This window comes from Ananas comosus, linkage group 14 (genome assembly GCF_001540865.1).
Source record: "Ananas comosus cultivar F153 linkage group 14, ASM154086v1, whole genome shotgun sequence".
In the NCBI taxonomy this organism is placed as follows: Eukaryota; Viridiplantae; Streptophyta; class Magnoliopsida; order Poales; family Bromeliaceae; genus Ananas; species Ananas comosus.
Genome location: NC_033634.1, coordinates 6,712,482 through 6,784,056, shown reverse-complemented (window position 1 = coordinate 6,784,056; position 71,575 = coordinate 6,712,482). Strand labels below are relative to the sequence as shown.

At 38.3% G+C, this 71,575-nt stretch overlaps 5 protein-coding genes across 13 annotated transcripts in view; 4 read left to right on the top strand and 1 right to left on the bottom strand.

The window, feature by feature from the left end:
- On the top strand, positions 18,500-38,306 carry LOC109720423 (actin-related protein 5). 4 transcript variants are annotated; one of them, XM_020247523.1, is made up of 12 exons: positions 18,500-18,741; positions 18,879-18,949; positions 27,385-27,512; positions 28,914-28,950; positions 29,186-29,293; positions 29,697-29,806; positions 29,980-30,089; positions 30,171-30,261; positions 31,522-31,950; positions 35,402-35,529; positions 35,941-36,280; positions 37,606-38,306. In XM_020247523.1, the coding sequence occupies exons 1-12, from the start codon at positions 18,641-18,643 to the stop codon at positions 38,110-38,112; spliced, it is 2,160 nt and encodes a 719-aa protein (XP_020103112.1). In that variant the 5' UTR covers positions 18,500-18,640; the 3' UTR covers positions 38,113-38,306. The 4 variants fall into 4 exon arrangements, with proteins under 4 accessions (XP_020103112.1, XP_020103113.1, XP_020103114.1 ...); XM_020247524.1 differs by lacking the exon at positions 18,500-18,741 and having other exon boundaries at positions 29,191-29,293; XM_020247525.1 differs by lacking the exons at positions 18,500-18,741; positions 18,879-18,949; positions 27,385-27,512 and adding an exon at positions 27,519-27,851 and having other exon boundaries at positions 29,191-29,293.
- Positions 45,610-47,253, bottom strand: LOC109719883. The gene has a single exon (XM_020246717.1). It carries the CDS (start codon positions 47,148-47,150, stop codon positions 46,005-46,007), a length of 1,146 nt encoding a protein of 381 aa, XP_020102306.1. The 5' UTR covers positions 47,151-47,253; the 3' UTR covers positions 45,610-46,004.
- LOC109719935 lies at positions 58,085-67,640 on the top strand. 6 transcript variants are annotated; one of them, XM_020246788.1, is made up of 10 exons: positions 58,085-58,267; positions 59,031-59,107; positions 59,759-64,461; positions 64,935-65,061; positions 65,136-65,200; positions 65,284-65,364; positions 65,512-65,574; positions 65,693-65,793; positions 66,472-66,587; positions 67,351-67,640. In XM_020246788.1, exon 3 carries the CDS (start codon positions 59,923-59,925, stop codon positions 62,611-62,613), a length of 2,691 nt encoding a protein of 896 aa, XP_020102377.1. In that variant the 5' UTR covers positions 58,085-58,267; positions 59,031-59,107; positions 59,759-59,922; the 3' UTR covers positions 62,614-64,461; positions 64,935-65,061; positions 65,136-65,200; positions 65,284-65,364; positions 65,512-65,574; positions 65,693-65,793; positions 66,472-66,587; positions 67,351-67,640. The 6 variants fall into 6 exon arrangements, 5 of the variants coding, with proteins under 5 accessions (XP_020102377.1, XP_020102376.1, XP_020102375.1 ...); XM_020246787.1 differs by having other exon boundaries at positions 65,512-65,793; XM_020246786.1 differs by lacking the exons at positions 65,512-65,574; positions 65,693-65,793; positions 66,472-66,587; positions 67,351-67,640 and adding an exon at positions 65,463-65,479.
- Positions 62,962-64,095, top strand: LOC109720150. The gene is made up of 3 exons (XM_020247042.1): positions 62,962-63,244; positions 63,374-63,573; positions 63,943-64,095. Exons 1-3 carry the CDS (start codon positions 62,962-62,964, stop codon positions 64,093-64,095), a joined length of 636 nt encoding a protein of 211 aa, XP_020102631.1.
- The window catches only part of LOC109719924, a 5,066-nt gene continuing 4,926 nt past the window's right edge, over positions 71,436-71,575 (top strand). The window contains exon 1 of the mRNA XM_020246772.1: positions 71,436-71,575. This exon is cut by the window's right edge and continues 48 nt beyond it. The gene's annotated coding sequence lies outside the window, so the exon portion shown is untranslated.

The following is a 71,575-nucleotide window of genomic DNA, read 5'->3' as shown; positions in this document are numbered from 1 at the left end:
ACATTCAGTTGTTCATTACAGAGCGGTAGTTCGTACTTTCTTTCATATATTTGTCTCTTTCATTCATTATTATTGCTACTGTATTTTCTACTGACGCACCGTACTGTCTGTGTAGCTCTTCCTGATCCGGTGAGTACTCCTCGCCTTCATCGGCTTGCGGTACCCACTGGAGGGGAGTGATTTACATGTCTCACCTCCCACACCATTTTTCAGGTATTGTAGGCGATGAGTTTTGGGACGAGACTGTGAAGTACGTTCGTAGCGGTCGATAGAGCTTCCGACCCAGGTTATCGATTTAGTTTTATCCTACTATTCTGTTGTTATAGCTTGTTAGTTTATGTGGTTCAGTTAGATGATCATACTTGATGTTTGAATGTTGTGAGCTGTTGAATTTGTGGATTTGTGGAATTTTGGATTTGGTTTATGGATCTTCAGTTTTGGGAATGTTTGTATACTTGTGCTTCTCGATTTGTATTGTATGGATTTACGCATCGTGGTTTTCTACCCCTCGAGGTAGTCGGCTTTCAAAATAGAGTTTCCGTGTGGGAAACAGTTTCAAAAGATTTTGAATGATTTTCATGTATGATGAATAGATTTAAAAATAAAAGCTTCCGTGTGGGGAGCACTTTTAATAGGATGATTGTTGTATCTGTGCATTGCATCATCCAGCGTCTAAGGAGTGTTTAGGAGCATGCATCATCTCTAAGCATTGTTTAGCTGTAAAAAATGGCATACATGAATTGGTTGCTTGATTGGTAAAATGTAGGTTGTGTTGTGATACCTGTTGTACCGTTGGTACCCCCGTGCAAATACAAAGGAGACTCTGTCCGAGTGGAACAGATGAACTTTGTATTTGTGGCGGTCTGTACGTACGTGGGCCAGGTTGAAAAAAAAATAATAGCCATTCTTCCGGACTCTCGGAGATTTCAAAATGGTAATGGCTATTAAAATCGGCCCTGGGGCGTGACAGATTAAGATGGTATCAGAGCGTGAAACAACTACAGCTACATTTACAAGTTTTCTAACTGAACCATTGGTTAGGTTGACCATAGGATGACCATAAAATCGTAGGCACGTACGAGCGCGGGGTATACGAGATTTAGTCTCGGGGTTATCGAGCTGGTAGGTTCGAGGGTTGATTGGTGTTATCACCTCGTGTTCTTTTGCTACAGGTTGTGGCTTGTGCTTGTTTTGGTGTTAGGAGTGGGGATAGTGAGCGGACTAGCTCTGAGCAGTGAGGTGTCATCAGATTGCTATTGCTATTGTTATCGCCCCACCTCCAACACGGGACATGAAAGTTTTTGCTGGTCAATCCGCAGGCACAGGGTGTATTCTGTTGAGTTATGTCAGGTGGTTTGTTGGTGGAGTTACCTAGGCGGATGTTTTGACCTTTTGTGGGTTCCTTGTCAGTACGGTGTGTGTCGAATCTGGTTTTTGTACAGTCGTGATGTCGGATCTTTGTTCATGCATTCTAGCACATTATAGGAGACTCTGGTTTTTGTACAGTCGTGATCCTGTTGTATCCGTTGGTACGCCGTGCAAATATAAAGGAGACTCTGTCCGAGTGAACAGATGAACTTTGTATTTGTGGCGGGTCTGTACGTCACGTGGGCCAGGTTGGAAAAAAAAAAATGGCACATTTTTCGCGACTCTGAGATTTCAAAATGGTAATGGCTATTAAAATCGGCCCCGGGGTGTGACAGCCCGTGGGGCAGACAGACTCCAGGATTCTACTTTAGCGAACTACTCCTAGAGAAAAGCGGTAAAATTACAAATAGACTACTCCTAAAAAATGCAGGAAATTACGAGAAAAATAAGAGTGGTCTTTTGTTCATAGGGAAAAAGACCACTTTTCAGGGTATCACCGACCTATTTATAGGATCGCCCTTGATTCAGTTATTGCTACACGATTGGCCATGATCTCTTGACTTTCCGGACTACTTTCAACCGATTGGAACCGCCTGCAACTGCTTGCAGTTATTGTAACTCCTTCAATTTAGCGCGGTTCATATCTTCCCTAATACTCCCGGCGCACATCAACACTATGACTCTTGCATGGGCCCGGTGTGCCAGCTGTTCGCGCCGAATTAGCTTAACAATTGCCCCCTCGGCAGCTTTCGAAGCGACGCTTCGGTAGCTGGCGTCTCCCAATGAGCACTTCACTTTTCGAATTCTTGGTATGGTTTCGTCTCAACCATCCAATTTTCTGTTGCCAAAAATCCTGCAATTGCTTCAATAACAAGCGCGATCCGAGGCATAGTTCTCGGTCCACTCAAATTCAAATTCCCTGTACGAGTAACATAACCTTATGTACGGTTTAATCATGGCCGCCTATTTTCTTTTTTTTTTTTTACGGCCCCGATCTTACTCTCTAATTTTGTCTTATACGCAGCCTTAATTAGGCCATCTTAATTGCCCTTGTCCATTCATCATTATAGCCGACCTCGAAACTCGTTTCGATGTGACGGTTCGATACAACGGCCTTTTCTTCTTCCCCAAGCTTCTCATTCTTTTTGTCTCTTTTATCTCTTTTATCCCTTTCTCGTCTCCTCCAATGAAACCTCTTTCTCGTCTCTCTCTTTCTTCTGTCGTCTTCTTCCTTTCGCCTTTCATACTCATCTCTCTTAGAGTAATGGCGCCAATTCTTTATTTACCTACTCATCCTTCATTAGACTATACTTTGCTCAAGCCGTATCTCGACACGGACCCCTCTAGATTTATCTTGGGTCCCTCTTTTACTAAAGACCTGCCTGTTGATGACTTCCCTTTTTCTGATGAAGGTCTTCCATTGATGGCCAAATCCATCCATCTTCATTCCTGGTATCCTTCGGCTTCGATAGGAAGAAGCCTTCGAACCTGGCCTAGTGTTTTAGATGCTTACTTGGCTTGGTTAGATCGCGTGGAAGCTACTTATGATGACTTCTGGAGAGAAGATGGAATCTATGAAGCTATTCAGCTATCTCGAAAACCTCCTATAGCCGATTCTCTCCTTTTAGCTTCCGCTCTTTGTTTCTGGTCCCCTGTTTTCAATATTTTTCTTTTTAAAGCAGGACCTCTTACCCCAACTTTCTTGGATGTAGCTGCCATCATAGGTCTACGGCCTTATGGTGTTACCCTATCCATGGCCTACAACCCTGATGGTGTGTCTGATTTTGAGGCTCACCTTGACCTCTCTGATTTGGCTTATTCCAAATTTCTTTGTAAATTTGCAGGAGATTCTTCTGCTCCTATCACCAAGAAGGAACACACAGCGTTCCTTCTATACTGGCTATGTCATAATTTCTTCTATACTCGTTCACAGAAGATCAATCGCGATTTCATTCCTATCGCCGTTGGTCTGACTAACGGCGATAAATAAGCTCTTGTACCTTATTTCCTCGCTTTTGTTTATAGAGAAATCTTTGATTCCATCAAAGCCCTACCCTCTGGAGAAGGGGTGACCATTAGTTCGGGCTGTGGTGTTTTTTGGTTTTTACAGATGTTTTTACAAATCTATCTCCCCCACTTGTGTCGAATTCCTTTAGATAAGGATTCGGCTGCTCATTTTGATTTTTAAGGGTTGGCTCTTGGTTGCCCTCCGCCATTGACATCCGGCCAACCTTTTGATTTTTCAATTTATTTTAAAATATTTTATGAATCTCGCCCTCATTTCACTATTCATTGGTCTCCTTTTGCTGATCGTGTCACCGGCCCGTCTTGGTTTTTAGCAAGATATGAAGCTCTTCAAAATGAGCTTACTTCTTCTCGTGCCGGTGAATATGCAGATGTTTGGTATTCATTTCTGGCCACAAGGGATTTACACATTGGCTTGAAGTCGCGCTCAAAATTACTGCCGAGCACTGAAGTTTATTCTCCTCAGTTCGTGGGGCGTCAATTCGGCTTTACTCAAGCAATTCCTATTCCGGTCAAATTCTTCACTGCTAATACTGCCTTTAACCGGCCCCCTACCAAGAGCATAGCTGATGCGGATCGGATTTCGGCTATGGGGAATCGCCTTCGGCGATTCTTCAAATTAATGAGTTTCAGGCCGAATTACACAGAGGTATTGGGATTTCGTTAGCATCACTTGGGACCATTTACCGATCGTATTTTCAATCGGTCCACTGTACAAGCATTTCGTCAAACCATTCTTCCTCTTGGTACGTCTCTTTGTTCATACTCACTCTTCTCCTATTTTCAGCCTTTATGAACTCAATTTTTTATTCTTTTATTTTTCAGATACAGCAGTACCTGTCTCCATTGATCCAACTGTACCAAAAGAAGAACCAGAGGATTCCTGATACTTCGCCTCCTTCTTCTGTAATAGAATTTTTCTTTCCTTTGGATTTTGAGATACATACATACATACACACACATATATATATATATATATATATATATATATATATATATATATATATATATATATATATATATATAGAGCTAGGCTGGTATACTATCGTAGCACGGAGGCCTCCGTACTACAAGGCTGTTTTCAATGATGCGGCTTTCAAATCGACGATCGGCTCCGTTAGACTTGACTTACACTATTAAAAGTATTTTGGAAACTAAATTTATAATTTTTCGAACGATCATTTGGGTAAGTGATCAAAAGGTTCCAAAATTAACAATTTTAATGGTAGATATGGGATGCGTTTTTAAGTTCAACGGCTGTAGAATGTATCCAAATTAGAATGAAAATTTAATAGAAAATTCTACTTACACATCAATAGCAAGACCATAACTTTCGATTTGAATTTTGATCTTTTCACTGTTTTTTATGAGATTTTTTCATTTTCAGCCGTTTATTTTCTAGACTACTCGTTTGATAGGTAAATAATGCGAAAAAATTATGAAATTTAGTTTCCAAATACTTTTAATAGTGTAGATCAAGTCTAACGGAGCGATCGTCGATTTAGAAAGCCACATCATTGAAAAAACTTGGAGCAGGAGGCCTCCGAGCTACCGATAGTATACCACCTTAGCTCTATATATATACATATATATACATGTATATATACATGTATATATATATTGTCTATATTTCATTTCTATCTACAGTTAATTCCAGCTTCTCCATCGGTCCCAGCTTCAGATAAAAGACTGGTTGAACCTGTACAATCTCCGCCTTCGCCGTCTTCAAAGCGGCGTAAATCGGCTGCTAAAAGGTAATTCCGACAAGCCGAAGGCGCTTCTTCGGCTGATATCTCAAAGAACAGAGCCGAAAATATACCTTCGGCTCCAATTCTAGAAACAAGAACCGAAGATATACCTTCGGCTGATGTTCCATCAGAGGAAACTAACATACCTTCCTCGGCTACTGAACAAAGCTCTATGCCAACCGAACCGATTGAGATCGAGGTATGCCAAGTTAGTTGTCTGTAACCAATTTTTCCTATTTCCTCATTTATTTATCATTTTCTTTTAACCAACAATCTTTTCCTGAAAGAGTCCCTTTTACTCATTCTTCGAAGACGCAGATAAAAAGACAACTTCGCAGGGAAGCTCGTCTTGAAAAGAAGCGAGGGGTAGAGAAAAAGAAAAAGTCTGTTGAAAAGGCGAGCACGACGCCATTATCAAATGAGGCTGCATCACCTTTTTGTGCCCCTGCCCCAGTGCCAACTATAGGGGATGAACAAGTAAATGTACCTTTCGGGCAAGGCTCTGGAGAAACAAGCACCGTACTTCCTCATCCGACTCATGAAGCTTCCCTTCCTGTTCCTGAAGATCCTCTATCTACTACTCTTCATTCTCTACTGGTTTCGAGCACCAATTCCAATGAGGGAGATGATTTTTCAACCATTATCGTATCATCAGACACCCAATACAAGTTTGATGAGTGTCTTAAGATATACAGTAATGGTATCCCTAATTTAGCTCAAAATCCAGAATAATTTGATCGGCTATATGCTCTTTTACTTGATTTGGCTGATCAATCAGATATTACTCCTGGTATCAAATATTTTGTAAAGACTTTGTCGTCTCAATTTTCTTCTTTTTTAGCTCGGCAACAATCTTTGAGTGCCGAGCTTTTGTCTTTGGATCAACATTTTCACCACGTTGATCATTTTAGGAATACTATACCTGAGGTAGCGGCTCTTATTACCGATGTCAGCCGAGAGGATTGTGTCTTAGCAGATCAAGAATCAGCTCTGCATCAGCGCATTTTAACTCTTGAAGAAGAATTGGCTGAAGCGAAATCGACTGTAGCTCATATTTCTGAGCGTCGGTTTCAATTGCAAAAGCAATTGGAATCCTCGAAAGAAAAGGGGACAAAACTTCGAGATGAACTCTCTCAACTCTACAAAGTACATCCCTTGATGAAGTGCCGAAGAAAAGCTGCCGAAACTGCTCAAGCCAACCTGATAGCCGAATGGTACCAACTCAGAGATTTATTATCTTGATTCGGCTTGTAATATTTTAACTTTGATTTTGGTTATTTTCCCATATGGATGGGTAATACTTCTTTAAATATTTTCCATTAACTGGTTTCTCATTTTCTGACCCATCTCTATTTCTTAAGTAGTATGCATTTCCTTTAGTGACTCTGCTTATCTGAAATGGTCCTTCCCAATTTGGAGACTATTTACCATATAATCGGTCTTTTCGACCGATAGGGAATAGTAACCTATATAAGAACTAAATCATCAACCGCAAAGGATTTAGCCCTCACTTTTTTATTATATGCACCACACACTCGGTTTTGATAAGCTTGTAGATGATTTAACGCCATCAACCGAGTTTCATATAGTTTATCCATTTCATCTTTCATTAACTCATTGTATTCATCAGCCGACAGCCCTTTCTGATTTTCTAATCTTAATGAAGGCACTGTTATTTCGGCTGGAACAACGGCCTCATGGCCGTATACTAATTAGAATGGCGTCATCCCAGTTGCTGTTTTCACCGAAGTCCGGTATGCCTATAATACTTCGGATAGTGTTTCATTCCATTTTCTTAGATATTTCCCAACATGCCGCTTCATAAGGTTTATAATCACCTTATTTGCTGCTTCAGTTTGTCCATTCGCTTGAGCATAGTAAGGAGACGAATGGAGTAACCTTATCTTCCGAGATTCGATGAACCGAACGAATTGTCCACCTGTGAACATTGTCCCTTAATCGGTCGTAATTGTCTCGGAAATTCCGAAGCGATGAATTATATAATCTTCGATAAAATCGATGATTTCTTTCTGTGTGACCAACTGAGCAGGTTTTGCTTCACCCATTTAGTAAAGTAATCAACGGCCACTATTAAAAACTTATGACCAGCCAAAGAATTCGGCTGGATTTCTCCAATCAAATTCATGGCCCAACCTCGAAAAGGCCATGGTTTAATTATAGCATACATCTTAGAAGCAGGAACTCTTTGTACCGAACCATGGAATTGACAATCCTGACAACCTTTAGCATATTCTATGCAATCTTGATGCATGGTATGCCAAAAATATCCTAAATGTCGAATTGTCCATCACAATCTTTTTCCTGCTTAATGGGCTCCACACAAGCCTTCATGTATTTCTCCCATTACTAATAAAGCTTCTTCGAGTCCCAAACATTTTAATAATACTTCTTCGGCTGTTCTTTTATAAAGCTGTTCATTTAATAAACAATAACAGAGTGCTCTTCTTCGAATAGTATAGTCGACCTTTTTGTTAGGGTCTTCTAAATACTCAATTATAGGTTTTCTCCAATCTTCTTTTATCTCTATAGGGGCAACGATCGGTTCCCTCATAAGAACCGAAGGTAAAAGCCTTTTCTCTATCTTTGTTAAACCTTGGTTCGGCTCTCTATATCCGGAAGCCGATTGGGCTAATTCGTTCGCTTGTTCATTTTTCTCTCTAGTCAAATGTTCAAACTCAACTTCTCTGAAACTGTAAAGCAGTTTCACTGTTTTTTTCAAATAATTTTGTAAATTTTGACTTTCGCATCGGTACTCTCCGCTAACTCGTTTGATTACTAGCTGTGAATCACCGATGACCCTAAGCGACTTAACTTTCAGTTCTTGTAAGATTTCAAGACCAATTATTAAGGCTTCATATTCGGCTTGATTGTTAGAGTAGCCGAAACCTAACTCAAAAGCAAATTTACATGAATACCCCTCAGGAAATTGTATAACTATTCCAGCTCCTGCAGACTCGGCTGTTCTTGAGCCGTCAAAATAAAGTGTCCAAGGTTGACAGCCGACTAAATTTTGTTTCGGCTCTTCAATTTCAACACATGGATGATCAGCCAAAAAATCGGCTATTGCTTGTCCTTTAACAGCTTTCGCTGGAATATATTTAAGAGAAAATTCAGACAAAGCTAACATCCACTTTCTAAGTCTACCCCTCAATACGAGTTTAGCCAACATATATTTTATCAAATCGGTATTGACTATTACCGACACCTCAGTTGGTAAAATGTAATACCTTAATTTTGTACATGCGTAATATAATGCCAGGCATAATTTTTCAATAGCCGAATATCGTTTCTCAGTATCTAATAACCTTCTTTAGATAATAAATGGCATGTTCCTCTTTTTCTTCATTTTCTTAGGCTAATAAACACCTAAAGTTTTCCTCTGCAGCCGAAACATATAACTTCATCGGCTGTCCTTGTTGAGGAGGCATGAGAATTTGAGGGTTTGACAAGTATTTCTTTATATTTTCAAAAGCTTTTTGTTGTTCTTCTGTCCAAACAAATTCTTCTTTGCTTTTAAGCCGAAGAAATGGAGTGAAAACTCCTATTCTACCGGCCAAATTAGATATGAATCGCCGTAAATAATTTATTTTCCCCAACAAGCTTTGCAACTCTTTCTTACTTTTTGGGGGCGGCAATTCTGATATAGTTTTTGCTTTATTTTTATCAACTTCTGTTCTCTTCTTATGTACCAAAAACCCTAAAAAGTTTCCTGCTGAAACTCCAAAGGCACACTTCAAGGGATTCATCTTTAACTTGTATTTTCTCATCCTTTCAAAGGCGAGACTTAAATCGACCCAATGTTCGGCTTGTGATTTGGATTTTACGACTATATCATCGATGTAAACTTCCAACATTTTGCCGATTAAATCATGAAAAATAAAATTCATCGCTTTTTGATAAGTAGCTCCGGCATTTTTCAAGCCGAACGGCATGACTACCCATTCAAAGGTTCTAATAGATCCCGGGCATCTAAAAGCCGTTTTAGCTACATCATCCTTAGCAATATAAATTTGGTTTTATCCAGCATGTCCATCCATAAAGGACAGGATTTCGTTACCAGCAGCCGAATCTACTAGCATATCGGCTATAGGCATAGGGTACTCATCTTTTGGTGTAGCTAAGTTTAAATTCCTGAAATCGATGCAAACTCTAAGTTTACCATTCTTTTTTCGTACTGGAACTATATTAGATACCCAATCAACATAACGGGTCGCTCTAATAAAACCGACCCTCAAAAGATTTTCAATTTCAATCTTAATTTGGAGTACAATACTCGGCTCAAATCTACGAGCCGGTTGTTTATAAGGCTTGAAACCCTTTTTAATGGGTAGTCTCGACTCAACCCTGGCATTTCTTCATACCTCCAGGCGAAGCAGTCTTTGCACTCCTTCAGCAATGCTTTCAGCTCCTCCTGTTATTGAGCCGAAAGCTTAGCGCTAATGTAAGTCGGTCGCTTGTCTTCATCAGACCCCAAGTTCACCTCGATTAGTGGATCTTGTGTCTCCAATTTCTTTTCACCGACTTTGATAGACGATTCTTCTAAGTTCAACTTGTTGGTTTACCTGTTTGCTACATCCGATAAATCTTCATCGGCTTCTCCTGCCGATTTCATCACTTCTTGCGAATCGGTTGTAGCAACCGACTTCATAATTTCTCCGTTGGCCCTTTCGGCCCTCTTGTTGTTTACCACCTCTTCGGCCTTTTAGGCCGGATTTATCACACAGTCGATCTTGTCGATTGGCTTTTCTGGCCGAAGCTCCTCTAAAGCTTTAGTTCTTGGTCCTTGGCATTCCATTTTAACCATTTTGGTAGCTCTTCGGCTGCCACCAAAGCTTCTTCATCTCTAGTGAGGATCAACTGGACTCCTTCTTCTGTGACTCTTACGAAGAAAATTTGATCTGGATCCGCGTCGGCCCAATTGATATGGCCCACTTCTTTGGTGTTAATATCTACCATTTGGGGCCGTCCTTTGGCCCGGATTTCTTCAACTTTCTCACCGATCCACTGAAACAACTTTTCATGGGTGTGGAAGGCACGCACTCGTTCGCGTGAATCCAATCGCGTCCGAGTAGTAGGTTATATTAACTATCTGCATCAACCACAAAGAATGCCGTTCGTAAAGTTTTGGAACCTACCGTGATCTCGGTCGTAAGCACCCCTCGAGCTTGCTGACCGCTCCCAGTGAAGTCGGTCATGATCGTGTTAGTGGGCTTCAACTTATCTTCATCCTTACCCAACTTCTTAAAGAATGAAGTGGGCATGACATTGACCATCGCTCCGCCGTCTACCATAACTCAGCCTACTGGCCGACCTTCAATTAAGGCCCGAATGAAAAGAGGCCTTGCAAATCTTATTTGTATGGCCGATGGCTTCTCAAAAACCATCGTATCGGCCGGTTTGGCATCCTCTAACTGTAATTGGGCCACATTAAGCCCAAATTCTTCCTCTATTTCCTCATACTCAGTATACTATACTTTAAAAGACTGTTGCAGAGTATACACCATATTGACATCGGCTGGTCCTTCATCAGCCGATTTTTCTTTAATCCTCTGCTTCTTTTCTTCACATTCTTTAGCCGTTTCGGTAGAAGAATCGCTCTCCATTCGCACCTCCCTCTCTTTAGGAGGCCATATCTCTCTCTTGATGATTGTTTCGAGAGAAGCTATTTTATCTTCTAGCTCCATCCTTGTCATTTTCTCTTCTTGTTCGGCCGGTATTGGTCGTTCAATCTTTGATTTTAGCCAGACTGCCTCATGATCATTCCGCATCGGGCGGACAAGGTGTGGAGGTTCATCAGGTCGCCTCCATACGTTCAATTTTATCCCCTTCGCTTCATCGTATTATTGTCTGGCCTCGGCTTGCATTCTTTGCTACCGACGCTTTTGTGTTTTCGTTAACATCGGCCCTTGCCATCTGGCCGATGGTTTCACTTCTACCTCATGCCATTTGTCTACCGGCACGTTTGCCGGTACTTTCACGGTCCTCAAATGATTCTTCAAGATTTCTCTCCTTTCCCAGGGTCTCGGCTAAGGTTCGATGCCGAGCTTATTGACTTACCTTCAACCAAGGAATTCTATGTTTCTCGGTCATTCCCTCGAATTCTGGTTCTGGTCTCAGCCTGGCTTGATGCTGCCAGTGTGGCCGATACCCAGGAAACCTTGGCCTCGAGCCGAATGGTTTTTCTGGATAACTCCATCGGCTCAGTCGTTCTTCTCGTCGGTTGTGGTAGTAGTCATGCAGAACTTTCTACATCAGCAAATCCTTTTTATGTTGAACCGAATCGACTTCCAGTTCCATTCCGTTGGAGGCTTCATCTGAGCCTTCCTCTTCTGGATCCTCACCATCAGGAATGTCATCCCATTCCTCGGAAAACGCTATCAACTCATTCCACTCATTGCTTCTTTTCTTGGCATTGATGATGACTTCCCAGTCCTTCTTCGTCATTTCGGCCTTGCACCTTATGTAAAGCCATAGGTTTCTTTTGGCATGTGCCACGTTATCTGCGGTCGCCTGGTACGCAATCTCTTTCCCTTTAACATTCACCATATTGACCTGAAAAGGAAATGAACTTTTGTCAATTACATTATTTTCATTTTCTTGGTTGGCTAATATGAGCCGACCCTCGTCTATTTCTTCTTGGATCTGTCTTTTTGCAGTCGCTTTTCCTTTTCCTTTCATATTCACCACGTTGACCTGTGATGGAAAAGGGTTCTTATCAATTTTCATATCTTTACTTTCTTGGTCGGCAAAGATGAGCCGACCTTCGTTTATTTTTTTTTGAATTTGCCTCTTAAAGGCAGTGCATTCATTTATTTTATGGCTCCATGAGTGGTGCCATTTGCAATTCTCCTACGTTTTAACTCTTCTACGGGAGGTATCGTTTGACCCTCCTATAGTTGAATCTTTCCATCTTTAAACAACAGATCAAATATAAGATCGGTCTTTGACACATCAAACGAATAGGTATATGCCGAAACCTGCGCTTTTGCTTCGCGCGATTTAGCAGGTTTTAACAAAGCGCACTTATATGGTTGACGGTTTTTCACCATATCTGCAGCACATACTTCGGCTTCATCAGCCGAATCCTCAATCTCTTCAGACGAATTCGGCTCCTCATGAGCCGAAGACTCCTCAAGGAAAGAGATATTTTTCTCCTTTTCCTTGTTCCATTCTCTATTTCGGCTTCATCTGGGCCAATCTTCATTGTTATTCTTTCAAAATTGCTCATATTGAGCAACTCAAATTCCCAAATCGAAGAGGTTTGGAAAAAACTTGTCTTCAAAATGATCTTTAATCTTAAAATGCAAGCCGTTAAATACCATTTTGGCAAATTCCGACTCTGGCATTCTCACAAAACAACGGCTCCGAGCCGTCTTAAATCGGTTCAGATACTCATCAACCGATTCACCTGTCCTTTGTTTGAACTAGGCTAAATCGGCAACCGATAATTCCGGCTCAGTTCTATAGAATTGTTCATGAAATTTACCTTCTAATTCGTCCCAATCTCGGACGGAATTAGCCGGCAAACTTGTGTACCAAGTGAAAGCCATCTTTGTTAATGACGCATTGAACAATCTTAACTTCAAAAATGGGTTTGCTGCGGCTTCTCGGCATTGTGCCGTGAACCGTGCAACATGTTCGACCGTGTTCTCGGTTTCATCTCCAGAAAATTTATCAAACTTCGACATTTTCCAATTTGCCGGGTATGGGTGCTCTGCGTCTATATTCGCAGGGTAAGGTGATCTAAATACAGGCCGCATTGCCGGCCTTGCGCCTACTCCGAACGTATTTCGGATGGCCTCCTCTATTTGTGAGTAAATTTTATTATTAATCCCCTGTAAAGGGATTTGCGCTGGAGCTAGGTTCGGTCCTTGTGCTAAACCGGGATTTTGTACTCCGGGGTAATTAACTCCTTGTGTATTTGGAGCCTGCCTCCTAGCATATTTTGAGGTTGGTATGCTGCGACTGGTGGGGAGGTAACCCCCACGCTATCTCCGGTTGTTGACCGGCATTAACGACAGCCGGTATATAAGCCGCCTGATAAGGTGCCCCCTGGTATTCGGGCTGTACATTTACCGAGGTTACGGGATTTTGTAACACTGGCGCCATCATAGGTGTTTGTAAGCCTACTGCTGACTGATCATTTCGAGTCAATATTTGCCCTATTCGGGCTATGTTTTCGTTAGAGGCCGTGATTGCGGCCAATACGGCATCCAGCCGTGCAGTACTCGCATGATTATTTTGGTCCAAAACTTGCAGGACGCATGTCACGCCCCGGGGCCCAGCGGAAGCCCCCCCGGCGCGTGCCCAGACCCGCCATATGTATAAAATATATAAGGCGTCTACAACAAAGCGATAAATAAAACAATAATACAAAGAGATCTAGCAATATCAGAGTATAGTATAACTAGATTTCTACAACATGATAAGGTAAGAGAAGTTCAAACCACTAAATAAAAGTCATAGGTAATAGAATAGATGTCCCAAAATAAGAGCTAAAAGAGTACATAGGTGGTCTTTATACATGGTACAAAAAAATCTCTCTCTCACCAAAAATACAAAAAGAGAGTAACTACCTAAGAGCAAGTAGCTCCCCGTTATCTAGCTAGGCGACACTCTTGTTGCGATCCCATGCCTCTGCCGATGCCGAAGGCTCTGAAATAAAATCATAAAATAGGGGGCGTGAGAACTATTAAATAATAGTTCTTAGTGGGCAATTACTGACTTCAGTGAAATGCGCCACTAGGTCCAAAAGCTACCAAAAAGGGAAAGTACGAGAATAAGCAAAAGCGATATATACGACAAGTAAATAAACATGAGTACTCGTTACCACATGAGATCTCTACTTAGTATGGAATTGCATAAGTAAGAAAGCTATACTATCATGAAAATGCACAAGTATACAACCATCATAATATCCACAATGTAATAGTAAAATGTCATTGTTTACTATTCTAGTCAATGTTCACTTGTCATGTTAACTACTTAAAGTTAAATCTTGTAAGACCCACCCGAAGGTTGTCTGGCCTGAAGACCCACCCGTAGGCTGTCTGGCCGGTGCCGTGCCTAATGGCCCCGTGGTAGTCAACATCCCCACTCTAGGAATGAGTCTTACCCACGGCAATCCACTTCAGCGCCCAATCCAGCACGACGAGTATGTATCGCGATGGCTATCTCCGGAGTGCCGGCTTGTAGGGAGCGACCCTCACAAACATGTGCGAATGAGCACAAAGGCAAGTAAGCATATATGTCCGTCTCAAGTCTTAAGTCATCATGTCTAAAATATGAAATATAGCAACTGTGTCGATGGCCTATCACTATGTCATCATGTCTAAAACACGGAATATAGTCGATGTCCAATGGCCTATCTCTATGTCTCTATGTTGCAGTTTCATAGTTTACTCGTTCAAGTGCCTCTTTATGGCGCTTTTGTCCCCTAAAGTCAAAGCATGATTTTGGTATTCATGAATACATAATTTGAGTCATTTTTAAACATAGGAGACATGTTTCCAACCTGCTAACATGAATATTTCTCACATGCATGCAAAACACCCAGAATGCTCTACTATATAGAGTGAAATTTTCATGATATATAAGGCATGTATTTTAAGCATTCTAAAATTCATAGAAATTCTATCTAGTATGAATATGCATGAATTTTAACGTTACGACGAGTATAATACCCATAGGGGCATTTTGCCCTGGTTTCATGAAGCCGAACCCACCGAGCTTCAACGCCGCTCTTCGATCGAGCCGACGAAGGTTACCGCCACTCTCCTAGCACCCTAGAGGTAATACTAAAAGAGTTAAACGAATCTTACGAACAACACTAAGCTCAAACTATAACCGTCTCAAGAAAAGGGCAAAACTCACCTCTAGTGTGGAAATCCCTTCTCAAGCTCCAAAGGAAAGCTAGAACTCTTCCAATCCAACCTATAGGAGGGTTCTAATCCAAGAGATTGAGCCCCAAAAGCCCTAAATCCAAAATGCCCAAAATCAACCCTAGGTTCCCATTCTAGGGTTTCATCTCAAAGAAACCATCAAAACATGGATCTAAATGAAAGAAATTGTTACAAACCTCTTGGAAGCTTCAATCCAAGCCCAAAGTCCACAAGCTCCCAAGATCTTCCCTCAACCAAGCTCCAAGCCTCTACCAAGGTGGAAATTGCTCCAAAAGGCAAAGAGAGAAGTAAATCCACCAAAATCCAGGCTAAAAGGGGCTCAAATCCAAATGGGATGGTGAAGAGGGCTCCCTTACCTTTTTCCCTGCTGGTGCCAAGCTCAGGGAAGGCTCTAGGGGCGTGGGGTGCTATATAGGATAGCAACAATCGCAAAAACACCCCTGCAGTTCGATTAGATCAGATTCTGCATTATGTACCGGTACACGGGAAAGTGTACCGGTACAAAACCCTATACGCGCAAACCTGAGCCTCGGGTTGGCAATTTACCACATCTGTACTGGTACAACCATCAAGGTGTACTGGTACACTTTCTGTACTGGTGCAACCATCAAGGCTGTACCGGTACACAGCCCTGCAGAGGCTACCCGAGAGCAGCCTGAGCTCCCCTCTTTAGTGGCCTTAGCGCTACTTAAAATACCATAAATCTCGAGATACGAGCCATAGGTCGGAACACTGTCAACGACCCTCCAGAATACCTGGAAAAAAATTCAGAACACTCATCAAACACTCGAACCTCGCAATTTGCAAAGTTCCAATGCGTTACAACCCGAATCATTTGTCCAAGCGCCTAAGCCAGACTAGGCTCCTGTTGGCGAGATTGACCACTGGTCTCGCCCTCAGCAGGTAAGACTGCTTGGGCTCTACGGCATTCTCTAAATTACTGGGCTTTCGCTCCCAGAATTTCTAGGAACGACCCTATTACGGAGATTCATGGCATTATTATCAGCCATAATTGGTATAAAATGTAAATTTATCTAAAAATTATGTTCCACTGGGCGTGCCAAAAATTGTTCGTAGCCGAATTTTCCGTCCTTGACCCAGTCAAAGATCCTCCTTGGGGAGCACGTCGGGGTGAGGAACGGTTGCGGATGATGACCCTCGAATTTTGCGCCCTTCGACAGATCAAGCGATTCGGCTTACGAGGGATCGGATCAGCCGGGTTCGAAGACCTCTACAGCAAATTCGGTTCGGCTGGGATAAGCCGAATACTCAAAACAGGCCTGAAACTAAGCTGGGAAAAGAGCCGAATGTCTAAAACAACATGAGATCTGGTCGGCCTGAAGAGCCGAAAAGAGATTCTATTGATTGATGGGAAGTATAACGATGGATATGTAGTTTACAGCGGAGTGATGCCCGTGGGGCAAACAGACTCCAGGATTCTACTTTAGCAAACTACTCCTAGAAAAAAGCAGTAAAATTATAAGTAGACTACTCCTAAAAAATGTAGGAAATTGCGAGGAAAATAAGGGTGGTCTTTTGTTCACAGGGGAAAATACCACTTTTCAAGGTATCACCGACCTATTTATAGGATTGCCCCTGATTCAGTTATTGCTACACGATTGGCCATGATCTCCTGACTTTCCGGACCACTTTCAACTGATTGGAACCGCCTGCAACTGCTTGCAGTTATTGTAACTCCGTCAATTTAGCGCGGTTCATATCTTCCCTAATACTCCCGGCGCACATCAAGACTGTGACTCTTGCATGGGCCCAGTGTGCCAGCTGTTCGCGCCGAATTGGCTTAACAATTAGAAACTTTTTAGGTTGTAAGGAATGTGATAATTATATGGGTAAATTGTTAGAATTTTTTAGATTGTTACGATTATATATGATTTGTTAATCTTTTTATGTAATTGTTAGAATTATATATAGGAAATAGAAAGAAACAATAAATTTTTTTTATTAACATAAAGACGGTAAATAATTCACCCTTTTTTTAATTTTATTAATGACAAAACAAAATTATTTGACCAATTTTTAAAAGATCATTTGACAAATTATAAATTTTTAAAAGATTAAATTAAAAAAAAAAGTTTTATACACTCTGAAATTGGTATATCATACATCATACTTATTTAGAAGATAAAATTTTTACATAACACATCATTCACATCACGTGATAATTAAAAAATTGAAAAAAGCTAATTGCACATTTGACAAGATGTATGATGTACCCTCACCTATTCTAGGGTGGATTGGCTTTCCTTGTCATATAATTATGATAGACGAAAAAAAAAAGTCTCTACCGTAGGATGCTGTGATGTAAGTCATATAAATTTTTAAGGGCGCATGTATAGCCGTGTTTGGAAGTAGGGCCAAGTAGCTTTTTCCTTAGATCTTTTCTAACTAGGGATGTCAATGGATCAGATTCGGGATGAAATTTCAAAAATCTTAAATTGAACCCGAAACCAAACTTGAACCCGAATCCGATAGATTTTGAAAATCCATACCCAAACTCAAACCCGACCAAAAATTTGAGACCCGAATCCGAGCGTGAAGATCCGAAATCAAAACAATTATTTCTCTTTACAATATATTTTAAAATATATTACAATTATATATTATTATATAGCTTTTTTCATTGCTTTTTGAAACGAAACTCTATTTTTTAATTTATAATATAAAATAATTTTAAATTCGAATTGGATTCGAGTTCGTATTTGGATCAGATACAGTCTAAATCCACATCTGAATCTAAATTGGTCAAATTTTTATTTTGACATTTATATCCAAAAATATATCTATTTAGCATGGAATAAAGAGTTTTGCTAGAATACTATAGGTAGTAAACGACTCGGTTTACTACCGATTTGTTTTCGATGATAGAGCTTCCAAATTGATGATCGGTACCGTTAAATATGATCTAAACTATTTAAACTATCTGAAAATCAAATTTTACACATTTTCGATATTGTTCTTTTGTCCATCAAGTGAACCAAAAAATGAATAGCTGGAAATGAATATCCTTCAAAAAATGATGATATAATTTTTATATTTGAGATCTAGAGTCTAGATCTTATTTTAAATAGTTTAAAGAATTTTTTAATAAAAATTTAGTTGATTTGAACTCTTCTATACCGTTAAACGAGTAAACGCACCATATCGGCCATCAAAATTATAGATTTTGTGACTCTTTGATTGTTCAGTTAGTGATGCCAAAAAATCATAAAATTTGATTTCTAGATAATTTAAATGGTCTAAATCATGTTCAACGATACCGATTGACGATTTGGAAGCTCCATCATTAAAATAAATTGGTAGTAAATCGAGCAGTTTACTACCGATAGTAGCACGGTCAAACTCTGGAATAAATCCACTTCGCTCTGCTGTAGATAAAATTTTGGATATAATTTTGAATATCCGTGTGCATTGACAACCCTATTTCTAGCGATGGAAGGAGAGAGAGACTAGCGGAACTCAGTTGCTGTATTTCTTCGTCTTCTTCTCTCTAACCCTACCTCGAAGAGCTTCTGGAAAGAGAGAGCGAAGAGATAAGAAGGGGGAGAGAGAGAGCATATGCCCTCGATGGCGCGTCCCGCGAGGCAATCCGACTACGCCCGCTTCTCCCCGGAGACCCCGATCGTCGTCGACAATGGCGGCTCCACCTTCCGAATCGGGTACGGTTCCAAAACCCTAACCCTAACCCTAACCCTAATCCGAACCCCCGATTCCCTTCTCTTCTCTCTTCTCTCTAATCTTTTGATGATAATCGTTTTCCTGCCCTTCTCTCTCTCTCTCTCTTTATCTGTTGTAGATGGGCGGGGGAGTCTGATCCCCGCGTCGCGTTCCGCAACGTCGTCCAGAGGCCTCGCCACAGAGTCACGGGTACAAATTTTACAATTTTGTTCTTAATCTTCTCTATTTCCTGTGTATATTCTGCTATTCTCCACTAATAATGGCCACATGCACGTCTCCTAAAAAGGTTTTGATTTGCAAACTTATCCTTATTACACTTTCAAAAGTGTGGCAGATTTATGATGATAAAAAGTTATTACCTTGAAAGAATATGTTTTTTAGAGTTTTTTGGAGGTTTTTGATTTAGGGTTCACAAAGAATAAAGTGGGAGATGAATTAGAGACAGTAGAGATGAAAAATATAGATAAGAGATATGTATATGTGTATGTATATGTATATGACTACCATACTCTTATGAGTACGGAAATATTCATACTCATAAGTCATTTTCGATAATAGCAGTTCCGAATCGATTATCCATAAACATGATCTAGAGCATTTGAAACTTTTAGAAAACAAATTCCGTAATTTTTCTAAATTATAATAAAGTTCATCAAACAGGTATAAAATGAATGGTCAAAATCGAATGACCTTCTAAAAGTAGAGGATCGAATTCTTCAATTTAAAGTCGAAGTTATTTATCTTTATCTAGATAGTGAATAGAACTTTTTATCCAAAATTCAAACGATTCCAATTTTTTAGTGCCGTTAAACTAGCAAATATCACACACCGACCATTAAAAATTATTAATTTTGAGATCTTTTAATCGTAAGTTAATTGATTTTGAAATGTTATGAAACTTGATTTATAGAAATTTCAAATGCCATAAATCATGTCTAACGGTATGGATCGTCGATTCATAATCTTTATCATCGAAAATGACTTACAAGTACGAAAATGTTCACACTCACTAGAGTATAGTAGCTGGACCCCATATGATTATGAATCGACGATCCATATTGTTAGATATGGTTTAGAGTATTTAAACATTTGAGAAATCAAAGTTCATAATCATTTGGCATTATATACCTTGCAATTAGAAGGCCACAAATTTGATATTTTTAACGGCCGGTATGCAGGAGCGTTTATGAATTAACTGCGTAGAAGAATCAAAATCGATTGAATTTTTAATAGAAAATTATATTCACTATTTATATCAAGATCCATAACTATGATCTTGAATTTAAAAACCTATTGTTTGATTTTGACCGATCATTTTATACCCCCATGATGGATTTTATTATATATTCAAAAAATTATGAAATTCGATATACTTAAAGGCTTTAGATCATGTTTAACGGTATGGATTGTTGATTTGAAAGCTCCATCATAAAAAACAATTAATGAGTACTAAGGCTCCTATACCCTATACTCATAATAGTAGCCCTATATATATATTATTGGAAATGAAAGAAAGGTCGAGCTTAAGCCGATTCCATTGTGGAAAGAAAAGAGGCTTTTCTATTCCCACCTAATATGTCAAAAGCGAAACTTACGTAAAAATAAGGGGAACCAATATATATAGTAGGGCTAATATATTCTTATGAGTATAGAGCTCTTTATACTCATAAGTTGTTTTCAGTGTTTGAAAAGGCTCAAGGCGCAAAAAGGCGCAAAGGTCTTATGGAGTCTAGACGTGAGGCGCACCGCGAGGCGCACGCCTCAAGATGGTGAGGCGCATATCTAATAAAAATAAAACACTCTTAACAAGCTTATTTTAAATGGATGTTTTATATTAAAAATTCTAAAATAGCTATACAAAAGCAAAATAACTATAAAAAAGTAAAGAAATTGCATGCATAAATGTTCTCAGCTTAAAAAAAAAAAATGTTTCAACTTTCAACTTAAAAGTGTTTGCTGCTGCTGCTTCTTCTTGCCGTTGCTATTTATTGCCATTGGTGGGTGGAAGAGAGAACGACCAAGAGTAAAGGAAAAGAAAGCGTCCAATTAGAAATTTTTTTAAAGAATTTCTTAACATTTTAGAATATATTGAAGAAACTCAAAACCCAAAAATCCACACCTTAGACACATGAAACGTAAATATCACGAGGCGCGTGTGAGGCGCGCACCTCACTCCCTGAGGCGCTGAGACTCACGCCTTGCGCCTAGGCACTGAAATGCGTGCTTTTTCAAACACTGGTTTTTGATGATAGATCTTTCGAATTGACGATCCATATTATTAAATATGATCTGAGAGCATTGCAAACTTTTAGAAAACGAATTTCTGTATAATAAAGCCCATCAAGTGGGCATGAGGTGAATGGTCAAAATCGGATTACCTCCTAAAAATAGAGAATCAAATTCTTGAATTTAGGATCAAAGTTATAGATCTCTATTTAGATGGTGAATGGAATTTTCTATCAGAAATCAAATGATTTCAATTCTTTTTACATTGTTAAACTAGTGAGCATTAAAAATGGTTAATTTTGAGATCTTTTGATCTTAAGGTAAATGATATTGAAAAATTATGAAATTTGGTCGTTTAGAAGTTTCAAATGCTCTAAATCATGTTTAATAGGATTGAGGACATTGTCCCATCAAGTCGATTTGAATGATCGGAACTTCAAATTGACAATCAGCACCGTTGAAATTGATCTACACAATTAAAAATGTTTAGAAACCAAATTCTGTAATATTTAAAAATCATTATCAAGTTCATCTTAATAGTTGAAAAATGAACGGTCATAAATGAATAACCTTCTTAAAATAGAGGTTAGACTTTCTCAATTCATAATCAGAGTTATCAAACATTATCTAAATAGCATAAAGAATTTTCTATCAAAAATTCAAGCAATTTGGATTACTCTACACCGTTAAATAAGCAAATGGCTCATATAGGCCGTCAAAATTGTCGATTTTACGACACTTTGATCGCCATGTAAATAATTTTTAAAATTTTTGAAATTTAGTTTCTAGATATTTCAAATACTCTAGATCAACTTCAACGGCTTCGATCATCGATTCGGAATCTCTATCATCAAGAACAATTTGATAGGACAAGTGCTACTATCCTATTAATAGGATAGTAGGATAGTAGCCCTAGCCTATATATATATATATATATATATATAGAGAGAGAGAGAGAGAGAGAGAGAGAGAGAGAGAGAGAGAGAGAGTGGCTGCTGTGCTCTCAGGAGCACGGAGGCCTCCGTAACTCTGAGCCGTTTTCGATGATGGAATTTTCGAATTGACGATCGGTCCGTTAGACTTGATCTGGTATTGAAGTTTCTAGAAAATAATTTTTGCGATATTTGATATCATTTACCTAGTGATCGAAAGGATTAACAATCATAATTTTTAATGGTTGATATATACCGTTTCAATTTAACGTGTAGAAGTATTCAAATCAGATTAAATTTTGATACAAAATTCTTTATACTATCCACAACAAGATCAATATTTGATCGAAAATTTTAGTGCTATATTCACACTTTTTATAGATTTTTTATTTTCAGCCGTTAATAAATGTTGATTTGAATCCTTTCGATTGCTAGGTAAATGATATAAAAAATCGGCAAAATTTATTTTCTAGAAACATCAAATACCCTAGATAAATTCATGCGGACCGATCGTCCGATTCGGAATTCATCATCGAAAACGGCTGCAGGAGCACGGAGGCTCCGTCTCACTAAGAGCACAGCAGCCCTACTCTCTCTCTCTCTTCTCTCTCTCTCCATATTATATATATATATATATATATAGAGTCCGGCTGGGATACTATCGATAGCACCAAGAATTTGATGCTATCAATTTTTCCACCATTAGATTTAACTCTTTGATTATTTTTACCCGTTATATTATACTATTCAACCAACCACTCACTTAACCCTAGGGGGCCCACATCATCCTAACCACCAATTTCTCAATCCAAAGGCTAAAAAATCAATAGCACCAAGCTATTGGTGCTATTGATAGTATTCCAGCCTAGTCCTATATATATATATATAGAGTATGTCTCCCGTACTTTTGAAAGTACCGAGGCTTCTGTACTTGTAAGTTGTTTTCGATGATAGGACATCCGGTTTGACGATCGGCTCCGTTAGGCATAATCTACGTTATTGGAACTATCTAGAAACGAAATTTCATAATTTTTCGACATCATTTACCAAGCTATCACAGGGTCTCAAAAATGACTATTTTAACGGCCGATGTGGCACGTTTTTAAGTTCAACGGTGTAGAAGTATTCAAATTACATGAAAATTTAACAGAAAATTCTACTTAACATCAAAAGTAAGAATAATACTTCCGATTTGAAATTTGAGTCCTTTGTCATTATTTTTAATGAAATTTTTATTTTCAGCCGTTCATTTTGGAACTACTTGTTCGCTAGGCAAATAAAGTCAAAAAATTATAAAATTTGGTTTTTAAATAGTTCTAATAGCGTAGATCATGTCTAACGGAACCGATCATTGAATCGGATGTCCATCAACGAAAACAACTTACAAGCACGGAGGCCTCCATACTTTCGAAAGCATAGTAGCCTATCTCTCTCTCTCTCTCTATCTCTCTCTCTCTCTCTCTCTCTCTCTCTCTCTCTATATATATATATATATATATATATATATATATATATATAGTGCACACAGGATAGACATTATATTTGCAAATTTAATTAAATTTAAATTTAAATTTGAAGTTAAAATAAATTTTGTATTTGTAATTTGAATTTAAATAGTTATTGGTGGCATGAGTCTAATTTTCAATTGATTTATTTTCTAAATTTGATTTGTTTCTGAGTATGTTTGCAATTTAGTTGTACCGTTAATATATTTTATGTGTGTTCCATAAAATACAATTTTTTTTAATGTATACCCAAAATTTTAAAAATTGAATTGATTTCAAAAATTTAAATTAAAGTTTAAATTTACATTTAAAGAATCAAACTCAAAATTGAAATTTAATTTTGAATCCATTATTTAAATTTAAACAATTGTTGATTTGATAGGTCTACTTTTAAACCATTCTATTTTTCAAAACTAATTTGTTTTTAGTTTGTTAAATATATATATATTTTCGGTAATGTATATGGAATATTCTTAATTCCATCTAGGATTTCATCTATCAACTCAAATTTTCTATCCACTTTTATATATATTATAGATATAGATGTATGTTTATATAGGCTAAGGTGCCAAGTACACACTTTTAAGTTACACAGTTTTTATATAAGCTGTAATTGTAGGAGTTTCAAAATGAAGATCAAAACAGTTGAAGGTCTTTTACAACATAAAAAGGTCCCACATGCAAAAATATATAGTTTTTGGAAATCTATATATTGAGTTTTCAATATTGTCCTTATTGAAAATTTTGAGTCATTTATTTTAGGGGAAACTTCAAATACCCCCTGTGGTTTCGCCCTTTCTCACTTCAATACCCCGTGGGCCGTCGTTTGAAGTGTATCAAATTAGTACCTTGTGATTTCGCACTTTCTCACTTCAGTACCCTGTGGTTTCAAGTATATCAAGTTAGTACCCTGTGGTTTCGCACTTTCTCACTTTAGTACCCTGTGGTTTAATATTTCATTAAATTATATACCCCGAAATGGATAATAAAAAGAGAAAATTGAAACCACGGGGTACTAACTTGATACAAAATTGAAACCACAGGGTACTAACTTGATACACTTGAAACCACAGGGTACTAAAGTGAGAAAGTGCGAAACAACAGGGTACTAACTTGATAAACTTTAAACCACAGGGTACTAAATGAGAAAGTGCAAAACCATAGGTGGGGTATTTGAAGTTTCCCCTTTATTTTAACATCACTTGATGTCTAGGAAATCAATTTTCAAAATTTGTGAAACTTTGTAAGTATACATTTTAAACATTCTTGATCACATTTAATGGTTTAGATCTTAATTTGGGTTTTCTAAAATTTGAATTTGCACTTATGTAAAAACTGCTCATATATATATATATATATATAGTAGGGCTACTATACTCTTATGAGTATTGGACCCTTCGTACTCATAAGTTGTTTTCGATGATGGGGCTTCCGAATCGACGATCCACTCCATTAAATATGATCTAGAGTATTTGAAACTTCTAAAAAATAAATTTTGTAATTTTTCGAAATTATAATAAAGTCCATCAAACGGGCATAAAATGAACAGTCAAAATCGAATGATGTTCTAAAAATGGATGATCGGATCCTTCAATTTAAGATCGGAGTTATTGATCTTTATCTAGGTAGAGAATAAAATTTTCTATCAAAAATTCAACCTATTCCAATTCTTTTACACCGTTAAACTAGCAAGTATCCCATACCGACCGTTAAAAATTGTCAATTTTGTGAGCTTTTGATCGTAAGGTAAATGATGTCGAAAAATTATGAAATTTGATTTCTAGAAGTTTTAAATGCTCTAGATAATGTTTAACGGTGTAGATCGTCGATTCGGAAGCTCTATCATCGAAAACAACTTATGAGTACGAGGGCGATCGTAATCATAATAGTATAGTAGCCGGACTCTATATATATATATATATATATGTAATGTGTTTATACCACATGTATATATGCATGTATACATATATACATAGATATATATGCATATATATGTATATATGTATATATATGTATATGTTGAGAGAGAGAGAGAGAGATATGGTAGCAAAACACTTGCTACTATCAACTTTCCCGCCCTTGGATTCATAATAGTACTACCACGAAAGCCTAAACCCTAGGCATCCAAAAAGTTGATTATAGCAAACACTTGCTACCATCAATAGTATTCTAGCCACATTCTATATATATTTTAAGGTATCGTTTGGTTCGGGGATAAGCAAAAAATGGCTATTCCAAGGATAGATATAAATTGAGATATAAGCGGGGATTAGATCAATTTTACGTTTGGATGAAAATTAGGTTATTTTTTGGAATAAAAAAAATAGCGTTTGGTTAGATAAGATGGAATAAGAAAGATAGTGGGTTTTATAAATAACAAGTAATGATATTATCCTCTTATTATATTTGAATTTGAATTTTTAAAATTTAAAATTTATATTTTTAAATTTAAAATTTTAACTTTGAAATTTGAAATTTTGAAATTTAAAATCTCAAATTTTAAATTCAAAATTTTAAATTTTAAATTTCAAACTTTAAATTTAAGATCAAATTTAAATTTGAAAAATATAAAATATCAAATTTAAAATTTCAAAAATTTAAAATATCAAAATTTAAAATTTAAAATTTAAAATTATAAACTTTAATTTTGAGATTATAAATTATAAATTTTAAAAATTTAAATTTTTAATTTTTAATTTTTTAAAATAAGAATAGGGGTGGGAACAATTAATAAAAATAATTTATTATAATAAATGTATAAATTTTTTTAAAATTCTACTTAAACTTAAATTTAATAAAAAGAATTTATTATAATATCTAAATATAATTTATTATAAATTTTATTATAATATTTAAATATAAATAATACGTATTAATATAGTACAATTAATAATTTTATAATAAAAATAATATATTATAATATATAACATAGTATATTTATATACTTTAGTTTTAATTCAATTTATAATTTTAATTAAGTTTGAAATTAAGCATTGGGATAGCACTATTCCACAAAAAGAGTGTAATAGCAAACCCCTTGCTATTCTGGGATAACCGGGAATAGCAAGGTTTGACCGGGATAAGATATCCCGGCCAAATTTCATCCCGTTTGGCGGAATAGCGGGGATAACTTTTGTTATCCCTTCTTATACCCCCAACCAAATGGGGCCTAGGAATATAGGGGCTAGAATACTATTGCTAGTAGAGAAATAGTGTTTACCACCTACTTTTTATCCCTTGGATGCCTAGAGTTCACTATCGGGTTGTTGTACTAGTACTCATCCAAGGGCTAGAATGTTGACAGTAGACACTAGTCCTTTACTATCAATAGTATACTAAATCAACTCTCTCTCTCTCTCCATCTCTCTCTCTTTATATATATATATATATATATGTTTCAAAGTTAGAATGATCACTTTCACAGGACGGTCAATTTTAGCAGATGAACTGACGGAGAGGGATGAATTTGTGAATTTGTTTATTTACAAATTCAGAGGGATATGTTTGTTAATTATAACGTATGTGAGACTAGTCTACAATTTACTACTTTTTTTGAATATGCAGGCAATTTTCATTGAAATATTTAAGTTTGTATGCATGGCTTGTAACTATAGATATCTTTTCTCTCTGCAAATTTTGATGTCATGTCTCTTGTCCTTAATGACCTTAGCTTAGATTAAGTAAACTTCTCTTTTTCTTCAATATTAGCATGTCAATCCTGCCCTTAAAAGTATCAATTCATTAGGTTGCAGAGTTGTCCTCTTCACTTTGTGTTTCGGGCTTTCGGCCAACCCCATATTGTTTGGAAAAGACTCGAGTGATAATTTACATGCTTAAATGTTTTTTTCATGATAGTGACATGATCTTATTCATTATATGCACAATGTTTGTAGTTTCATGTTTGAGAAATAAGCTTAGCTTGTTGATATTAACATTCATGAATATATTTCTTTTATGACAGGTGAAACTGTCACTATTGTTGGGGACCATCATGATCCTGCTCTGATGAAGTACTTTGATTGCACGCGTTCATCTTGGCGCTCAGCATTTGATAACAATGTGGTTTATCAGTTTGAAATCATGGAATATGTTAGTTTACTTTGCTAACTATTATGCTAATCTGCGTTTTACCAAATTATCTTTTTTCGTACTAAGCGAGAAGCTACAATTTCAAAGTTAGAAGTTAACAGAGAAGGTAGGCATCGACCAGGGTCTTCATATTGCTTTATTCTAGTTCAGATTTTTATTGGCTGGAAACTGGAAAGGTTGCCGTATGTAGAGGTCAACAACTATAGATCCAACAAGTGACTGATGATGCATGATGGGTACACTATCCAAGATGCAATATATTGAACAATTAGGAATTTAGGATGGCTGGCATACTTTATAAAGGACAAATTACAAGTTCCTCTATATTGTTTTATTGAGGTTAGATCCAAATTAGAGATCTTTTTTTTTTGATAATTCTTTACATTGAATAAAATTATCTAGAAATGAAAACTTCATAATCTGAAATCCACAGGCTATGCAGCAATTTAGTAGAAAAATGAAAAATGTTAATGAGGCAATACAAATAGAAGTATACAGCTTATGATGTTGTCTGGCTAATCATTCCAGTTTCGACAGTCTAACGAAAATAAGTATGACTCGTTCAGATATGCCTATTGATTGGTGCTAGAGCAATTCTTTCTGTATTGCCAGCTCTTGAATCCCAAAGCCACTGTTCTGGAGTAAATCAGTCTATCTGTAGAGTAAGTACAAAGAAAAGTGGATGGTTATGATGGTGGTTTGCAATATTGACGTGGAATTCCTTTTAAAAATATAACTCTGTATGGAAGATTCAATGATTAATTTACATTGTATGGGAAAAACAATTAAGTGCTCAATATACAGGTATGTGTGCTCATCTGGTAGAAAATTTATCAACCAAAGCTGATATATCTCTAAATGAATAACTGCCACCTTTTTGTCATTATAGCTTTCTAAGATACAGGTGCTCTTAGGACTCGAGACTTGAGTTATTTTTTATGGAACAACAGTATCTCTGATGAGGAGTATTCAAACTTTCTAGTTCTTCACTGTTACCCACTATCATATGTTGATGGTTTCTGCAAGATGCTCATTTACCTTAAAAAAGATCTATCTATAATGCTCTCTCTCTCTCTCTCTCTCTCTCTCTCTCTCTCCATATATATATATGCCTTTCAGCTTTATGTTCTTGTACTATCAAAAACCTTCATCACTATCGTTTGCATCATGCATGACTAGTAGAACCTTTTGTTTATTATTCTGACAAGCTATCCATTGTTATTTGTTAACATCTACTCATGCTTCATCGTAGTTTTGTAATTTTTATTCTCTAATCTTCTCGTAACCAGATATGCTTCCATTTGTTGTCATAATTTCTTTTACTTAAGTTGTTATACTGGTTTTTTCTACAACCTTGGCTATTGTGCTACTTTTCTGATCTCTATCTTACTTGTGTTGTAGGTTCTTGACTATGGGTTTGAACGATTGGGCGCCACAGGTAACCTCTTGTTTTTCTCTTAAACATAATTAGAATTACTGTCTATTATTTTAGTTGGCATTGGAAATGCTAATATTAGAAGGCTTCTTTTAACTATAAAACATATTCATGTTTTAAATGTCCTATAGTTCGAAGAAAGTTCCAGTATATATATATATATATATCCCTATTTTTTAGTTTATTGTTATCATTTGCTCAAAATTATTTGGCCTTTTTATCCTGAATGTTGAGGCAGAACAGTTGGATCATCCTATCATGATGACTGAGTGCATATGCAACCCTATTTCCTCTCGTGTTAAAATGGCAGAGCTGCTTTTTGAGACCTATGGTGTACCATCCGTAGGTAAGAGTTTCATGCTATGGTCATCTTGGGTTATCCTTTCTGCTTTCTTTCTTCTTTGTCATTTTATTTTTTGGTGCCTATTTGGCCAGGCTTTTGGAACAACTTCTCGCAAACAAAAAATCTAGAGGTTTTTTTTGTGTAGCTGGAAGCTGAAACGAAATTTCAAATCCAAAAAGCAGAAGCTCCAACCTGAGCTTCTGTTTTTGCTGCAGAGGAAAGTTGTTGGTCAGCATGTTGATGAAAGAGCTATATGTGCCTTTTCGAACAGCTTTTAGTCCATAGTACTTCTATAGAAGCTCAACTCAAGTCAAACATGCGCTTTGTGATACTTGCTACTTCCCTCTTTTATACAAGACGTTTTCATTGCTCTTGCTAACTCTACTTCATCTCTCATGGAATTCAGCTTTTGGTGTTGATGCTGCATTTAGCTACAAGTACAATCAACGACTTGGGATTTGTAGGGAAGATGGCCTAGCCATTTGTTCTGGACTGGCAACAAGCCATGCTATCCCAGTGAGTTACTTTTCTTAAGATGCATTTCTTGGCTTCCTATTTATTGTCTAGTGTTAACATATAGGGTCTGATATTTAACATTCCTTCTATATGTCCACGACCACATGTCAGAATTCTTCCTTGTTTTCATATATTGTAATTGTACATCTGACTGTGTTTGTTGGTAACTGTAGTTCATAAAAGGAGAGCCTGTATGGGATGCATGCTGCAGAACAAACATTGGTGGATATCATGTAACTGACTATCTAAAGCAGCTTCTTTCCCTGAAGTACCCCTATCACATGTAAATCACCCAAATTCTTTCTTTGGTACTTGTCAATTTCTTTTCTAGGTTAACCTGCAGATTTTGGCTTACTGTATATAGGTCAAACATTACATGGGAGAAGGCAGAGGAGCTCAAAATGGAGCATTGTTATATAGCTTCGGATTACATGTCGGAGTTGCAAATATTTCAAGTGAGAAGCTTACTTTTTGTACCTATGTTTCATAGAACCTATATTTCTTCTACACTTAAGAGGCAATCTATGTTCCTACCATTAATTATCCTGTTTATGTGATTCAGATTTTAGTCTCATTTCTATGTGGTCATAATTTGAAGTTTGGACAAATAACGTGATAGGAGTAAAGATCAAATCTATTCTGATAATCAAGTTAACCCACGAACAAGGTTATGAATTGCACGCATTGGGCAAAGGGGCTGAGGGATTTCTTAGTAAGCAACATATAGTGGGCACTACGGTTGAAGCATGAGCCCAAAGCAGCAACTAATATTAGTTAAGAATTTACAGTACAAAGAAAATAATATTACATTCCTCAGCAGAGATCCAAGTAATGTATATTGTTCTGGAGAAAAAAGAAACATTAAAATATGTGAACGTGATATTACATTCATTACAGCCATATCCTTGTATTTTTTTCCGTCTGTTGCTAAAGCTGCGGGGCTTTATTATTTCATATTAGTTACCTCTTTGGGCTCATGAGGCCCGCTGTAGCACCCATTATTCACTATGGACCATGGAAAAGTTTACCACCGTGTTTCCTTTGTGCACTGTTTACAATTTGGAGTGTTACTCTTTCATGCTAATGGAAAGGGTGAAATAAGTTACATCAATATCTTATGTTGAATGGTTTAATGTGGGATTTTTCATCTGAACACTAATCTAGCTTGCTCCAGTAGAAATTCATGTATATTTTATTAGATGTACCAACAATATAGTGGTCTCTATCAGTAGATGCTTGCTTACATACTAATGGTTTAATTAAGAGAATATACTTGGCTTTCATTGTCTGCTTCTAATCTACTTGAGCCTTTATCGAGTCATGCTTGTGGGCCAGACCTGAGCAAACCCCGGTCCTGGCCTAATTAAGGTTCTGGGTCAAAAAGAAAATTGCCTTGCCCATCCCGGAATTTGTATTGCTATTTAAGCCTGAGCACTGATTCAAAATAACCGCGCTGGGTCAACTAAAGAAGTTGAAGACATGGGCATGACCCAAGTTTTCTCGGATCTCATATTTTGAGGTCGGGCTGGCTAAGCAAAATCAAGTGCTGCCTGATCGACCTGTAACAACTGGGCCAGGGGTTCAGGTCAATTTTGCTCAGGTCTAGTTGCAGCTCAAAGGCCTTGGCGGGCAGTTGCAATGCTGAAGTCGGGAGCATAATGCTTTTTCTGATTTTGACTGATGTTGGCAGTCCTCTATTGGCATTATTTTTGCAGAAGGAAACGAAAGAGGCTGAAGAAAAAACTAGATATTGGCAGCTACCATGGGTTCCTCCCCAAGAAGAGGCACCATCCGAAGAAGATCTCGCTAGAAAAGCAGCTTTCAAAGAAAAACAGAGCCAACGGCTGCGAGAAATGGCTGCAGCAAAGAGGTCTCTTAAAATATCTGAGCTCGAAAACGAACTATGCGGTTTAGAAGGTCTACTGCAGCAACTTGATGAAGTGGATGAAGCTGAAGGAACAGCTGTTCTGGCAAGAATGGGCTATCTCTCCAGGCAAGAAATTGAATCTGCTGCTCTAAAAGTAACACAATCTTTACGTAAAGCTAAAGGAGAGTCTAATGAGGCGGAGGATAAAGTAGATGCTTCTTTGGCAGAGAAATATCCACTTACCTTAGTCCCTGATGAAATGCTAACACCAGACCAGGTTTGCTAGCCATTCTACTGCTCTAAATACGTTCTGGTCTTATATAATTGAGGAGGTTACATACATACCATTGCAGTATTGAATATTTTCAAATTTATATTTACATTTACAAGTCAAGTGCATGGGTGATGCACGCCACAATAATTTTGTTTGATTTTTCAAATTCAAAAAAAGGGGACAAATCTGAAGAGCTATTCAAGAGATAATTTACATTAACATAATTAAAAAGTTTAAAGAATATAATAAATTTAAATTTGATATAATTATAATTTAAATTTAATTTACAATTTGAGCTCAAATTTTAAATAAGTTTCAATAAGTGTAAATTGAATCTGTTTGAAGTTAAAATTAAAATCTAGCTTCTGTTTGAAATTAGACCTGAAGTTAAAATTTGAAAGTTGAATTCCAGTTTAAATCCACAATTTGAATTCAAATGTGCATTCAAATTTGAATTCTTAGAGTGATTTTGGAAGTGATTTAGGAAAAATTTTTGGAACTGTTTTTTCTCTTAGAAACAGGAGAGATTTCTAATCAAGGGAAATAAATCAGACTTGCCATAATTCCATCCCGCTTATTTTTTTTTCATATCACACTCAAAATGGGTCTCTCGATAGACCCAAATTTAAATTCAAAATTTAATTTACACAACAATCAATTTTGACATCCAAAATTGAAATAAATCCAAAATCAAGCTTAATTTGGATTAAAAGTATAAAAGTTTCATTATACTTTTAATTGAAAATCGGAAATTTTAATTCAGAAGTCAAACTTTAATTTTGATTCACTTGTAATTAAAAAAATGTGAATTTTTAATTCAAATTTGATATCAAAAATCAAATACAATCTGAACTAAAACTTTAAATTTGAATTTAAAATTTTATATTTCAAATTCAAATAGTATAATTGAGTTCCAATTCCTAATTCAAATTAAAGTTAAAAATATTAATATCAAAACTAAGTTTAAAAATCAAACTTATATTTCAAATTAAATTTGAAGCTAAAATGTGGAACTTGAATATAAAGTTAAATTCCTAATTCAAATTAATATTTGGTTTCAATTTGATTTTACAAATTAACTTAAATCTTAATTTTTAAATTTAAATTTGAAATTAAATATGAACTAAAACTGGGATATAAATTTGAACTTACAAATCAAAATTAAAAATTGAAGATAGATCTGAATCCATAGTTTTGAATTTAAATGGTCATTGGTCACAAAAGTTATATAGTCTTAAACTCGATATGGTTCCAAGTTAGGTATTTACTTTTTTTTTTTTTTTAAATACACATGAATATTCCTATCTGCCACAGTGAATCCGTCTATTGATGGACGTAAATTTCAATAGACGTTTTGTAAGTAAGAATGAAGCTATTTAGCTAATATACATACCAATCAAGAGGATCATTGGAACAAGTATATGATGTAGATTGTTAAATTTAGAAAAAAAAAGTATAACAAACTAAAAAAAAAATTGAGCACATGTATGAAGTGATGTTCAACTAGATCAACCTGCAGAGTCACCAACCTTTGCTGGTGTGACACCTACATCCAACTCATCGTCCATGGAAATGTGATGGTCAAATCGAACAATAGGATAAAAAGGAAATATTGAGCACCTACTTGAGACGACGTTAGGACAGATCAATCTGTAAAGGTGCCGAGCTTGTTGGTTTAATACCTACATTCAACTTACTCTCGGCAGACATGTGGTTGTTGGCTACATTGTGGAGTTCACGCTTGGGGGCTTCAATTATTATAGTAGGTAAGGAGTGATTCGGCAAGTCAGAAATTATTGCTAGGGATGATCAGAAATTGTGTCCATCTCAAATAATCTTTCCCACACCAAAGTCCAACTCATTGTTTGCTGAAATCTGCTGATCAAAATCCAATAGTAGGATTAAAAAAGAAGAATAGAGTGCCTACCTGAGACGGTGTAGAACAGCTCAAACTGCAAAGGCGCGAACCTTTCTGTTGGAATACCTCCATTCAACTCACTGTCGGTGGAAATGTGTTCAATTGCGTTGTGTCGGAGTTTACATTCTTCAGCATTTTAATTAAGTATAGTAGGTTAGGAGCGATTTGACAAGTGGAAAATTATATATTGCTAGGGGTGATCACAAAATACTGGTTTATTTCCATCTCAAGTAATCTTTCTCTTATCTAAAGATTCCGCACTTGCATCCTCTTAAGAAGTGCACATGGTTATATCCTCTCAAGAAGTGAATGCACCTTGTGTTGACAATTAAGGGTGCCAAAGAATTTTAATTAGCATGATATAGTAATGAATGGACATGATACCTGTAGTGCATCATGCATCAAACAGAATATAGACCGTGCGTGTGAAATCATGCATGTTGGAATAGCGAAACTGCAGGAAAATGAAATTTCCTAGGTGAAAATTTCATCCCACCTTATACCGAAGCAATTGGATATCTTGATCCATTAGAAATTGGACAAGTATACGTTGTTTTTAATATAGTATAGATATTTATATATATATGCACTTGCGAATATAATTTTGGTTAAAATGTATAAAACTTACGTGAACTATAGACCATTTTAGTTCGGCCATCTAATTGTTTAAAATTTTGATTTTAGTACCCATCTTTCAATTTGTTTGATGTGACTGATTTGATGACTCTTCAGATAAAAAATTTAAGATATTTACTTATTATAATGAATTTATAGTAAACGTGAATTGTATAAGATATTCAACCTGTAAAGACAAATGATGCATTCGCATTTTGAAGTTGAGGAGTCATTAACTTGTGCAATCAAATAATTAAAAAGTTAGGTAGTAAAATCAAAATTTTTAAATTTTAGGTAGTTAGATCAAAATAAGTGACAGTAGAGGCAAGTTCTATACATATTTACTTACAAATTTCCATATATAGAATTCAGAAACTCAATTTTCTGGTCCTTATACTTACGAAAGTACCCATCTTTAAATTCTAATGAATTGGATGAGTCTTATGCTTAGGTAACAGTATTTTGGTAAGAATCTACAGTCCATTGGCATGTAAGTAAAACTCAGACTCTATATGGGTATGCATGCAAAATAGATGATTTAGCAGAATTATGTGTGCAAGAGACCAATATAATGGCCCATATGGCCAAGATTATGCAGGACTCACCCATCACCCAAGAAGTGATGATAATCAAATCAGCAATTCTTTGTCTGTGCTTCAATGTGCTATTTCTGCTTTTTTGTGAAAATGAAGAGGCTGCATTATGTGCTGAATGCTCAAACTAAACAACTACTTCGTGCAAAAGCACTAGTATGTGCATCAGAAAGAGTGGGCTTAACAATATTATGGTTTTTACTACTTGTTACTAATATATGCAAACTATACATTGAGGATCAGAGCTAAACTATTTTGCATTTGATGAAATTAAAGATTATCATCTCTTACCTTTTATCTGACATTTCATTACTTTTTGGGGAGCCAGCTGAAAGAGAAGAAGAAGCAGATATTTCTCAAGACTACAACGGAGGGTCGGTTGCGTGCTAAACAGAAACGTTTCGAAGAGGAAACCTTTAAGGAGAGACAAAATCAACAAGATGAAGAGAAGCGCTTGTATGTTGCCCATATGTTTTTAACTGATTTGATACAAATACATATACAATGCCCACCAAATTTTCCTGTCCCCTGCTACAAGTTTCATATGGTTGAATTGAATTCTGTGCAGTTAACAAGATAATTATCCTTTTATAACCTAAAGACTTGGTTGTCTACAACTGTTAAGCACCTGTTTAGTATTATTTAGCACTTGAAATTCAAAAATCAATCAACTATACCAGTTGATCTTGAGTTCTTGAAGACTTCTCTTTGATAATATTTTGTTCATTTTTTTGGGCTTTCACTTCAGAGAAGACGCTACTTCCAAAGAAGTTTAATCATCAATAGCTAGCTCAATATAGTTATCTGTCTGTTTTGCATTAATCAGTATCATTTGGTTCTTATATAATCTACTTTATTCAATTGCAGGGAGAACCCAGAGCTATATCTTGAAGAGCTTCGCTCTAGATATAAAGAACTCTTCGAGAAAGTCGAGCAAAGGAAGCGACAAAAAACCAATGGCCACCATTCTAATGGTCACTCATCAGGCGGTGTTGGGCGGGGTGAGCGTTTAAGTGCGGCTCAAAGGGAGAGAATGCGGCTTCTGACGACCGCAGCATTTGACCGAGGGAAAGGCGAGGACACCTTTGGAGCCAGAGACGAAGATTGGCAGGTCTATAAACTTATGAGTAAAGACAATGATGATGATGATGACAAAGGGCAAGAGGAGGATGAAGCTGAACTAGCTCGGGTTACGTCCAAACTCCAGGTCTGTTTCATGGTGCTGTTGTTTTGCTATGTCAATAGTTTGATGTGTTTATTTAGGTTAATTATCATCCGTAAGTTCCTGGTTAGAGCATCCACCACTTTTGTAGATTTTACAATTTTCATGTGCTTGATTTTTGCAACTTCGGGTAAAAGAAATCTTTTCCTGGATGGTATGCCCTCATTTGTATTGTGATGCATGCATACACCAAAGATCTTAGCCGCACTACAAAAGGAAAAAGTGAATTGAAATGACATAAGCAAAGAAATGGTGATCCCCCCCCCCGCCCCCCCCCTGCAAAACAGCCTTATTTTTTGACATTTCTAGTTTAGTTTTTGCATTGTCCTAGTTTTCTTAAATTGTCAATAATTTTCTGATCTGATTGTGTTCTTTAGCGTCCACTCAAATTCGGATTATCTTGAGGTGCTGGTGCATGCTCAAATGTCAGGCTTTGGTGATTTAGACATCGATCCTCAATTAACTAGTAGTTCAGTATTGTTATTGGTATTTTTAGTGTTGATCTGATTTTCCTTAATTTGTTAGTTTTTTATATCATCTTGACTGAGCATGCTTCTTCTTGTCATGCATCCAACCTTCTTTTTATCTAGCATAAGTTATATAAAATTTTGCCTTATCTTAAGTCAACTCTCTTAAAATTGGTGAGATAGTCCATGTCACAGAACATTTCAATCTATTTATTCTGCATTCGCGGTGCACTTCTTCCGCTGTCATAACATACTAGAATTAGGTGTGCCAACTTAAAGAGGGAGCCTTTAGTTTTAGACGTCTACATGCATTTACCTGGTAGCAAACTGATGTTGAAGTCTTGAATTCTGATATAGTCGTTCCTTCAACTACCAATTAGTAAAATTTTACTCCTGTCTTTGAACTGATAATCTGTTAGATTATGTTTATGTTTTGCTCCCGAGATATTCAACAATTGCATATTCATTTAATTTTTGGTTTTAAGACTAGCTGCCTTATGGTATAGAAGATTGCTGGGGTAAACGAAATTGTGTCATTTCCCTTGCAAGGTTACTTTTTGCATACGCTACCCCGCGAACTTTATTTATACCTCATATCCGGGGTATATATTTAGTAAAAGCTATTTCTGCGCAGTTATTCCTGTTTGGTCGGGCATGCAAATAAATAAGGTTTAAAGGCTGCATTCGTGACTATGAACTTTGCATCGAAATGTGTGCAATTTTGCAAATTTTCTGGGGAAGTGCAAAAGATTTGTTGAATTTCCTGCCAATACAATTTATGTTATTACCCATGTAAACTATTACAAATTATCGTTGCATGATCCTCTAACATCTTGTATGCAGGAATTAGACCCTACTTTCGTGCCCAAATCTGACCAACTCCCTGAACACCTTCCTCGTTCCCGCCCTCTAACTGCTGAAGACTACAAAATTGCTCTCGGCGTGGAACGCTTCCGCTGCCCGGAAGTCCTCTTCCAGCCGAGCATGGTCGGAGTTGACCAGGCTGGCCTCGATGAGATGGCTGCCATCTCTCTAAACAGGCTCTCTGCTCGGGCCGACATCGACGAATCTGTCAAAGATCGCATTGCCATCTCTATACTCGTCACAGGTGGCAGCTCCCTTTTCCCTGGCCTGGTGCCCCGTCTCGAGGCCCTAATCCGGCAGTCCCGACCATACCTTTCCCCATTGAAGGTCGTGCGGGCATCAGATCCAGTGTTGGATGCGTGGAGGGGTGCAGCAATCTATGCGGATTCCAGAGGGTTTTCGTTGCAGACGTTCAGCATGCAGGATTATTATGAGCAGGGGGAAGCCGGGCTCCGGCGGCACAACATAGTGTATAGTTTATATTGATCAGTTTATTTAGATCAAGCACAAGCTGGGGAGGCCCTTATTGAGCCTTTTTTATTTTTGTTTCCTCTGATGAGATTAGCTGTAACTACAGCTGTTTGGAACAGGAAGCTGCAGTAAGTAGGGGTGGAAACGAGCTGAGCTCGAGCAAGCTTACCTCGGCTCAAATTCGGCTTGAAATTAGTTTCGAGCCTAAATTTAAGCTCAAGCTTGGATTGAAATTAATTCGAGTCGAGCTCGAGCGAGCCTAATTTCGAGTCTAGCGAGCTCGAGCCCTAAACGAGTCGTTTGAAATTCTCAACATCATATGATCAATAGTTTAATTTGTATAGAATATAATTTATAATTTGATACAAAAATATGTCTAATAGTTCAAAATACAAAATAATTATATGAAATATAGTATTATAATATAAAGAAAAATAATTTATGAAATTATTTAATCATATATAACTAAAATTAAAATTTTATATAAATAATAATTTTTTACTTTAAAAATATTATATATATTTTTTCAAGCATACGTTTAATAGCAAGGTAGGCAACGGCGGGTATATACTATTATTTGGTAACTTGGAGGGCTTTCGGCTTGGCCACTGACGGTGAAAGACAAAAAAAGAGAGAGAAAAATATATTAAAAATTTAGAGCTCTGTGAAAGAAAAAAGGAAAGGAAAAATGTATAAATTTAGTGAAATTTTGCTCTTTAATTTGTTTATTGGGTTTGTTTTTATGGGCTAACAACATTGGCCTATTTTTAATTAAACTTCGGTTATTCATTTAGTCTATATATAATTAAAATATATTTTATATATATAGAGAGAGAGAGAGAGAGAGAGAGAGAGAGAGAGAGAGAGGGGGGGCTAGAATACTATTGATAGCAAAATGTTTTCTTTGCTATCAAGTTTTTAGCCTTTGGATCAACTCTTTTCATTATTTTTAATCATTGGATTAAATACTATAAATCAGTGGGGACCACTCAACCTTAGGGGACCACTCAACCCTGACCAACTAATATCATCCTAATCCTACAATTTCTCATCCAAGTGTTAAAAATTTGATAGCAAAAAGAGCGTTTTGCTATCAATAGTATTCCAGCCTAGTATTCCAGCCTAATTATATATATATATATATATATATATATATTGTAGAACTACTATGCCATCGAAAATGTAGAGGATTTGATGTTTTCGAATTTTTGACCCTTTGATTAAGAATTGTATGGTTGGGATGATTGCGGTCCCTCATAGGATTAAATAATACCCCTAGGATTGAGTGGTCCCTGCAAAATAATAATAGTATTAATCCAAAGATAAGAAATGATTAAAGGGGTTGATTTAAGAATCAAAAAATCGAAATCACTAAATCCTTTATATTTTTTATAACATAGTAGCTCTACTCTATATATATATATATTCGAGCTTTTCGAGCTTTTCGAGCTTAATTCGAACGAGCCGAGTAATACTCAAGCTCGGCTTGAATGAATTTCGAGCATTTTTTTTTGTTCAAGTTCGGCTCATTTAATTTCGAGTCGAGCTCGAGTGAGCCAAATATCGAGTCGAACCCGAGTCGAACGCGAGCCGGCTCACTCATTTGCCAGCCCTATCAGTAAGGGTATTTTTAAGTTATAGATTATCTTTTCCTGGAGATGTAGAGGAAGGGAATATGCAAAGAAAAGGGTTTGGCGCCTCTCTCTCTCTCTCTCTCTCTCTCTCTCTCTCTCTCTCTCTCAACTAAGCTGGCTGATCCAAAAGATAAAACTAGTTGCTGAATACTCAATGCACTGTTCAACACGCTTGCTTTGCAAAGTAGTAATGTGAGCAAGTTTTGAGTTGTCTGTGTGCTCTTAACAACATTCAAAAGTTAAGAGGGAGAAAGAGTTGAGCTATATTTGCAATTTTAGCGAGCTAGATTCGGGCAGACGTATAATTGAAAGAGGTCGCCACCAAAATGGCACCTTCCCCAACACTCATACTATCAACAGTCCAGGGTTTAGGTATTATGATCTTCTTTCGATGTTTGGGTATTGAAATCAACAATCCAGTAATTTTTAAGCTTTTAATCATCATTTCGTAATTAAATCGTGTCAAAATATGATACAGAATAAATGGTGAAAATTGAACATTTTCTTTTAAAATAATTGAAGATAGCAGCATAGGACTCTAATGTAAGATCAAGGACGTTCACCTAATCTCTCTCACCCAAGAGTAACCGGCGAAACAACTTCTTTAGTGGTAAATATTATACAATGGTTGTACAATGTTCGCTTATACTTTTCACATTTACGGGTAAATATTACACGATAGTATTACGATGTTCACATAAACTTTTCGCATTTAACAGCATCGGCTAGTAAATATTATACAATATGCACAAGTTAGGCATTAACATACAACGCATTTTTTTTGTTCTTTGACATTTACAGCACACAATTCTGACATTTTCTTCTTGACATTTACGACAAAAATTCATAAAAACTTCACCACACCATAAAATATTTGCTAACAAAGTATATAAGAATTGACAACAGTGTAAACAAACCATGTTTCAAATGAAATAAGGTTGTGGGAACACAATCATTTCCCACGTCCATTATCACTTGTTAAATGTTAGAACAAGATAATTAAGCGAAAAGAAAACCAGTATCTGAGATTTTATTATGAATACATATACTGCAGTCGTCTTCACTTCAAAGGGTAGTTAAATAGCTAGCCAAGCACTCAACAAACAATTACAATAGGGATGATCGGCCGGCTCATGCAAGATAAGAAATTATTTTACGATCTAATTGCAGCTCCAGAGGATATGATCTCACAGTTACAAACTTTCACTAAACAGGCATAACAGTAACAATTACAAAAATAGTTATTAGATCTCTTCAAAGAAATCAAACTGACTTTTAGACTAAATGCATCCTCAAATGCATTATAGGAATACTATATATGACAAACTTTCATATGATTCAGTGTAAGACATCTCGATGAATAAATGTATAGGAATGGAGTGCAAGATTTTGAAGCTTTTTAATGATGTGCAATGAGGATCTACAGCATTCAACACTGTATTAGTTGGAAAGAGCTGTCATTAGCTCAAAGAAACAGGTAGGCTTTTGCATATTAATGACCACAAATGTGTTTCAGTTCTCTGAAGACCTTGCTTTAACAAAACAGATTTTTTTTTTTTTTTTTTTTTTTTTTTTTTTTTTTTTTTTTTTTTTTTTTTTTTTTTTTTTTTTTTTTTTTGTTGCTTGTTCTTCCTTTGGGCCGTGTTGCCCCACTCTTGTAGCTTAATTCATCAGTTTAATGAATGAAGCGGGTAGCGTGCTACATTTTTCTCAAAAAATAAAACAGATAACTTCCACAGAATAATAAAATCTATTAAATATAATGAATTGGCAGTTGGAAAGTGACATGGAGCCCCCACCTTTACTTGAGTTTTGTGGGGCCTATATTTAGGGTAAATTACACCGATAGTCCCTGGCATTTCTTGATTTTTAAATTGGGTCCTCTATATTTTGTAATTGAGTTTTTAATTTGTAAATTATTTTTAACTGGGATCTCCACTGCTGATCTTCTACTATAATTGAACAGAAGTCGACATGTAGGTACTGACTTAGCACTGAATTGGTGTAATTTTTTAGGTTAGTAGAACAATTGGTTCTCAAATCTTTTTTCAAATTTTCAATTGGGTCCGAAATCTTTTTTTTTTTGCCATTTAAAAATTTTAATTTTTTATTTAAACTTTTATACCTATTGTGAAACAACCGTTGTACTCTAAAAGCTTAAGCTGTTAGAGAATGGTGTTTAAATATTTTTATATTTAACACTCCCCCTCACGTCTGGGCTCGAAACTTTTTAATCGGCCCATGACGTGGGTTGAATTAAATGGGAGGAAATTAATATGCTAGGAGCCTGGCGTGACTCGAACTCAGGACCTCCTGCTCTGATACCATGTGAAACAACCGTTGTACTCTAAAAGCTTAAGCTGTTAGAGAACGGTGTTTAAATATTTTTATATTTAACACCTATTTAGGCAAAAGTGGTTAACAAATTTAATGACTCTATTAGTCTAACATTTAATTGATATATTTTAATTAATAAAAAATAATTAAAATGATCAAATTGAATAAAATTATTGGGGGATTTTTGTTAAATTCTTTTTTTTTTTTTTACTGTTATCATTTTAAATCCAAAAACTCAAAAAAGTAAAAAGGGTTCAACAAAAAAGAAAGGAATGCTAATTGTACTTCTAATTTATCTATCTAAAAGCCTATACTTGATACTTCTAAATCATAGGATGAGTAGGTTTAAGATATACAACCCCATTTTTGAGTGTACAGATAGTATTTTTTATAATAAGAAGTATTAAAGTTGAAAGGGTCAATTGATAAAAAAAGGTTTAGAGATTTATTTGAAAGAAGGTTGGGATTTAATCAGTTAAAAAAAAGTTTAGAGACTTAAATGAAAATTCAAAAAAAAAGTAGGAACCAATTGTACTACTAATCCAAACAATTATGCCAATTCCCCTCTCTCTCTCTCTTTGCAGTCGTTTGAAAAAAACATTGGCAAATGAACAACAAAATGAGACAGTAAATATACTTTTTGCTCTATTAGTATGCTCATTTCTTTTCTTCTATTGTTATTATTATTTTTGTTTTGCTTTTTTTTTTTTCTTTTATCGGATTTCTTAATGTTGTTGCTCTTGCTAGCTCTTCTTTAACTTCTTTTTTTTTAAAAAAAATTTTCTTATACTTTTTCTACCATTATAGATATAATTTATTATTTTTATAATTTTGTCCTTTTTTTTATACTTTCATTTTTATGTTTTTACTATAGTATGTGCTACTTTTTCTTTAGCCTCTTTTATTTCTATTTTTTAAATTTTCTTTTAGTTTATTTATTTATTTATTTATTTATTTCTATGCAATAAATCCGCCGCAACGCGCGAGTACCTTCGCTAGTTATATCAATAATAGAAAAATAATAAATTAACAAGGGAGAATAATCATCCCAGTATTGGATGTCTGCAGTTCACAGAATTTTGCTGGCATTTTAATGTGGCTCATAAGATAGATACCACGATTGTCAGGAAAAAAAATAACCAAAAATTACTGAATGGAAAATCTGATTGGAGGGTAAAATGAAATATGTATGGATAGTCTCTGTACTATCAGGGTAGTGTGACATGGTGGTCTTTGTATAATTTGCTAAGATGTTTGTCCCTGAACTTGAAATATCCCGCACCTAAATTCTTGGTAAAAGTTCAGAGACTAAATTTTATCCAAGTGCACAAGTATAGGAGAACAAGCTACGCACATCATCGGAGTCAGAGTCAGAGTAGTACCGGGGCTATCCATACGCTTTTGAAGGTTCTCTCGGACCGCAAAGTCCCTATCGGTATGCCAAAAATTTCAACACGATCGATCAACCAAACAAACAGCGATGGTTCAAAATATTGACCCACTTAAACTGAAAAAAGAGTGTAACTAACGAAGGGAAGTAGATTATTATTATCTTTCAGGTGTTGCTCAACAATATGAAATTGGCCAGACACGAATTTGCAATTCGACAGTCGAAGGTTTTGCAGACTATTGTAGGAGGCACATTCAAGGGCCTGAAGGCAGTCGTAGTCGTACTTTTGTGCGAGGCTCTCCGCTCCGTTGGACAAAAAAGCAGAAATCTCTTGGGGTGCTTGCGGCCACCCTTCAAAAACCTCATGTAGGGAATACCAACTAGGTGTTCGGCCAACCTTTTGGGCCGAAAGTATTTTGTTTTTTTTGGGCTGTATAGAGCGTTTAATAATGCGTTTAATAATCTCGTTTTTAAAATTTGGCTCTCTGATTTTCGAGATTAAAAATTAAAAATAGCTATAAAACCTGCTTCTTAAAATCTCATCATTATGATTTTGGACTCAAATTTTAGTTTTTTTATTTTGATTTTAGATTCAGAATTTAAATTGAAATTGAAATTTAAATTTAAATTTTAAATTTTATATTTGAATTTTAAATTTATAATTTCAACTTTTAAATTTCAAAATTCAAAATTTAAGACAGATTTAAATTTTGAGATTTCAGAATTTAAAATTTAAAGTTTTAATTTTGAATTACAAATTTCAAATCTTTAGATTTCAAATTTTAAATTTTTAAATTTTTAAATTTTAATTTTGAATATTAAAATTTAAATTTTAAATTTTAAATCTCAAATTGTCAGATTTTAAATTTCAAATTTAGATTTCTAAATTTGAAATTTAAAATTTAAATTTAGATTTTCAATTTTCAAATTTATATTTTAACTTAGAGTATCAAATTTTTAATTTTTGTGCAAATTTTAAAATTTTAAATTTAAATTGAAATTGAAATTGAAATGTTAAATTTAAATTCAAATTCAAATTTTAAATATAAGGTCAAATTTTAAATTATTTTTACAATAGAATTAAGTAAAAAAAAATATTATTTGCAGACATCAAAAATTTTATTTGTCGAACAACTATACGACATTACTTCAGAGAAATTGCTTTCAACCATCTAAACTCAACCAAGCGCTCTCCAGTTTTTAACCAAGATCAATTCGATATAAATCAGTTTTTCCAAATCTAGGCCAGAAGGGTCCTAACACACTTCAGTACCAAATGGATTAAAATGTATTAATGTAAATGTCGCTTAATGTAAATGCCGCTCGAACCATAAGGCCAAACAGGCCCATAGCCAACTTCTTCAATCTGTCATATATATACCCCTCTTCTCAAAGTTTATGGTGTGTTCCCAGTCACAGCTAAGTTAGGGTAAAAGAACAACTTACAAAAAAAACATGTAAGCAAGTACGCATCAGTACCCAACTGTTTCACTAGTTGCAACTTTGCTCATGAAACCTACGAAGAAATTTCGAAAGGGTTCATCCGGCCATGGAAAGAATTCAGACGAGCGAGAACAATGGCAGAACTATGAAAAAAAAAAAAGAAAAAAGAACTAGCCAATTCTGGACATAAAATAAAGGAAAATACCTATAAAAGTGAATTTGTGGTGACGCTGCAAAATGAACTCCAAATGCAATGTCTCTTGCCATGATTAGCCATTTCAGTTTGAGGAAGATACAAGACCGACTAAGAAAAGCATACAAATTTGCAAGTAGCAAAAGGAGAGAAAAGCAATGTAGATAAAAAGAACACTTCACCTTTCATTCGATTTCATACTTGAAACAGTCTAATGATATGTGAAATAGTGAATATGTATCGTTTGCTCCATAAGTCGTGAGAGGCTCTCGCAATCAAGGGAAACTCATGCCTTAAAGAGCATATCCAATTTTTGTAATTTATCAGCTTACTCCAAATCCTTGCTTACTCCTATAAGGTGCAAAGAGGAAAAAAAGAAGCACCACTTTCTGCTGCTTCCTTCCGTCCCTTCCCAGATGTAAGTTTTGATAAAAGTGAGAACTACATAGAGTATAGACTTTAATCTTTCATCCAAAAGGAGAACGGAAAAAGGAATCACAAACTTGCACTTCGGAAATTCAAATTGGTCAAGCACTTTGTTAAGCACTAGGCTTTTGTAAAAGATTCTCTACTAAAGAGGCAGAAGTCAAATGTATTCGCCAAACAAAAAAGAAATGTTTGGACCTTCCACCCATTGTTGGAAGCCGAAATGAGCTTTCAAGCCCCAAAGCAGAAGCTCTATTTTGAAGTTTCTGCTTCTCACCTGCAACTTCTACGTAAGCACCAGAACACACCCTAGCTAGAGATGAAGATGGCAGCACAGTAACACAGATTTCTTTACCTTTAAATAACCAATCTTACACCGCCTTTTTTTTTTTTTTTAATATCAAAATTCAACCTACAAACTGAAAGGAGCCCAACTAACAACCTCGCAAAGCACAAAATTGTACAGCCTGTAAGCCGGTTAGTATTAGTACAATAAAGGAATCAGCTTATACCTGACCTTGTTCATATACTCTGTGTACCTCTCCCCAAAGTTCTCCACCATGAGAGCCTCCTCCGCATCCGCCTTCCACCCATAGTAAAGCAAGCACACAGCAACAAGGAACAGCAAGCTAAGCGGAGCCCGCAGAGTAATACAGTGAACAGCAAATAGAAGCATCGTCGACGCGTAGATCGGATGCCGCACCCACCGGTAGGGGCCGAACTGCACCACTGCCGTGGGCACCGCCACCTTCTCGGAGTACTTTGCGAGGTAGAGCACCGAGTGGTACCGCATGAAGAGCACCATGAAGATCAACACCCATATCCCCAAATTGGCCCAACCCCCCGGAACCAGGTGCAGTTCCGGCCCCTCGTATGCCGCGAGCCAGTGCCCGATCATCACGAGGGCGGCGAATCCGACCTGGAGGTGCGGCGGCATGCGGACATCCCACTTGGGATCGTGAACGCGGGGGTACAGGTCGCCGTAGAGGCGCCTGCGAACGGAGGGCTCGAAGAAGAAGAAGTAGTGGTAGACGAGGAAAAGGGCGAGGGGCCAACCTTCGAGGAAGCCATTAAAGTGCGCCGGGGGGACGAGAGTGAGCCATGCGGAGGCGGCGGTGACAACGGCGAGCTGGTCGAGGGCGGAGGCGGAGCCGAGGGAGCACCTGCGGAGGGCGAAGAGGCCGACGGCGGCGAGGGCGAGGGCGAGGATCCATGGCCAGAAGATCCAGGAGAGGCTGAAGTAGGTCCAGAAGAAGGGGCTGAGGAGGAGGGAGACGGAGCGCTTAATGGCGAAGAGGGAGAGAGAGAGGAGAAGGGAGCACTTGAAGATGGTGAGAGGGGAGGGGACGGGGAGTGAGAGCGGGGAGAAGGGTGGGGGTAGGGTTAGGGTTAGGGTTTGGAAATTGGGAGAGGGGGAGGAGGAGGAGGCTCGGGTTTGGGTGCGCGGGAGGTGTTTGATGGCGGGGCGAAGAGAGAGAGGGGTGGAAGGGAAGGGGAGGTGGGGGGAGATGCAGCGGCGCCGGAGAGGGGCGGTGGAGGCGGCAGCGGAGAGGTGGTGGCGGAGTTGAGGAGTTGGTGGGAGAAGAGGAGCGTTGGGGTGGAGGAGGAGGGGGCGAGTGGGGATCGCCATGGGAGAGGAGAAAGGAGAGCTTGCGCAGCGACAGGGTTCAAGTTGTTGCCATTGAGGGGATATGAAAACTACGGGCGGAAACAAGCCGAGCTCGAGCTACCTTGCCTCAGTTAAGCTTGGCTTCAAATTAATATCAAGCTCGACTCGAAATTAATTCAAGTTGAGCTCAAGCGAGTCTAACTTCGAGTCGAGCGAGCTTGAGACATAAGCGAGCCGTTTGAAATTCTTAATATCGTACAATTTATAATTTAATTTTTATAAAATACTATTTAAAATTTGATATAAAAAATATTTAATAGTTAAACATACAAAATTAATACATAAAATACGATATTATAATATTAAAAAAATTAGGGAAATTGATTCTACGAGCAAGTAAAAAAAAGAGAGAGCAATTAGAGTAGGATTTTGCTGATTTGATTTTGTGGGCCTAATAATCTAAATTCTATATACATATTATTAAAATACATAATATATATTATTTATATAATTAAAGTATATATTATCTATAAGTAATTTATAGTATAGAGAGAGTTTATTATATCTTTGAGTATAGACACATTTATACTCAAAAGATTTCGACCTTTAAATTTATCTTTGATCATTTCCATCACAGGGACAGCAATATCTGAGATTTAAATGAAAGAAATTCAAGTTTGAATTTGAAGTTTATTTGTATATATATATATATATATATATATATAATAATATATATATATATATATATATATTATTATATATATATATATTATATATATATATAATGAGCTAGAATACTTGTTGGAAGCCACCAACTCCTTGGTGCCTTTATCGGCTTCTAGCCCTATAATCCACCTCCAATAAAGTCCTTTGATGCTAAACACTATTTCACCTACCACCACCTGACCACATCATCTCAACCCACATCTCTCTTCATCCAATGGCTAAAAATTCAAAAGCACCATCTCATTGGTACTTTTGAGAGTATTCTACTCCAACATCTCTCTCTCTCTCTCTCTCTCTCTATATATATATATATACTAGTTGAGTGTATGTGCAAATTCACGTAACAATTATTTTAATTTATTTTAAATCAATAAAAATTTGTAAATCGTATTTATTCAAAAATTTAGAATAAAATATTTTGTAAATTTATATGTTATATTTTATTAGAAAATATCTACAATTTCCTATATTGTTTTCTTATATGCATTAAATATTTTTTATATATTTTTTGATTTCTAAAAAATTTAAAATTTAAGCAAGTGTTTTAAACTAAAAGCATCAAAATTTAATTGATATTTATTTCAAAATTTAAAATTTAATTTTGATCCATTATATAATTTAAATTTTTTAATTGTTAATTCAATTTTAATATCAAAAATCAAAAATTAATTTTAATTTACGATTTAAACTCAAATTTAAGTTTTAATGTAAAATAGTTGGATAAAAGTGCTATTTTTTAACAGATTAATCATAACCGTTTATTTTTATTTCAAATATTTTTAACCAATTTATCATAACCGTTCGTAGAATTGAATTTGTAGATGGGTATAAATATTTTTTTTAACAAATTGATCATTACCGTTCATTCTTATTTGAAATAATTTTTTACAAATTGATCATAAATTTGTACATCATATTAATTCAAAAATATGATTTACAAATTTATCAACCAATCTATCTTTTAAATTATTTTCATTGTAATATATTGATAGTCCCAAAATTTAAAGTTTTAAATTAATTTTAAATTTTGAATTGAAATATAGATTTAAAGTAGGTATTCTGGCAAATATTTGGATAAGCATGAATTTTTTCTATTTTAGAGATAAAAGAAATTAAACAAATTTTGAATTAAAATATAGATTCATAGTAGATATATTTCGGTTGGCAAAAATTTGGATAAGTATATTTTTTTTCTATTTTAGAGATAAGGAGAAATTAAAAGTTGATTCATTATTGTAATATACCGAAACTAGGTCGAACCGAACTTCAGTCGAATTAACCGAAGTATGGTAGTGGACGAGATGGTGAGGTCCGTTAATTATTCCGAGTGCTTCGTAATACCTTGGATGAGTTGTTTGGACCTGGGAGAGCAAGTTGGCGGATTACCAAGCTGTTTCGAGCTGGAATTGCTCTCAGGGTTCGGACCCTAGAGCCAAGGTCCGGACCCCGTACACGCCGGTAGCCCAGGTGGATGGCATTTTGGTAAATTGTGTGGTGGGGCTTTATATAAATGGACCTTCTCATTTTCTTCTTCTTCCTCAGCCCACACACACCCACACACACTTGAGGGAGAGTGAGTGAAGCTCTCCTTTCTCTCTCTAGTCTCCTCTCTTTCCCTCTTTAGATCTCTCTCCCAAACTTGGGGTTTTGGTGTAGAAGGAGCTTAGGAACGCATAGAGAGCGATGGATCGAGCCCTCAAGCGCTTGGTGGTGCGGCGTGCCTTCGACTCGAGGCTCGCATGGGTAAGAGTTTGGAATTTTGGTTAAATCCTTTATACATGATGTTCTAGAGATCCCTAGACTGTTATAAGCTAGGTAAACATATTGCTCCATGAATATTTGGAGGTGATGGGAAACTAGGGTTTGAAATTGGGGGTTTGGGATTTTAGGGTTTTAAGCTAAATTGACCATTTAATTCTCTAATTGAAGGATAGAGGCGAGCCCCTAACAACTCTAGGTTCGAATCGGTGAGGGTTCAGTGATCGATTTCGAGTTTGAGCCGAACCGGGTGACGAGTGCCGCGAGAGCCTGATTGCAAGTGTCGACAAGCAATCGGAGAGTATTGTTAGGTGGGTTGTGCTTCACCGAAGTGATTATGTCACTTTCATGTCAAAGTGAAGTATGGTTTATTGTTGATGCATATAATGGTAGTTTAATTGCAATTGTGAATGCATGAGATAGATGCTATGTAATGACTATCATTGGATGATGAAAACATAGGCATGTGGACATATAGGATATGTATATATGAATGCCTAGATGTGGATAGTAAACATAGGTCGATGAACTCTAGGCTGATTAGAGAACTCGACAAGTGTGGCATGAAAATTATGAATCCTAGGTGTGGACAACTAGGATAACATATAGCTTGAGTGGCATTAAACCTAGTGTCATTGAACATAAGTTGAACGGTGAACCTAGAGTCGAGTGAATCTAGGTGAAAATTACATAGAACCTAGTGTGGTTGTACCTAGGTTATGAGATGTAGTGGTATGAACCTAGTATGGTTAAACCTAGGTTATGGACTATAGTTGTGGAGTAGCCACTATGATGTGCATGAGTCGAACCTAGAGAGGTCGATATTATAGGGTATGAGTCTAACCCTTGAGATGTGGAAAGTGGATTCCGAAATTCCTAGGATTGATGGCTGTGAGTGCAGCGGATGAGACTTGCGACTGAGCGGATGAGACTTGGTTCTCCTCGCCCGTTGAGCTTGAGCGACTTGTGGACCGGGGTTCGACGGTATCTCCTCACCCTGTGGAAGACCTATAGTCGAGAGGATTTAAGGCTGAGGTGCAAGTGAGACGTCCTTCACCTTGAGCCTGACAAAGCGTGGTATTCCACGGATGATTGACTCAAGACCGAGTCGAGTGGCATAGTTGGCTAAGGTAAAGGAAACCTTAGGTGGAAATGGTAAGTGATAGAAAATAGCCAATGATATAGAATGGTAAATGGATGAGCTGTGGATAGTGAGATAGAAAGTAGAGTCAGTAGATCTACTTGCATGAATCGCATATTGCATGTTGTGAAGCATACGCATGTATTTAATACTTGCATAAATTATTTGTGGATATCTGTTGAACTAACATGTTTGTAGTGCCTCTTTTGGACCTGGTGGGTCGAGCTCTTCCCTTGGGTAGCCGTACCCATTAGGAACTATGAATCATAGTTTTCACCCCACATATTTTAGGTCCATACGCGAGCGGCGCGGCGGCGCGAGGCAATGGCGTAGTTCCGTAGATAGCGCCTTACCACTGTGACCAGAGATAGCAGTATCCCGAGTTGGTCTAGCTTAGGGGTGGAAATGAAAAGAAAGAACCAAATTGTAATAATTTGTAATAGTTGGTTGTGTTTGGAAGCAAGAGAGTCAAAATGTAAATTGAATGTTAAATGAGCTGAATGCTTGTAACAGATTAGTACTTTATGTTTTCGGTACCTTTTCTTATGCATTCAGTATGTGAAATCTGTTCCTGTTTGGAACCACTTGACTTGTACTGTTGCGACACCTTGGACGTACAGGAAAAACTCTGTCCGTTCGGCGGTCTGTCGGCGGGCTAGAATCCGACCAAAGAGGCGGGTCTCGGGGCGTGACAGATAAGATGGTATTAGAGCATAAAAAAAAAAATTTAATTGGATCTAGGAGACCCTAGGATAGTAAACCATATGGAACTTAGGCTCGTGAGAGATAAGACCATGTGACTTGCGGCAAAAAATGAATTGATTGGGTCAAGTATTGTATGCCTCTAAAAGGGAGGTTAGAGGTAGATTCAACGTATGGTTTATTATCAGCCGAGTGTGTTCATGTTGGCGCGCAACAACATGAAACCGAGTGATGAGAATAGGCTCCCTTGTATGACTTTCGCCTGATTTAAGTCTGGGTTAATTATTTCGTGCTCGACCTAGAGGGTCGAGGATTGACCGAGTTGTCATGTTTCAGGGAACGATGGCACCGCGTAGACGATCTTCAGCCAGATCTGCGCAGGATGGGACAAGTGGTGTTCCTAAGAAATCTGGAGCGAGCGAAGATTTGGAACTTCGTGATCAGTTGGCCACACTCGTGATCAGTCTTCATCAACATCACATAAACTGCAAAGTCAGTAATATAAGATTATCATTTGTAAAATATCAAATACTAAATTTTAATTTTAATAAAAAAAGTTAGAAAAGAAAAAAAAGAAGAAAAAAGATTGTTGGTCCCATAGGAAAAAGGGGGAAAAAAAATCGCACCGCGCTGGCTCGCGCCCGCGCCCGCTCCCTCCCTCCCGCAATCCATCAAAATAAGGAGATATTCGATTTAAATTTTAAATTTAAATTTAAAATCAAATTTTAAAATTTAAATTTAATTTTTATTTTATGATTGTGATCAAACCATACAAAATCAAAATAGAAAAGAGAAAAAAAGGGAAAAGATTAGAAAAGAGAAAAAAAAAGGGAAAAAAAATCCCCTCCCCCCCTCGGCTCTTTCTCTTTCTCCCCCCACCTCTCTCTCCCCTCTTTTCCCCCCCCCACCCGCCGCTCTCTCTCTCTCTCCTACTTTTTTCTCTCCTTCTCCACCCCATGCGGAGGCGCCCGCACCCCGCGCCGTCGCCCTCGGCTCGTGCCGCTCACTTGCCGCCTCGCCAGCGCCCGTGCTGCCTCGCGCCGGCGCCCACCTCGCCCCGCCCCGCTCCCGCGCCAGCGCCCACCCGTGCCAGCGCCCGCCCCGCGCCTCGCCCGCGGCTCTGCCTCCCGCTGCGCCCCCGCCGCCCACTCGCGCACCTGCTGCCGCTGTGGAGAGGGGAAAAGTAGGAGAGAGAGAGAGAGGGCTTTGGGGGGAAGGGAGAGGAAAAGAGGGCAGCAGAGCAGGCGGAGGAGGAGGAAGACGGCCGGGGGGGGGGGGTGAGAAGAGGTAAAGAGGGAGAGAAAGAGGGAGGGCGAGCTCTTCTCTCTCTCTCTTCTCTCTTCTCTCTTTCTCTCTCTTCTCGCGCAAGTGCGCGGGTGGCGGCGGGTTCTGCCCGCTCACATTTGCGAGACCCCTCGGCTTTGCTACTCTCACTCTCCCCTTCCTCTCCCCTCTCCTCACCGCATGGGACGCCCCGGATTCCTCTCTTTCTCTCTTTCTCCTGCGCGCGCAGGGAGCAGGGGGCCCCCGCCACAATGGCAGGCCCCGTCTCAGAGAATTAAGCATTATCCATGGCACATGGACATGTTCATTTCGCAAGGGCGGAGTTTCTGCTACCCGAGGAAAGTGGAGGCGATCAAGGATTGCGGCTTGCAAACAAATTGTGGCGGAGTCCGTAGCTTCGGGGTTTTAGCGGGCTACTATAGGCGGTTTGTAGGAGGGATTCTCGAGATAGTTATTCCATGCTACTCATCTTACAAAAGAAAAGGCACTAAGTTCGTTGGTGAGAGCGACGAATGCGACCAGAGTTTTTTAAGGAGTTCGAAAGAAAGATTTGACTTCGACTCCGGCGCGGGGTCTTCTACCCGGTCAAGGTTAAAGACTTTGTGGTTTATTAGTGATGCATTTCCCACAGGGCTCTTGGGGTGTGTTTCTGATGCCAAGGCGGGAAAGGTGATCACGTTATGTGTCCGTCAGTTGAAGGCCTATGAAAAGATTATCCCGTCATGATCTGGAATTCAGCGCATTGATCATACTCTTAAGCTGTGAGACACTACTATTATAGTGCGCATTGCGAGATATACACGGATCACAAAAGTCTTACAATAATTGTTCACTCAAAAGAGGAGCTTATATGAGACAATCGTGGTTGGAATTATTAAAGGATTTATGATGTTACTATCCTTTTACCAACCCCGGAAAAGTTATGTGGTAGCTGCACGCGCTTAGCGAGAAAATCAGTTAGAGAATCTTGCGATGTTGATCACCACTCAAGAGCACGTTGTCCGAAGGAAATGTGAGCGGCTTGATCTGGATTGTAGCTCGGATGGTTTCGGCTATGTTACGGCTATCGTTGTCTAAACGCCTTATTGGCAGAGGATTAAGAGTTACAATCCGGCGAACTCGGCTCTCCAAAAGTGTGCGACAGAATGGTTGATGTAGTCTATCTTTGCCCTTCCGTTATGGGGAAAGGATTTGTATTTTACAGCGATGCGTTGCATTAGCGTGATTGGAGTTGTTTCTGATGCCGCATGGTAGCGGTATTACTTATACTTCTCGGCAGTGAAGGATTAGAGAAACTTACCCTAGCATGCTTGGAACTTGCTCCGGTGTTTTTGCCTTGAAGTGATGTAGCGGCCATTATTTGTATGCGAGCGCTGCGAGATTTTTTATGGTCATAAAAGTCTTCAAGTATCTGTTCAGCCCAAAAGGAAAAAATGGAGTTAAAACCTAACCACGCGACGGTGGTTGAGTTATTAAAAGGACTATTGATACTAGTATTCAGTTATCTATACCTCGCAGGCGAATGTGGTGGCAGATCGTTGCAGCTAGGATATTCAGACGCAGTTTGAGCATGATGCAATTAGCTCAGCAGAGGCCGGTACTTGGAAAGCTGCAGCGGTTGAGGCTCGAGGGTTGTGTCCCTAGGTCTACTGCGAGACTGATTGTCTATTAGTATTGCCGTAGCTCTATTAGACAGGATTAGGGAGAACACAGAGTAGAGATTTCGCATATTTGTTGCAGGACTTGCGTTAGAGAGGGCACAGGCATGGTTTCTGTGGACAATTCATGGAGTACTGCGTCAGTACAGGGACTAGGCTGTGTGTTGCCTATGGATTTAGAGATCGAGAGGAGTTTTGAGAGAGCGTCATTACTTACCTTATACGTTCCATCCCCGGTAGCAACCAAGTATGTAATATGAAATTGAAGGCACACTTTTTGGTCCTTGGAATGGAATCGAAGCGGACTTGGCAGATTTGTGGGCTCAGTGTCTGACTTGTCAATAAGTAAAGGCAGCAGCATCAGCGGACTGCTGCAACGCTTCAGAATTTGCTAGAGCATTAGGGTGGTTGACGTATTTGGGGTTGATAGGTGACAGACTTAATTCTGATTCACTTTTTACGTCAGCACCACCTGGTCCAGGAAAAGAGACTTCTGGCGCAGCTATACTTGGAGAAGAGTTGTCAGATTGCATGGTGTGCCCTACCTCGATAGTATACGGATCGAGACCCGAGGTTTGTCTCGCATTTTTGAATGATCTTTAGACACGCCTTGGATACAGAGTTACATTTCAGCACGGCATTTCACCTACAACGGATGGTCAGTCAAGAGCGGACCATTAGACTCTGTTCGAGGGACATTGCTGAGGGATGGTGTTCCTGCGACTTTGGAGGAGGGTTAGGCATCGACATTTGAGACTAGGTTCGAGTTTGCGTCAACAACAAGCTATCAACGAGCATTCAGATGACTCTGTTTTGAGGCGTTGTTATGGACGCATGGTGTCGGATCCCCTTGCTTTGGAGTGATGCTATGTGGAGGAAAGACTCTGGCGGCCTGAGATTCTAAATAGAGGCGAGCGAGAATTGTCAAGGTCTGGTACGGACGATCATTCTGACAGCCAGGGTCGACAGAGGAGCTGACGGCCGGATACCAGAAGACGAGACTTAGACGTTCCAGGTTGGGGGATCATGTGTTCTGAAGTCTTGCCGTGCCAGAGGCGATACACATGATTGCAGTGCTGGGAAAGTCAGTCCCGCTTTGTACGCTTTTGAGGTATAGTAGAGCGAGTCGGACAGTGCCTACAGGATTGCTTACCTTACGACTGGCAGATGTGTTCATGTATTTTTCAACGTTTCGGATTGAGGAGTTTGTGTTCTACCTCTCAAACGCGTGATCGACCTTCACCTGCATTGGGACTTAGCGAGGACTTGAGATATGAGGAGCGACTGTGCGAATTGCTTGCTCGGGAGAGGGAAGAAATTGCAGCAACTGGCGTCATTCCATTTGTGAAGGTGCCCAGTTGGAGTCATTACAAGGAGCTGAGGGCGAGCGTGGGAGCAGGAGCCGGTGATGTAGGATCCTACCTTTACTTTGTTTGCGGCTCATGTTGTTTGAGGTTATGCGTTATTTTCCACTGGAGGCACGAAATTTTGTAGTGGGAAGGATGCGTAAGTATTCCTGAGTTTCTGCAAGCCATGAGATTTCAGATCTATAGGCCTTGTCGACAGCATCTGAAGAGTGGAGCGCTCTGTCGGGACAGCTCCGAGTCGATTTCGGTGCCCGAATGGACGTTAAATAGACTCAGTGCGACGGCCGGAGAGGATTTTTGACATTGACATTCTGCGAAGTGGCAGTTTTCAGTGCTACATACCGGGCTTACCACACAGGAGTACGGTACCTAGTGTAATTTTGTCGATTGTGCTTCGGTGATTGCGGTTGTGATGCGGGTCCGCAATAGCATCGGGCTGGTACCGGTACTCTAGAGGGTAGGTGTAATATCTGTCGAAAATTTCGACTACGGGCTATTGGGATCAAATTTGCATCACAATAGTGTTCGGGGAAGCAAACTAGACTGCGAAAATAGGGCTTACAAGCTACTGCTACCAAGCTATTGAGTTAGTGGAGGGACTATACTGCGAACCTGCAAGGACTAAACTGTGAACTGCAGGACTTGAATCGCGAACTTCTGCGACTTTGCACTGCAGTTTCAGCAGTTTGAAGGAGTTTAATGGTACAGTTTTTTTGAGGCTTATATTAGCCTCAATGTCAGCTAGATTGATGCTACGTATTTCAGCCTCTTACAGCATCTTCTTTTATTTGTTATATTTTCTCCTTTTTATCTTAAAACCTTGAATAGCAGTAGTGGAGAAAGTTTGTGGAGCTGAGTTCTTCTTGCTTTGGAAGCTAGGGAAGAACTTAGAGCTGAAAAGGAGGTTGATAAGGCCGAAAGGACGCTCTTTGAAGCTTCAAGTTCAGGTTAACTTAGTATTTAATTGCCTGGTTGAGGAGTATTCAGAGCTATGAAGAATGAATTGTAGAAATACTAATTTGGCAGACTTGGGTTTTGGTTAGTTGATGCTGCCGAGTTGAGAATAGCTGACAAGCATCAAATTCGGGTAGAAGTCTTACTTCTCAGCTGAAATTAAATGTTATTACATTGGAATAGAGTCTAGGAATTAAGTTTGTGTTGGCTATGATGTGGCGTGAGAGAAAGGCTTGGTGAATTGAGGGTCCTTGTTGTTCCAGCTGAGAAGATTGGAATGAGCTTACGAATTTAGGTAAGTGATTACTTCTCCCTGATAAACTTGGTAATACCGTATGTATTGACTACTGTACTAAGAATTATTTAGTAGTGGAATTGGTTATTTCACTACTGCAGGAATTATAAAAGAAAAACGAAGTAAAAATGCTGAAATTCCAGCTGTGATGAAGGAATTTCCTACTAGTTGGGAGCTGCCGAATTGGAAAATTCAGATAAGTGAAATCTGAGATTGTAAGTATGTAACTTCATTTCAACTAAGGTAGTTTATGTGCATAAACTGTTAATTCTTAAGCCAATTGAAATTGATGTTATAGGTGGAGAGATCAGAGTGGCGGCTCGTCTGACCCTGCTGCAGACTTCTAGGACACCCGATTGAGAGAGGACTTGAGGAGTTGAGCTTGGTTAGAGTCCGGGCCCACTTTGGGAGGAGGACTTTGTGGCAGCTTCGAAATTAGTGTGCAGATTGACACTCCTCTCCTGCAATGGTGTACACTATTTATGGAATGGTAAGCCATTAAGATTGCTTACTTTAAATATGCATAGAGTTGAGAAAGAAAGGAGTAAGTGCTGAAATTTTAGCATGAAACTGATTTCAGAAGTGTTGAATTTCAGCAACTGAAAATTCTTATTATTGAGCTGGATCAAATAATTTGGCTAATACGAATTGCAAAACTGCATTGGTTTAGTTCCGTAATTGGCACTTATAATACTTATCTATCTATACATGTAGTAGATATGCATTTATGAGAATATTTGAGAAGGAAGATCTTATTGTTTTATAGAGATATAGTTTGAGAAGTGAAGATCTGAATAGTTTCCTGAATCTGAGTTAGAACCATACTAAACCTTGTTTGAAATTGGCTGTATTTAGTTGTTCGTATTTCGTTTAAGGTTAGAGATCAGTAATAAGAAGCATTAATATGTGAGAACAAGCATATGTATATGTTGTAATATTAACAATTATATATATATATATATATATATATATATATATATATATATATATATATATATATATATATATATATATAAGTAAATTGGAGTAGAAATGCAAAGTTGTGAAACATGTGAATGTGACCCTAGTTTAATCTCTTTTATTCCTTTATAAATGAAAGTTAAACATGTTCGAAAGTCTAAATTGACATTCCGACAGGTCGGCGACGCACTAATTACGGTAGAAGCCGTTTAGGCTTTATTTGCATTGGGTCGCGTGAGATTATCATTGACACAGTTCGAGACGTGGATTCCAGTTAGTTGGCATCCCTACAGGTAGGTGGTGCTATCCGAAATCTTTGAATCCCCCTTTATGTCTATGATATTTCATTGAGCATATTTATATGAATAACTTGTATTCATGCATTATAGGGAAATGACTATACAGTTAGTAATTGAATATTTGAGTTCATGTTAATGTTAAGAATCTATGGACAAAAGTATGTGAACCTAGAACCCTGTGAATGTATGAACTAGTAAAGGACTATGACCTTAGTAAACTTGGTGACATTATGACTCGAATAATTGACTAGCATTGAGATTGGAAATACTAAACTAGTATAAAAAGCTAGTTAGAGTAAAGTATGGTATTGTCATTTGGTAAATCCTCAAAGATGAGGATTGGATAATACTCACATTAGTCTTATGCTCGAGGAAGGTCGCTCCTCCTTTGGCGATGAGCTCCGAAGTTGTCATCAACTGGGTTGTAGCGGAATTCTCCCCAGTAGACGGTCCCGTCGGGTTGTAGCGGAATTCTCCCTGATTGTAGGGATTTGGTTGTGAGTTATAGTTAACCAAACGGTTAACTGAGATAATTGGGTAATGTTTATTAAAAGCATGCATGCATATTTATCAGTTATTATATATTGTTCCTTTCAGCTTGGTACAGGCATTGTAGTAGTTACATGTTATAGTTGATTACTATTTGTTTACTTTTCTTGCCTACATATGCCTGAATAGACCTAGTGGGTGAGTCGGCGAGGTCGGCGGCCGAACCTACTGAAAACTTTTAGTAGTTCTCATACCACTAACCATACAGGTTCCAGCGCGAGTGGTGTGGCCGAGGATCGTGGCAAGAGCCCAGCTGCCTAGCTAATGGACACCCGAGTTTTAGTGGTATACTATTTTGGGTTCATGTGATACATTTTGATGTACAGAGACTTGTAAAATGAATGTATAAAAGAGCATGTAACTAACTAAATGTTTCAGTTGTTCAGTTATGTATAGTTCAGTTTTCAAGTTTTATAATTACAGTGAATTTCATGTATAGCTAGCTTACTATCACTTGTGGTTGCTGCTTGCCCTCGTGCAAGCCCTATGTAATGAAATGTTATCATGGGATTTGTTTATTTTTTTATACGTGTACTCGTTATTGTTGAGCCTTGGGCGGACAGGGGAAGTTCTGTCCGTTCGGCGTCTGTGTATCGGCCCGGATCGACCAAATTGGCGATAGCTGGACGTGACAGATAATGTGGTATCAGAGCAAGTGATAAGTAAAAGTCTAGGATGACCTAAGGGACTTAGGATTGGAAACCTAGGGACTAGGAACGCGAGTGGCGTGAATCTAATGATAGCGAAAGCCAAGTAAATTGGGTTAGTTATTAGTAAGTCTCTAATGTTAATTAGGGGTTGATCCAAGTGTTATCTATACACAACTTAAGGAGTTATGTTGGTGGCCAACAATATAAAGCTAAGGGTTGAGTATAAATACGCTTGATTGCTTTCGCCTGCTTTGTTTTGTTTTACTAATGTGAATGTTCGTTTCAGGAGAAATGCCACTGCGGCGTGCGACGAGATCCACTCCGGCATCACCTTCTGGTGTGCCAGAGCAGTCTGGGTTTGATGAGGTTCAGGAGTTGCGTGCTCAGGTGAGCGCGTTAGTCGGGGCTATGCAGAGATAAGAGGAACACATAAAGAATTTACAGGATCTAATGTCGCGACAGACGACAACAGCAACATCTGGGAGTCAGGATGTACCTATACCTGAGGTGTCGGCGACAGTGACCCCTGTTCCACCGACTGTTCCTCCAGTGGTTTCTGGGCCCTCTAATTTTGATTTGACCGCATTAGAGGCTGAGCGCGCGCGATTTGTAAAGGTACTGAGGGCGTTTATGCGGTTTAATCCGCCTATGTTTGATAGAAAAGAGGCAGATCTGTGGATAGTGGAGACATGGCTTACAGCGATGGAAGCATTATTTGAGGATATCTATACCCTAGAAAGGGACAAGGTTCCTTTGGCAGCACACTGTTTTGAGAAGGATGCGCAGATTTGGTGGCAAAATGCTAAGAAGAATCGTGCTCCAAACCTATCACCGATTACCTGGGATGAATTCCGGGAGCTACTGTTTATGGAATATTTCCCTGATAGTGGTAAAAGAAAAATGAAAGAAGATTTTCGCAAGTTAAGACAAGGGAACCGTTCAGTGCGGGAATACGAACGAGAGTTTACACATTTGGTGAATTGTGTACCCGATATGATTCACAGTGATCGAGATCGAGCAGAGTGCTTTGAGCGGGGGTTGCGACCTGACATATTCAAGGTAATCAATGCTTTGAAGTTAAAAACTTTTGAGGAAGTCCTCGATCGAGCTCTTTGGGTTGAGCGCGGGAATGCGATTGCTCGTGATGAACGCAAATCGTTTGAAAGAGAACGAGAAAAGGAAAAAGGAAAGAAGAGGACCACTAGTGGTGCCGGCGGACAGTCGAGCTCTAAACGGCCCCCTCGGTATCCACGTTCTCAGTCGAGGTATCAGGGACCCCTGAGATGTGTGATTTGTGGCGGGAGTCATCGACTGACAGCCTGTACGCAGCGTGGGGGAAGATGTTACCGGTGTGGACAGCCAGGACACCTGAGTCGGGAGTGCTCGACTGGACCATCGTCTACCCAGTCCGCAGCTTCAGTTCAGTCACCTTTCAGACAGCGTGCGGGTCTCCCACCTGCTATGTTAGCTGGACGTTCTTTTGTGCCGCGCCAGTATGAGACACCTCGACCTGCACCGAGTAGCCGTGTGGACACACCTCGACCTGCACCGAGTGGTCGTGTATTTGCAGCCCAGGCAGAGGAGCCGGCCGTCGTTGATGACGTCGTGGCAGGTATAGTTTTAATTTATGGCACTAGATCTCGTGCATTATTTGATACAGGTGCATCACATTCATTCATCAGTAGCTCATTTGCTAAGATGCATGATATTGAGATTTCGGATAGTGCGGATGCCTGGTGGGTGTATGCCCCTGAGCACACATTTAGTGTCCACGAGGTGTGTGCGGCGTGTCCAGTACAGATTGATGATTGGATTATGCCTGCAGATTTGTTAGTGCTAAACCGTATGAAAGGCTTTGATGTGATCCTTCGGATGGATTGGCTTACAAAGTGCTATGCCACGATTGATTGTAAAAGTAAAGTAATTACTTTTCAGGAACCCGGGCAAAAAGAAATTGTGTATCGGGCGTGCAAGAGTTCGCTCTTTGCGTTAACAGTATCGACGTCGAGAGCGAGAAAGTTGATTAGTAGTGGATGTGCGGCTTATTTGGCAACAGTTGTGGAGACTCAGAAGGAACTTCCAGTACTTGGAGATATTCTAGTAGTTCGAGAGTTTCCTGACGTGTTTTCTGCGGAGTTACCGGGATTGCCACCGGATCGGAAAATTGAGTTCGTTATTGACTTGGTTCCCGAGACGGCGCCAATTTCGAAGGCTCTGTACAGAATGGCACCAGCTGAGTTGAGGGAGCTAAAAGCTCAGTTGCAGGATTTAATGGATAAAGGCTTTGTGAAGCCTAGTGTATCACCGTGGGGAGCTCCAGTTCTGTTTGTAAAGAAGAAAGACGGAACGCTTCGGCTTTGCGTTGACTATCGCGAGCTGAACAAAGTCACAATTAAGAATAAATATCCGTTGCCGCGAATTGATGACTTATTTGATCAGTTGCAAGGGTCACGGGTATACTCGAAGATTGATCTCCAATCAGGTTACCACCAATTGAAGATCAAACCAGAGAATGTGCACAAGACAGCGTTTCGCACTCGTCATGGTCACTACGAGTTCACAGTGATGCCGTTTGGGCTGACCAATGCCCCTGCAGCATTCATGGATCTAATGAACATGATCTTTAAGCTGCTGTTGGATCAGTGTGTCGTAGTATTTATTGACGACATCTTGATCTTTTCCCAAAGTAATGAGGAGTACGAGGAACACTTAAGAATGGTGATGCAAATACTGCGGGAGAAACAGTTGTATGCTAAATTGAAGAAATGTGATTTTTGGCTGCGGGAGGTTGCGTTTTTGGGGCATGTGATTTCTGAGGGTGGTGTAGCTGTTGACCCAAAGAAAGTAGAGGCGATTAAAGATTGGCCTCGCCCGACGACGGTTGCTGAGATCCGCAGTTTTCTTGGACTTGCGGGATATTATCGGCGGTTCGTGGAGGGGTTTGCAAAGATTACTACTCCACTAACGCGCCTTACACACAAAGGAGCTAAGTATATTTGGAGCGAAGAATGTGATCGTAGTTTTCAGGAGTTGAAAGAAAGGTTGACTTTGACTCCTATTCTTGCCTTGCCGAGTTCGGGGGAGAGTTTTGTGGTTTATAGTGATGCTTCCTACAGTGGACTTGGGTGTGTACTTATGTAGGGTGGTCGAGTTATCGCTTATGCGTCTCGCCAGTTGAAGAATTATGAAAAGAATTATCCTATTCACGATTTAGAGTTGGCGGTGGTGATCTTTGCATTGAAGTTGTGGAGACACTATCTTTATGACGAGCATTGTGAAATCTATACAGATCACAAAAGCCTGAAGTATTTATTCACCCAAAAAGAGCTAAATATGCGACAACGCCGGTGGTTAGAATTGTTGAAGGATTATGATGTTAATATTCTATACCACCCAGGAAAAGCGAATGTGGTTGCAGATGCACTGAGTAGGAAGTCAGTTGAGAACTTGGCTATGGAGATCACGCTCTAACCGTCGTTGCAGAATGAAATGCGGCGGTTTGATCTTGAGGTAGTAGCTCGAGATGTACCAGCTATTCTTGCCGCTCTTGTTGTTCAACCGACCTTATTGGAACAGATTAAAGAACGTCAATCTTCAGATCCGTATCTCCAAAAGGTACGGTGTGAAGTTAAGAGCGGACGTGGTGATGATTTTGCAGTAGGGTCAGATGGAGCACTTCGGTTTCGCAACCGGTTATGCATGCCTAAAGACGAGGAGATTCAGAAAGCTATATTACAGGAAGCTCATCAGTCACCTTATAGTGTACATCCAGGTGGCACTAAGATGTACAAAGATCTTAAAGTGCATTATTGGTGGCCTGGGATGAAGAAGGATATTGGACAGTTTGTGGCGCAGTGCCTGACATGCCAACAAGTGAAAGCTGAGCGTCGATTTCCTGCAGGAAAGTTGCAGAGCTTACCTATTCCTGTCTGGAAGTGGGAGAACATTGCGATGGATTTCATTGTTGGATTATCTTGCTCACAGACTGGACATGACACTATTTGGGTGATTGTTGATCGACTTACGAAATCGGCGCATTTCTTGCCGATTCATGCTACTTGGTCAGGGGACAAGTTAGCACAGGTGTACCTCGACGAGATTGTGAGATTACACGGAGTCCCGACGTCGATTGTATCAGATCGAGACCCGCGGTTTACATCTCACTTTTGGAGGAGTTTGCAGGATGCACTGGGCACACGGTTTGATTTTAGTATAGCTTTTCATCCTCAGACCGATTGACAGTCTGAGAGGATGATTCAGATTTTGGAGGATATGCTACGAGCGTGTGTACTTGACTTCAGGGGTAGTTGGCATGATTTCTTAGCGATGGCTCAGTTCGCTTATAATAACAGTTATCAAGAAAGTATCGCTATGGCACCGTTTGAAGCCCTTTACGGGAGGAAATGTTGATCCCCTATTCATTGGAGTGAAATAGGAGAAAGAATTGTTCTTGGTCCTGATGTGCTCCAGGAAGCGGAGGAAAAGGTACGCCTAGTCCGCCAGAGATTGTTGACGGCCCAGTCACGGCAACATAAGCACCGAAAGAACTTGGAGTTTGCGGTTGGCGATCGAGTATTCTTGAAGGTGTCGCCTATGCGCGGGATAAAGAGATTTGGTGTTTGAGGAAAGCTTAGTCCTCGATATATTGGACCCTACGAGATTTTGGAGCGGGTTGGAGCGGTAACTTATAAATTGGCTCTACTGCTGAAATTCGAGGGAATAAACAATGTATTTCACATTTCGAACCTTCGCAAATATGTGCATCATCCTGGACATGTTCTGGAATTCGAACCAGTAGATTTGCAAGAGAATATGACTTATGAAGAATATCCAGTATGCATCCTTGATCGAGAAGTGCGAGAATTGCGAAATCGCACTATTCCCTACGTGAAGGTGCAATGGAGCAATCACTTGAGACGAGAGGCCACTTGGAGTTGGAAGAAGCTATGCGCGAATCCTATCCCCATCTATTTGATCAGGAGGATTACGGTATGAATTTAAGTTTCGAGGACGAAACTATTTAAGGAGGGGAGATTGTAATATGTCGAAAATTTCGACTACAGGCTAATTGGGATCAAATTGATCACAATATTGTTAAAATAAAAATTAATTGCTTCCAAATTAATTTGATAGTTTGTAAAGGTGTATTAGTGTTATTTGGAAGTGATTAGACGTGTTTGAAGCAAACTAGACGCGAAATAGGGCTTCAAGCTACTGCTACCAAGCTATTGGTTAGTGCAGGGACTAAACTGCGAACCTGCAGGGACTGAACTATGAACCTGCAGGGACTGAACCGCGAACTTCTGGACTACACTGCAGTTTCAGCAGTTTGAAGGGTTAAGGTGCAGTTTTTTTGAGCTTATCACTTAGCCTCAAGTCACCTGATGATGCCCACGTATCCAGTCTCTCTACAGCATCTCTTTTATTTGTTATATTTTCTCCTCTTTATCTCTAAACCCTAGGAATAGAGTAGTGAGGAAAAGCTTGTGGAGCTGAGTTCTTCTTGCTGTTGGAGCTAAGAAGAAACCTGTAGAGCTGAAAAGGAGGTTGATGAAGCCGAAGGACACTTTTGTGAAGCTTCAAGTTCAGGTAAACTTAGTATTTAATTCCTGGTTGAGGAGTATTAGAGACTATGAAGATGAATTGTGAAGTACTATTGGCAGACTTGGGTTTTGGGTAGTTGATGCTGCCGAGTTGAAGAACTTAGCTGAACAAGCATCAAATTCGGGTAAGAAGCTTACTTCTCAGCTGAAATTAAATGTTACTACCATTGGATAGAGTCTAAGGAATTAAGTTGTGTTGGCATAATAGTGGCTGTGAGAGAAAGGCTTGGTGGAATTGAGGGTCCTTGTTGTTCCAAGCTGAGAAGAATTGGAATGAGCTACGAATTAGGTAAGTGAATACTTCTCCCCTGATTTGAGTAATAACATTTGTATTGACTACTCTACTAAGAATTATTAGTAGTGGGAATTGGTTATTCACTGCTGCAGGAATTATAAAAGAAAAAGAAAGTAAAATGCTGAAATTTCTGCTGTGAAGGAATTTCCTACTAGTTGGAGCTGCCGAATTGGAAAATTCAGCTAAGGAAATCTGAGATTTGAAGTATGTAACTTCAATTTCAACCAAGGGTAGTTATAGCTGCATAAAGGTTAATTCTAAAGCATGAAAATTGATGTTAATAAGTGGAGAGATCAGAGTGGTGGCTGTTGCCCTGCTGCAGATCTAGGCACCCGAATTTGAGAGAGGACTTGAGGAGTTGCAGCTTGGTAGAGTCCTGGGCGCCCACTTTGGGAAGGAGACTTTGTGGAGCTTCGAAATTAGGTAAGATTGACACTCCTCCCCTGAATGGTGTACACTACTTTAATGGAATGGTAAGCATTAAGATTGCTTACTTTAAATCTGCATAGATGTTGAGAAGAAAGGAGTAAAGTGCTAAAATTTCAGCATGAAACTGAATTTCAGCAAGTGTTGAATTTCAGCATTGAAAATTCTTATTATTAGAACTGAGATCAAACTAATTGAGGTAATACGAATGCAAAACTGCATTGGTTAGTTCCTAATTGGAACTCTATAATACTAATTATACTATACATGTATATATATGCATTTATAGAGAATAGTTGAGAAGGAAGATTTATGTAGCTTTATAAGAGAATAGTTGAGAAGGAAGATCTGAATAACTTATCCCTAAATCTTGAGTTAGAACCATACTAACCTTGTTTGAAAATTGGTATTAGTTGTTCGTAAGTTCTCATATTAAAGTAGAGAAGTAATAAGAAGCTTAATAGTGAGAACAAGTATATGTATATGTGTATATTAACATATATATATATATATATATATATATATATATATAATATATATATATATATATAAAAGCAAATTGGAGTAGAAAGCAAAAGTTGTGAAACATGTGAATGTGACCCTAGTTTAATCTCTTTTATTCCTTTATAAATGAAAGTTAAACATGTTCGGAAGTCTAAATTGACATTCCGACAGGTCGGCGACACACTAATTACGGTAGAAGCCGTTTAGGCTTTATTTGCGTTGGGTCGCGTGAGATCATCATTGACACAGTTCGAGACGTGGATTCCAGTTAGTTGGCATCCCTACAGGTGGGTGGTGCTATCCGAAGTCTTTGAATCCCCCTTTATATCTATGATATTTCATTGAGCATATTTATATGAATGACTTGTATTCATGCAGTATAGGGAAATGACTATACAGTTAGTAATTGAATATTTGAGTTCATGTTAATGTTAAGAATCTATGGACAAAAGTATGTGAACCTAGAACCCTGTGAATGTATGAACTAGTAAAGGACTATGACCTTAGTAAACTTGGTGACATTATGACTCGAAAAATTGACTAGCATTGAGATTAGAAATACTAAACTAGCATAAAAAGCTTGTTAGAGTAAAGTATGACATTGTCATTTGGTAAATCCTCAAAGATGAGGATTGGATCATACTCATATTAGTCTAATGCTCGAGGAATGTCGCTCCTCCTTGGGCGATGAGCTCCGGAGTTGTCATCAACTGGGTTATAGCGGAATTCTCCCCAGTAGACGGTCCCGTCGGGTTGTAGCGAAATTATTCCCGATAGTAGGGATTTGGTTGTGAGTTATAGTTAACCAAACGGTTAACTGAGATAATTGGGTAATGTTTATTAAAAGCATGCATGCATATTTATCAGTTATTATATATTGTTCCTTTTAGCTTGGTACAGGCATTGTAGTAGTTACATGTTATAGTTGGTTACTATTTGTTTACTTTTCTTGCCTATATATGCCTGAATAGACCTAGTGGGTGAGTCGGTGAGGTCGGCGGCCGAACCCCCTGGGAACTTTTAGTAGTTCTCATACCACTAACCATACAGGTTCCAGCGCGAGCGGTGTGGCCGAGGATCGTGGCAAGAGCCCAGCAGCCTAGTTAGTGGACACCTGAGTTCTAGTGGTATACCATTTTGGGTTCATGTGATACATTTTGATATACAAAGACTTGTAAATGAATATATAAAAGAGCATGTAACTAACTAAATGTTTCAGTTGTTCAGTTATGTATAGTTCAGTTTTCAAGTTTTAAAATTACAGTGAGTTTTATGTATAGCTAGCTTATTATCACTTGTGGTTGCTGCTTACCCTCGTGTAAGCCCTGTGTAATAAAATGTTATCTTGGGATTTGTTTATTTCTTTATACATGTACTCGTTATTGTTGAGCCTTGGGCAGACAGGGGAAGTTCTGTCCGTTCGGCGCCTGTGTACGGGCCCGGATCGACCAAATTGGCAATAGCAAGACGTGACAGTAGGTGAGGGGCATTTTGGTCAATTGCTGCATCGTAGACTTCACCCTTATCCCCACAGTGTATATATGTATAGAGAGGCAGAGAGGGAGTTTTTATTTGATGTTTCCTCTCTCTCTCTAGTTTTTGATCGTGGTGGAGGTGGTGTTCGTGGATCGAGCTCGGATCGACGTCGACGTTACGCCGGGGAGTCGTTCGAGCGTGTGCGCGTCGTGGTAGCACCGTTGGAGGCCAGGCGAGCGCGTGTTGTCCTCTCCTTCCGACTTCTCGCCGTCGTTGGATTAGCTTTACGAGGTGGGTTGAAGTTTACCGAAATCGTCGGATTTCCTCCTAAGCCTAAATGTTGTCATCATGTAAACTTCATATGTAGTATCATGTTAGTAGCCGATTTGCATTGTTTTAATGAAATCTGAATTAAAGCTTTAAATGCTAGATTTATTTTACATGATTGACTTAGAATTCACTTAGGAGAAAACTATTAGATTCTATACTGTCATTTTCTTAAAACTACCAGATTTAGCTTTAAGAGCTGTAGTTTGTTTATATCGTTGCAGTTTGTACGCGGTGGATACTCAGATTAGTGTAGGATAAATTTACGCTCGTGCTGGGATGCCGAGCCTATTTTACAGTTGTGTGTAGATTGTTTCGGACTGTCGGGTGCCGTTGCAGTTAACGGTGGACCCAGATTTCTGTATTTTGTATTAGATTGTGCCGAGGGCATGTGAGCTTTGGTTGTTAGATCAGTTAGATCCAGTTGCTTTGATTATAGCCTGTGAGAGCCTGATTGAGCTCGGCAGAGATACGCTTGCATACTCGATTGGGTAGCGCCCATGAGTGCCACTCCGGAGTCGGGCTTAGTGCTTTTGCATTGATGTCGTAGTTGTCCTGGTTGGACTTGCTCTCCACCAACAACCCAGCATGGTAGTGGTTGGTGTAGCTTCGGCAGGCGGGACGGGTGTGTTCACAGTCCCTAGTGAGTTTGGGTCATAGATTGCATCATGGTTACATCTACAGATAGCTAGTGTTGGTTAGCGATAGTCTAGTGGCATATAGTTGTAGAATTTTTCAAGCTTCCTTTTCTATCCTTGAGCATACTTTCTGTAGACTTAGTGGGTGAGCCGTTGAGGTCGGTAGTGATACCTACTGAGGACTACTTATTGCAGTAGTTCTCACACCCAGTTATTGATTTTTTTTTGCAGAGCCTTCTTCTGCGGCTGTTGCTTTTACTGATACTGATCCTGATCGTGGAAAGGGAGTCGCGAGCTAGATCCCTTCCAGTTTTGTTGCAGGGCTAGAGAAGTACCTCCAACAGATAGTTTTGGGGTTTTATGTGTAAGTTTTGAATAGCCCAAGGATCTATCTAGATTGTATCTATCACCTAGAGGGGGGTGAATAGGTGAAAGGCCAAAAATCACAAATCTCGATACAATAAAAATAAATGCGAAAAATAAAAANTCATGAGATATTTTCTGATTTTTCCGAAATCTTGAATTCTTTGATCTTTGTCAAATCGCTTCGATTCTTCAAGACTCCGACTCACTTCACGAAACTTGCCAATACAAAATCCTTAACATTATGTATATATGATGTTGTCTGGGTACTCGCTGGAGCGAGTGATGTAGTAGACCTTTTGTATATACTTGAACCCTTTGAGGTTTATTTATATATTTATGGATTTTTCTTGCAATTAGCCCTCTAAAAAAATTTTATTTTAAAAATAGCCCCAGCAAATTTAAATTTGCAAAAATAGCATTGAACTTGCCACGTAGGCGCCACATCAGCGCTACGTGGATGTGTTGGGGTGTTAAGTTGAACACAGTGAACCATTCACCGTGTTTAAACACGGTGAATGGTTTACCGTTTCCATACTTATCTTTTTTATAATACGTATATTTTTCATTTTTCTTTTCTTTCTCCAGACATGGTGAACTATTCACAGTGTTTAGACACAGTGAATGGTTCACCGTGTTTAACTTAACTAACTGGTCTAGCCCGGCCCGCATGGCGCTGATGTGGCGCCTACGTGGCAGGGTTATGGCCATTTTTGCAAATTTAAATTTATTTGGGCTATTTTTAAAATATATTTTTTTCAGGGGGCTAATTGCAAAAAAAACCATATATTTATGCTTTCAGTTTAGCAGCTCATTATCTTGTGGTTGTAACTTGATTTATTTATAGGTGCAGCTATCGCTTCGTATATAGGAAAAATTCTTATGTATACGGGTCTGTTGGCGTGCCCGGGAAAACGTGTAATTCAGGGCGTGACAGCAGGTCCTGTACTAGTATATTATAATTTATTATTCAAATAATGTAATATTTGCATAAATAATGTGAATGTTGAATGTTTTATACAAGTATTTCGCAATGAAGGAAATATATTACACTATGCTTATTGTATTTAGTTTTATTTTATTTTGTGAGAACATATATATAATTTTGACTTATATATCCTTTGCGAAAAAATTAATACACATTAAAAGAGAGGTAATTTGGTCATTTTTTTTTAAAAAAATTGAATTTAAAAAATTTTAAAAAATAGACTAGATTTGCAAAAACACAAAATTAGTGAAACTTTTATACAAAAGGCCTTATTTCTCATTTAGTTTAGTTCCGTTCGTAAATAGTCTAAAACATCGAAACGTCCGACGCTCTCGCTGCAGAAAATACCCTGGAGTATATTAATCTTAAAAATTAATAAAATAATTAGTGGTGCTAATTAGTAATTATTATTATCTTTAAATTAATGATTTTAATATGAAATAAGGCTTTTTTTGCATTTAGCTCTTGACAAAGTTTTATTTTAAAAATAGCCCTATCAAAATTTAATTTGCAAAAATGATCCTGGGCTTGCCACGCAGGCGCCACGTCAGCGCCACGCGGATAGAGTCGGGGCCAGTGTGTTAAGTTGAATACGGTGAACCATTCACCGTGTTCAAATACGGTGAATGGTTCACCGTGTTTCATATTTGTATTCCTTTTTTTCCTTTTTCAAAAATCCAAATCCGAACCCGAAAATCAAATTAAAATCCAAACCCGACGGATTTTAAAAATTCATACCCATATCCATATCCGACCAAAAACTCGAAACCCGAATCTGAACCTAGCGGGTTTTAAAATTCTATACCGTTGAATAAAGATCTAAGTAATAAAAATTATTAAATATTTTATATATTGTATAAATAAATAAAAATAAATTATGTATATATATAATTTTTTCGGGTTTCGGTTCGAATAATATTTCGGATATCCATACCCATTGACATTCCTACTCCCTATTTCTCTTTTCAATATTTATATTACAAAAAATACGCACTAGCTCTAATCACGGTGAACCATTACTGTGTTTAGACATGGTGAATGGTTCACCGTGTTTAACTTAACTACCGTCCCCAGCCTCGCCCGCGTGACGCTGACGTGGCGCTTGCGTGGCAGGGACAGGACCATTTTTGTAGATATAAATTTGCTGAATTTATTTTTAAAAATAATTTTTTTCAGGGTCCATGCAAAAAAAAAGCCCAAGTTAAAAAAAAAAAAAAAACAATAAGCCAAATAAAAATGTTTTATAGGAATCGAATAAATGACAAGGAAGCAACAAGTATTTGGATTCATATTTCTAATTCGATTTTGAAAATACTAAAAATTCAACCGAGCCCACCGACGCTCACCCTAGAGAAGTATTCGAATCCCGCCGTCTTTTCTTCCGACACGCTCGTTCATCTCTTCCTCATCTCCTTCGTTCTCCTTCTCCCCTCTTCTTGTTGCTTTAGCTTCGTGCGAAACCCTAGGGTGCGAATCGCGAGGT

What these genes read in the sequence shown, in the direction of transcription:
- LOC109720423 (XM_020247523.1), top strand. Translation starts at nt 18,641, where the DNA reads ATGCCCTCGATGGCGCGTCCCGCGAGGCAATCCGACTACGCCCGCTTC. An exon ending in TGAACGATTGGGCGCCACAG is followed by an intron (nt 28,951 to 29,185) that starts GTAACCTCTTGT and finishes ATGTTGAGGCAG; the next exon opens with AACAGTTGGATCATCCTATC. An exon ending in CAACAAGCCATGCTATCCCA is followed by an intron (nt 29,807 to 29,979) that starts GTGAGTTACTTT and finishes TGGTAACTGTAG; the next exon opens with TTCATAAAAGGAGAGCCTGT.
- LOC109719883 (XM_020246717.1), bottom strand. Translation starts at nt 47,150, where the DNA reads ATGGCGATCCCCACTCGCCCCCTCCTCCTCCACCCCAACGCTCCTCTT.
- LOC109719935 (XM_020246788.1), top strand. Translation starts at nt 59,923, where the DNA reads ATGTCGCGACAGACGACAACAGCAACATCTGGGAGTCAGGATGTACCT.
- LOC109720150 (XM_020247042.1), top strand. Translation starts at nt 62,962, where the DNA reads ATGCGGCGGTTTGATCTTGAGGTAGTAGCTCGAGATGTACCAGCTATT. An exon ending in ACCTTATAGTGTACATCCAG is followed by an intron (nt 63,245 to 63,373) that starts GTGGCACTAAGA and finishes GATTTCCTGCAG; the next exon opens with GAAAGTTGCAGAGCTTACCT. An exon ending in AGGTGTACCTCGACGAGATT is followed by an intron (nt 63,574 to 63,942) that starts GTGAGATTACAC and finishes GATGTGCTCCAG; the next exon opens with GAAGCGGAGGAAAAGGTACG.